The 72,089-nt window shown below is 38.8% G+C and overlaps 2 protein-coding genes across 3 annotated transcripts; one reads left to right on the top strand and one right to left on the bottom strand.

The window, feature by feature from the left end:
* The first annotated feature begins 43,976 nt into the window (after window positions 1-43,976).
* Window positions 43,977-50,265, top strand: LOC104246626 (uncharacterized). Its single transcript, XM_009802487.2, has 8 exons — window positions 43,977-44,360; window positions 44,962-45,446; window positions 45,862-46,047; window positions 46,123-46,221; window positions 46,366-46,437; window positions 46,555-46,668; window positions 48,731-49,003; window positions 49,116-50,265. Exons 1-8 carry the CDS (start codon window positions 44,135-44,137, stop codon window positions 50,031-50,033), a joined length of 2,373 nt encoding a protein of 790 aa, XP_009800789.1. The 5' UTR covers window positions 43,977-44,134; the 3' UTR covers window positions 50,034-50,265.
* A 399-nt stretch (window positions 50,266-50,664) lies between these two features.
* Window positions 50,665-63,157, bottom strand: LOC104246625 (tubulin-folding cofactor E). 2 transcript variants are annotated; one of them, XM_009802485.2, is made up of 15 exons: window positions 62,753-63,157; window positions 61,571-61,741; window positions 57,412-57,458; window positions 56,280-56,426; window positions 56,130-56,204; window positions 54,526-54,635; window positions 54,300-54,442; window positions 54,155-54,216; window positions 53,029-53,136; window positions 52,913-52,947; window positions 52,066-52,131; window positions 51,512-51,603; window positions 51,346-51,422; window positions 51,188-51,265; window positions 50,665-51,082 (listed from the first exon to the last, which is right to left on the bottom strand). In XM_009802485.2, the coding sequence occupies exons 1-15, from the start codon at window positions 63,099-63,101 to the stop codon at window positions 50,984-50,986; spliced, it is 1,659 nt and encodes a 552-aa protein (XP_009800787.1). In that variant the 5' UTR covers window positions 63,102-63,157; the 3' UTR covers window positions 50,665-50,983. The 2 variants fall into 2 exon arrangements, with proteins under 2 accessions (XP_009800787.1, XP_070026953.1); XM_070170852.1 differs by having other exon boundaries at window positions 54,526-54,542.
* Between the last annotated feature and the right edge of the window lie 8,932 nt (window positions 63,158-72,089).

Below are 72,089 nucleotides of genomic sequence, written 5' to 3'. Positions count from 1 at the left end.
TCCGAAATCATTTGTTTTAAAAATGGTTACTGCTTTGCCATATTTTGAATCAGTAATAAATACCATGTTTATAGGATCTCACCCAAACACTTAGGTAAGCCTTAGGTGATAACAACAATAAGATTGAATCCGCCTTTGTTAATTGGTAATTACTACAACCAAAAGGCAGGCCTTACTCGGACTTCTTATCTGAGTTATGTAATAAACTGTTCTACTTTAATAATTAAAACTCCCCTTGCCTTTAGTATTTTTAAATTCAGACCCTAAATGTATGTTTAAGTCATGATATTTATGTGTTTTGCTTGAGGAGGTGCACATGAGCCTTTTATTTGTTTACATGCTTCCCCTAATGTGCAGTACTATGTGTTTTTTATTTCGCCTTAGATTTTTCATTTTTTGAAACCTATAGTAATCCTAATATCCCTCCCCTTTAGGAATAGTAGTCCTAGGTTCCTCTGGGGCTGATAGGAATGGGACGGGTAATAGCATGCAATAGTGGTCGAGACCAATTCGCGTTTTAATACTTTAACGGGGTGGGGAGAGTAGATATGGATATGATGACCGGTGCGCTAACCTCGTGTATCCCACTTCTAAGGAGTGTCATATCGGGTATCGCATTGACGTGATCCATATTATAAATAAACCTAGGACCCCTTTTTCCTCTTTTATATTTTAAATTATTTGTAGAACTGTAGCTCTTTCTTTTTGAAATTCGCCTTCTAATTGTTTTTCAAACTCTTATGTGTTTAAATCCCATACTATTTGAGCCTATATCTGTTTGTTTGCTTAATTGCAGAAATTCACAAAAACTGTCTTGCCAGGAACCACACTAGTGGATCCTGAGGGGTACCTAACACCTTCCCCTTAGGATATTTTCAAGCCCTTACCCAATCTCTAGTTATCAAACAAACTTAGAAGTGAACCCTATAGGTGTCCTAATGCACCTTAAATCATTATGTGGCGACTCTTCAAATGCAAAAATCCAGTTACAAAAGGAATGAGTTGTCCTATAGCCAAAAATATCATAAACCCGATCTCCCGATGCAAAGATGGAAAAAAGGGGGCGCAACAGCATGACGACTCTGGTAGGGATATTTAGGCTTTTACCATTTCAAACTGTTATTGTGAATTTGTACCCTCCCTTATGTGCAATTACTTGTTTAAATTCCTTTAAGCGTTTAATTTCTTTTCAAAAGCAAAATTGACTTATCTTCTTCGTTTCATACCTTAATTGCCGCTTTAAATTATGAAACTGTTGTATTTATTACTTCGTTAACGTGCAAATACGTGCCTACATGCTTTAATTATTGCATAATCATGCTCAACATCATACTCCACTCGTGCCAAACAAATACCATAACAACGCGTATAATGAGTGGTTGCGCTCTTCTTATATTATCACCCCCTAAATTCGGAAAGGCATATTTGCGGTAAAACCAGTCGATCAGCGGTGTAGTCGACGGTTCCGTGCCTTCCCCCTTGAATTGGCCGCTCAAGGGTACCAGTCTAAAACCCCATAGAAACATTACTCTGTTCAAATTGTGCATGCATCATGGTCAAACCTAGCCGGTCAGTTATGTTGTCCACATAATGATCATTTAAGATAGACTTGTCCAAAGTCCACCGGGTTTCCCTGAACCCAAACGGACATCACCACGTCTTGTGCATTTATTTGGAGAACTAAATGCTTCATGCTAATTGTTGGTATTAAATAGTCGAGTCTGGTGGGGGTAGGATCTAACCCTTTTGTTTTGGTATGATTAGTAGGCCCCCACTCTTGCAATACTGGTGGAGGAGTCTTCCATCAAGTGACCAAATCAATGAGTGGAAAGACAGGGCCGCCAAAGCTAGCAAAAAGTTGGAATATCTGGAATACAATCTGTTGGAATTGGAAGGAAAAGTGAGGAAGAGAGTCACCGACTGCCAGAATGCTGAGGGAAACGAAAGAGAACACATGGCAAAGGCATTTTTACTGGTGAACCTACACGAACTAGAGTATCTGATCAACAAGAGCATTCAACCTGAGGAAGGTCCTTCTGGGACCAAATAGATAGGAGTTTTTCCTTTTTGCTCTATAAAATGTAATAAGGCCAATGGCCATTAGTGATTTTCATTTCCTGTGTATTTAGTGTCAATTTGGGATTCGTCTATCTTTATTAATAAAATGAGGCATTTAGCATCCTAAGTTCTCCAAATCAATTTCTCGCTAGGCCCACGTCAGGCATAATGAGGTCCCTAAATTAGGACACAATCTAAATTCCTGCACTATGTGTTTAAATACTGCAATACTTTTTATGATCCTGACTACCTTGGTTACCTTTTGTTTTTATTATTCCCCTCCCAAAAGGTTAGTTCGTGCACTCTGGCAACATCATCCTATTCCACGAGATCCAGGGGCCCTCCACCCACTCCCCCTCTTAGTCCTGTCAAAAACAAGAATAAAGGGAAGATGGAAGATTTCAACAATGTCAGAAAGGATAATTCAACTGAACAGGTAGAGGCCACTCATGGTCATGGTACTCAGGTTCCTAAGGAAAATGCATCCCGACTTGAATAAAAACTGCTGAAATTCCAAGAAGAGCTTGATCAGGTTCGGAACTTGGCAAATCTGTCATTTTCCCTCACCCCTTCAGATATCAATTTCCTAAACGCTCAGAACCCTACACCGCCTCAAAACATCCCAAAGCAACAGAATCATCCCGCTCCTTACCATCACACTGTTCCACCAAAGACTCAATGCAACACTTTCCACATCCCAAACAATACTCCACTACTCATCCCAGAACCCCAAAACTCCACAAGTGACCACTTTCACACCCACCATAACACCTCCATCTACGTGGAGACCATGCCACACATCACCCAACCTATTTCAAGCACACCCGAGTCTGATGAAAATGACCTGCTCATCAGGAACCTAGCTGAGGAACTTAAGAAGTTGACTAGCCGGGTTCAAGGCATTGAAGGAAGCAAGGGAATTGAGGTGCTAAACTATAAAGATAATTGCATACAACCTGATGTCGAACTACCCGAAGGGTACAAACCTCCAAAGCTCGAAATGTTTGATGGTACAGGGGATGCAAGGGTCTATTTGAGAACATACTGTGACATGCTGGTTGGAGTAGGGAAAGATGAGAGAATTTGCATGAAGTTGTTCATGAGGAGTCTGAAAGGAGATGCGCAGTCTTGGTACATCAGTCAAGATCCAAAAAAGTGGTCGAGCTGGGTAAGCATGGCGTCCGACTTTATGGACCGGTTAAGGTTAAACACAGAGAATGCCCCAGATGTGTTCTATATTCAAAATCTAAAGAAGAAGCCTATAGAAATATTTCGCGAGTATGCCACTCACTGGAAGTCCGAAGCTGCTAATGTCAGACCTGCCTTAGAGGAGGAACAGATGAACAAATTCTTTGTCCGAGACCAGGACCCGCAATACTATGAATGACTAGTGATAATTAAAAGCCACAAATTTTCTGACATCATCAAACTGGGTGAAATAATTAAAGAGGGTATCAAAAGCGGTATGGTTACAAACTTCGAGGCCTTACAAGCTACAAATAAGGCTTTACAATTCGGTGGTGTGTCCAAGAAAAGGGACATAGGAGCTGTGATGGTTCCACAAAGGACCAAATCTCTTATCAAATACCAAACATATCCAACACCTCCATCCACATATCAACCAACCCCGAACTACCAAGCATCCTCACCCTCATACCTAGCTCCGCCACCAACTTATCAATTACCTCCACCTCCCACATATCAACCTACTTCACCTAGATACTCCCAACCCGCTCACACCTACCAAACCTACAATGCTCAGCCCTTCAACTATCAATCACCTCCTACGCTCCAAAACTTCCCTAGGCCTCAACCAAATTTTGACCGCAGACCTCCAAAATAATACACAGCCATCATTGAACCCATTAACCAGTTGTATGAAAGACTCAAGTTTGCTGGTTATGTCACCCCCATCCCTGCTGCAACTCTTGAAATCCCTTCTCAGTGGGTTAACCCAAACAAATCCTATGCATACCACTGTGGCATGAAAGGGCACACCATTGATGAATGTCATTCTTTAAAAGGCAAGATCGAGTCTTTAATTGATAACAATGTCATTGTGGCAAAGGAACCTGCCTCAAATACCCGCAACAACCCTCTACCAGACCATAAGGGTGGAGGTATCCATATGATTGAAATAGAGGACGACTGGGATCCCGAGGGATAAACCAAAGAAGGTGATAAACCAAAAAAGCCAATAATTACTCTTAATCCGATCATAGTCCAGATTTAACCATCCAGGGACGCTGAGGTAAATATGTATGTGCCTATTGAGTTTGAAGCAACGACATCTGCAAAGACTCTAGTGCCAATTGAGGTTGAATCCGTGTCTTCGACAAATGCGCCCACGCCGTTTGAAGTTGCTGTTCTACCACTCAAGGCACATACTCCGTTCAGAGTAAAGGTAGCCACATCGATCAGAGTGGCGATGTAGACTTTATGACATTTATGTACTCTTAGAGGCTTGTAGACATATGTCGTATACGTAAAAGATTGTACGGCCTTGTCGGCCTATGTTTTGAGTTTATAAATGATTATGTTGGCCTATTAGGCCCGTATGTCACGTGTATATGATGATGTAATAAGAAAGATACGTTATGTTGGTACTCGGTCGAGTAAGATACCGGGTGCCCATCGCGGCCCATCGGTTTGGGTTGTGACAAGAAGTTGGGTACCAGCAAGGCAAAATACCTGCACAGCAAGGTCGGCTTTTTCCCGGAGCGCCATTTCCAAAGCAGCTTGAAGCTCTCCTTGTTCTTTCCCTCCTCGGGCAGAGCGAGCTTGAGAATCCCGCAGCATCAAGGTAACTTTCTTACACTCCTTTTCATGGTAAGAAAGTTCATCACAGAGCCGAAGGAAGGTATGATCGTACATGTCCTTGCACTATGGCATACCAAAAAAGATAGAAAGACGGAGAATGACGTCCGAGGATAAAATAAATGCACGAAGAATGGCTATCACCTACTGCATAAGTTTCTCCGTTGCTTTGACGGCGCCGGAAACTTCAAGAACGGCAATCACTAACACCGTCAAATATGTTGGAAATAGAGCCTCCCCCTTGGAGAGGAATCACCACTTTGATGCTGACCACTTCTTGAGCATCCCGCAGTTCCCCCGACGAGACCTGGAAGCATGATAAGAAGTTGTTCAAGTCACTGTCCTCTCTAGAAGGCAATCCCTACTCCCGAAAAGCTTAGGGCCCCGAGCCTTCATGATCTATGGCAGCGTTCCTCGAAATAGAAACTGCATCGAACCTAGTTGTGTGATTTGAAGCCGCATTAACACCCTCTTTGAGGGTCTCCGGTTTTTGAGACTGACCAGAGTCAGCTGTTCTAGACTCAGCAAGCTTAGATTGAGGAACCTGCAAGGCCCTCACATCCATCCTCGTTCTCCGTGCTAGTTGACATTCATCGTCATACTCTTCCTCGATGCCAAAAGTTTCCCCTAAAGTTGAAGTAGAAGTCCCAGCAGTGGCTCAATGTACGAGCGACCTAGGTTTCTTTGTCATAGGAAGGGCGACAGTTGCCTTGCCTTTTCTCCTTTTGCCCTTGCCAGGCTCGAAGCCTCCACTTCACCGCTAGGGGGTGGCCTCATCTGCATATTCTCGCCAAGACCTGAACCAGCAAAGTTACCGCAAGATTCTATCACTAAGGGCGCAGGAAGAAACACAAATACAAGGCGTGGGCGGTAAAACAACTCTACCATGATTCTTGGCCACCCATCGCTCCTTCGCTAGGTCGGTCCAAGACCGAGCAAGACATGGGAATGCCTTGTCCAACCACTTTATCCATCCTGACAAATCTGGAACTTCCTCGGGGTACCAAGCAGCGGCTGCAAGAAGTTCAGAGAGGTCTTTATTTAAAAAGAAAAGTAGTAAAAAAGGGGGGTTAAGGGAAAGTTGCTTACGTTGCGCATTCCATCTCTCCAAAAAAGGCATCCTCCAAACCGGGATAATATCTGAGGTCTTCACCCAGACAAATCTACTCATCTACCCTCGGTCCTTCCCCTCGTTGATTCTCGAGAAGAATGATTTTTTGGATCGATGATGGAGCCTGATCAAACCTCGATAAAATCGAGGGCTATACATCCTGATCAAATGGTTGAGGGTGAAGGCCTCACCCCAACCCCTTCGGTGAAATGGAGGAGCATCAATACTATCCTCTAGAAAGAAGGATAGACCTGACCAAGTGTCACTTGGTACTTGTCACAGAAGTTAAGGATGACTAGGTCTATCTCTGGGGGAGAGGATTTACAAGATTTGTCAGGACCTAAGGTGAACGGGTAGGTATACACTTAAATAAAACCGGCCTTATGGTCCACTATATTCTCATTAAGACCGAGAATCTCCAACTCCACTGCCTCATTCCATCGGTAGTCATTCCTCACCATTTGTATGTTGGTCAAGATGCTAATATATCGAGATACATGCTCACATCGGCCCGGTGTGGATGAAGTGGCATCGATGTAAAAATATTTTGACATGTCGAGATCAGGTGGGGTACACTATTTCAAGGAAGGAATCGCTATGGTTTTCTCTTTGGACAGTCGAGATGATGGCGCAACTTCATTCCGTCAAGGAACTGTTCTGGAAGTACTAGCCATATCAATGGTAACAATTTCTCTAGAAAAAGATGAAAGAGTATAAAAGACAAAGGGTTCTGACTCATTAATTTGGAGATAGGGTGAAAGTAAGAAGTATCAAATACTCGATGCATTTATAGGAACCGCTTGGGCAGCGGAAAAGGACAAGCCAATGGCAGTTCGTGGGTTCCTCAATTATCGCATTTGACAACGATCTTTGCACGGTTTTCTAGAACATAGCATTTAATGCTCTTATCGGTTGATGTCACGGCAATGATGACCTCAAGATGATAGTTCAAAATCGTTTCCTATTACTTAATTCTAGGAAACGTGGAGACTATATGCATACGGTGAAATCGGAGTGTCTGATTTCTCGCCATTAAGGTATGTTCGGGGAGTCATATCAATATATCGAGGCTGCGGGGTTGCGGTCAAGTTCTCTCCCTCGCGGTTTATTCATGTTCGACCCAACAATTATCACAAGGGTGGGGAATTCCCGAGGCGATCAAATAGCACTAGTAGAGTCTAATATCATGTCTAGCCGTCCCATCTCCGTATCTTTACAATTATTGCATTCTGTACTATGCTGTATTTCCCCTCCTATATAACGGGGATCCTCACCTCTTTGTAAAGGGATGTTGTTGCTTCAACCACTCTACACAAGATCAATAATATCTCTCTCTCTCTTTTCTCTCTAACATACACGCTTGATACTACCTTTTCATTTATTGCTTTCATACTTGTTCTTCTTTTATTGCTTGATATTGGCCATAAAGAGCCTCCTTTATTTATATCTTAACTGTTAGTCCCTTCCCGGTTATCCCCAATAGCTCGAACTCAAACCTAGGCATCGACCTCAAGGCCCTTTATCGGTAAATCTGAGGCCCGGATAACAAGCCTCCCTCGGTTTGTGGGCTATTTCGTGTTGCTATTGATTGTATATTTTGCTACTGTTTTTATGAAGTTGAGAAGAGAAAGGGTGTGGATAAATACCACATAATGGAAGGGTGGTTTGCTGGTCATTCATTGTAACCTTTCCGGGTCGTTTTATAATACTATGGTGGTAATCTTATGTATGAAGTGATTAGGTTGTGCGGACTATTTTTGGAGGCTCAATATGATTATTATTGATGTTGTTTGGGCTGTTTGGTGATTGTTTTGACTTGTGTAATGTCATATATATAGGGGAGTTGCTGTCCGTTTCCTCATAAAATAGGTTGTGTTCGATACATAATAGTTACGACGCCTAAACAATAATGACAGTATCATTTCTCTTATTATAGACTAAGGTTCCGTGAAATTGCATAGCTTGAGGTTGGGAAGAATATACAAGGTATATGAGGCTATCCCTTTCCTTCTTTTGCACGACTCCGATTGTACATAATATAATGAACGAGCTTCCAAAGATACTCTACTCTTAGAAGCTAGCAGTACCTAAATTGTTTTCCATCTTATGGAGCGATTGATGTTGATGTTGCTTCTCTTATTATTGTGTTATCAATGTTGTTGGTACTTTCTGAGTCTTAAAAGATTCATGATGAAGAGTTAGTCCTAATAACGTGTACTGAGGATATCGGCCTTAATCACTCTAGAAGGTTCAAAATATTATACCAATGTGTCCAGTATGCATTGTATATATGTATATATTTCACTCTACCGAGCCGCGCTATAGATGGCTGGACACAACACTTATTGTGCAACCACTGATCAGTTGGGTTTTATCGAGCTCCACATGGCCAGGTACGATTCTACCAAGCCATATGATGGCCGGGTACGATTTTACTGAGTCCTCTTTGAGGCCGGGTACGATATGATGATGATGCCCACAAAGGCGTGTCTTTTAAAAGTTTAAGTATATATATGTTTGTATCATGCATTTAATGTCAGTAGCCCATAGAGGTACCCAGATGTTACAGGTTGTATATTTTCTATCATTATTCACATTACTATTCATACTTATGCTTTTCTGCCTTGCATACTCAGTACTTTATTCATACTGACGTCCTTTTTATTTGTGGATGCTGCATGTCGTGCTGTAGGTCATGATTGATGGGTAGACGTAGCTCCCCCACCACAGTAGGCTGCCCAGTTCAGCTGTTATTGGAGAGATCCATTCTCCGGACTTGTCGTGGTCTTGGTATGCATTTTTGTTATAAACATTATTGGTATGTCGGGGTCCTGTTCCGATAATATTGCAGTACTTATGTTCAATTAGAGGATCATGGACAGGTGTCCACTCATGTATAGTTTGGTATGCATTGTCGGCTGAAATTTTGCTGTATAGTCTTTCATGGTTGCGTGGTAGCTCGTACCTTATATATAGTTTCTTGATTGTCTGGTCATCCCATGTTATGCATGTTCATGCTATTATCTTTTATTGTTAGTTGTCCATGATCCATGTCTACCATTTATACTAATCTCATCAGCTCTAAAAGATAATAAAGAAGGTTAGATAAAATGTACATTGGTACTCGGCAAGTATGGCCGGGTGCTAGTCATGTCCCTTTAGTTTGGGTCGTGACAAATTTGATATCAGTGCAAGTCTGTCGTAGCGGTTGTCTATGAGCCGTGTCTAGTAGAGTCTTGATATGGATGTGTAGCGCGCCACATTTATAATCAGGAGGCTACAAGACATCTTGGGTTGTTACCTTCTTCCTGAATCTAGATCGTGCGTAGAGTTGAGTCGTAAGTGTTCATATCGAATATTCACTTTGTTTTCTTTCAGCGATGCCTTCGACTGAGAAGCAAACAATTAGTAGACGGCTTGATACAGCTGCGGGAGAGGGTACCAGTCAGGTGCCCCAAGCCAGAGCAGGCCAAAGTGAGCCTTAGAGTGAGATGTCGTCTCATACCTCATACTCCGTCTCATCCAGAGGAAATTAGGAGGCACCCAGCACCACCCGTTCCCCCGTCTGGCACTACAGACCAGGATATACGAAATGCGGTGCAGTTGTTGACTAGCTTGATAGCTGCTCAGGCTTAGAGGTAGAATACCGGTGTTATTGATAAACCAATTAGTATGAGTGTTCATGATTTTATTAATCTAGACCCTCCAGTGTTTACCGGAGCACAACCCAAGGAGGAACTGCAGACTTTTATTGATTAGGTTCATCGTACACTGCGGGTTATGCATGCTATTGATACAGAGGTAGTAGAGTTGGCTTCTTATCGGCTACAGGATTTAGCTATTTTCTAGTATGATAGTTGGGAGAGATCTAGGGGTTCGAACGCTCCTCCAGCTGTGTGGAAGGAATTTTCTGAGGCCTGTCTTCGTCACTACTTGCCAGTTAAGATACGATGAGCTAGAGCTGATAAGTTCTTGAACCTTAGGCAAGGTAATATGAGTGTGCAAGAATACAGTATGCAGTTTGATTCTTTAGCAAGGTATGCTCCCCATATGGTAGCAGAGATGAGCGATAGGGTGCATTTGTTCGCGAACGGGTTGGGATCACATTTGATAAATGAGTGCACGACAGCCTCTTGGTGGATGGCATGGATATTTCCCGTATTCAGGCTTGTGCCCAGACCCTAAAAGATCGAAAGCACTAGCAAAGGGCAGATTGGGAGCAGGATAGGGGACATCATAAGAGGGCGAGATTTATAGGGTATTCTGATGACTTTAGAGGCAGTGTCAGGCCCCAGTCTTCGAGGAGTTCGGCGCCATCTATAGCTAGTGCTCCTCCACAGTTTTAGAGGCCTCGATATGATCGATTTACCAATTCTGGTCCATATTAGAGTTTGCGGGCATCAGGCTCGCAATATCATAGGGATACTAGTCAGACAATACCCCTAACACTACATTGTGATCAGTGCGGCAAGGCCCACTTTGGACTATGCCGTCGAGGTTCTAATGCATGCTATTCTTGTGGACAGCCTGGTCACATGATGCGTGATTGTCCTAACAGAGGAGGTGGTGGTATGACTCAGCTAACTGGATATATGTCTGGTTCTTCCTCATCAGTTCGACCTCCAGCATAGGGCTTTCAGCAGTCGACAGGTCTTGGTAGAGGTAGACGTATAATGCCGGGTTCGAGTGGCGCTCAAAATCTAACCTATGCTCTAGTAGGTCGATAGAGTCTTGAGTCGTCTCAAGATGTTGTTACAGGTATATTGTCTGTGTTTTCTTATGACGTATATGCGTTGATTGATCCGGGATCTACATTATCATATGTTACACCCTTTGTGGCTAATAAGTTTGGCGTTGAACCTAAATTGATAAGTAAACCCCTTGCGGTATCTACTCCTATAGGAGATTCTGTTATTGCTAGAAGGGTATATAAAGGTTGCACTATGGTGATTTGTAGTCGTCAAACCTCGGCAAATTTATTTTAGTTAGAAATGGTTGATTTCGATATGATAATGGGAATGGATTGGTTGGCCTCATGCTATGCAAATGTTGACAGTCGTACGAAGATGGTTAGGTTTCAGTTTCCTGGACAACCGGTCATTGAATGGAAAGGGAACACTGCTACGCCGAAAGGTAGGTTTATTTCTTATCTTAAGGAAAGGAAGATGATCCCAAAAGGTTACATTTATCATCTCGTTCGCGTTAGGGATGCGGAGGCGAAGCCGCCTACTATATAATCAATCCCCGTGGTCATTGAATTTCCAGATGTTTTCCCAGATGAACTCACAGGCCTTCCTCCTGAAAGGGAGATTGAGTTTAGCATTGATGTGTTGCCTGACACTCAGCCCATATCTATTCCTCCATTCAAGATGGCCCCGGCAGAGTTGCAAGTGTTGAAGGTGCAATTGAAAGACTTGCTGGATATGGGCTTCATTAGGCCTAACACTTCACCTTGGGGTGTGCCAGTTTTGTTCGTGCAAAAGAAAGATGGGTCGTTAAGGATGTGTATCGATTATCGACAGTTGAATAAGTTTACTATAAAGAACAAGTATCCACTTCCAAGGATTGATGACCTTTTTGACCAACTCCAGGGTTGCCAAGTATTTCTCCAAGATTGACTTACGTTCGGGATATCATCCGGTGAGGGTTAAGGAGAAAGATATTCCAAAGACAGCCTTCCGGACAAGATATGGGCACTTTGAGTTCATGGTGATGTCGTTCAGGATAACAAATGCCCCAGTCGCTTTTACGGATCTAATGAATACTGTATTCAGGCCCTTTGTTGATGTGTTTGGGATCGTATTCATTGATGACATTCTGGTATATTCTCGTTCAGAGATGGAACATGCGGGCCACTTACGGATAGTATTACAGACACTTCAGGATCATAAGTTATATGCTAAGCTCTCTAAATGTAAATTCTGGCTGAACTCAGTAGCACTCCTTGGCCATGTGATATCTGACGAGGGTATTAGGGTCAACACTCAGAAGATCGATGCCGTAAATAATTGGCCGAGACCTACAACACCATCAGAAGTCTGTAGCTTCCTGGGGCTAGCCGGATATCATAGGCGGCTTGTAGAAGGGTTTTCCTCTATATTAGCACCATTGACTAAGTTAACATAGAAAGCTACCAAGTTCCAATGGTCTGATGCTTGTGAACGAAGTTTTCAGGAGCTAAAGAATCGATTGACATCCATGCCAATGCTTATTTTCCTAGAAGGAATAGAAGGTTATGTGGTATATTGTTATGCCTCAGGTATAGGTTTGGGGTGTGTATTAATGCAACGTGGGAAGGTGATTGCTTGTGCATCAAGACAATTTAAGAAGTATGAAAAGAATTACCCAACCCATGATTTGGAATTGGCTACAGTAATATATGCTTTGATGATAGGGCGCACTACTTATACGGTGTACATGTTGACATCTACACATATCACAAGAGTTTACAATACATCTTCAAGCAGAGGGAGTTGAATTTGAGGCAGCGTAGGTGGCTTGGATTATTGAAAGATTACGATGTCGAGATATTGTACCATCCCGGTAGAGCCAATGTTGTGGCAGACGCTCTCGGTAGTAAGTCAATGGGAAGCTTAGTATGCATTGAGGCAGGTAGACAGGGGTTGACTAAAGATCTTCATCAGCTAGCCAATATGAGATTCAGATTGTTAGACTCTGATGACGGAGGTGTTACTGTACAGAATACATTAGAATCATATTTGGTAGCCGAGGTAAAAGCACGACAATATGAAGATCCTATCTCAGTACGATTGAAAGAGAGCGTTTAGCAGTGTAAATTATAGCTTTTTAGATCATAGGAGATTGGGCACTAAGATACCAGGGTCGACTATGTGTGCCTAATGTGGCAGGGTTGCGAGAGAAGATTATGATTGAGATTCATCAATCCCGATATTCCATCTATCCCGGCTTGACAAAGATGTATCATGACGTTAAGGCAGTATTGGTGGGATAACATGAAGAAGTCTATTGCACAATATGTAGACCAGTGTCCTAATTGTCAACAAGTAAAGATCGAACATCAAAAACCCAGTCAATTGCTTCAGAATGTAAAGATTCCGACCTGGAAATGGGAAGTGATTAATATGGACTTCATTATTGGATTACCTCGCTGTTATCATAAGTTTGACTCCATGTTGGTGATAGTTGATCGACATATAAAATGTGCCCATTTTCTACCAGTTAAGACAACTTACACAGTTGAAGATTATGCGAAATTGTATATCAAGAAGATTGTTAGGCTTTATGAAGTACCAATATCTATTATATCAGACCAAGGAGCTCAATTTACGGCTAACTTTTTCAGGTCATTTCAGAAGGGTTTAGGCACACAAGTGAATCTCAGCACTGCATTTCATCCGCAGACTGACGGACAGGCTGAACGTACCATTCAGACACTTGAAGATATGTTACGAGCATGTGTTATAGATTTCAAGGGGAATTGGGATGACCATCTTCCACTCATAGAATTCGCCTACAATAATAGCTACCATTCCAGTATTAAAATGGCCCCATATGAGGCACTATACGGAAGGAGATGTAGATCACTAATTGGATGGTTTGAAGTCGGTGAAACAAAATTATATAGGCCAGATTTGATTCACCAAGCCATTAATAAAGTGAAAGTTCTACAAGAGCGACTGAAGACAGCGCAAAGCAGGCAAAAGTCTTATTGCGATGTCTGATGTCATGATCTGGAGTTTGAGGTCGGTGTTGGGTTTTCATGAGGATCTCGCCGATAAAGGGTGTTATGTGTTTTGGGAAGAAGGGTAAGCTAAGTCCGCGGTATATCGGTCGATATAAAATTCTTCGACGAATTAGACAGGTTGCTTATGAGTTAGAATTTCCATCCGAATTGGAATTTGTCCATCCGGTATTCCATGTATCTATGTCGAGGAAATGTATTGGAGACCCTTCTCGAGTCGTCTCTATCAAAGACGTACAAGTTATAGAGGATTTACCCTATGAAGATGTGCCAGTGGCTATATTATATCGACAAGTCCGCAAGCTGAGAACAAAATATGTAGCTTCTGTCAAAATATTGTGGAGGAACAAGAATATGGAAGAAATGACATAGGAAGCAGAAGAGGAGATGATGTCTAAATACCCTTACCTGTTACATAATGAAAATAACGAGGTTGCTAGGGGAACGCAGGATGCATTAGAAGGTGGAATGGCTCTATCAAGCAAGCAATAGCTTGAGAATACTCTTCCTTAATACAAAATGGTGATATGCATATAATGTAGATGTCCATAATGCCTTGCATACTCTTGTAAGGCCATACATTGAGTTAACTGCTTGCAATTTTGTCATCTATTTATGGGAGAAACTCGGCCAGAATCCACGATGATTTAAACTCCCCATGAACCCTTACATTCGAGGACGAATGTTCCTGGGGGGGAGGGAAGGGTGTTACAACCCATATCCACACGCGTTAGTTCATTCCATAAGTTAGTCAATGTAAATCCAAGAACTAATTATATGTGAGATGATAAGAAGTTAATCCTATTGGTCTTAAGTGATACAAGGGTGTATAAGGGTGATTAACAAGTATTAGAAGTTAAACGAATCAAGGATGTTGTAACTCGTATTTTCAGGTAAACCTAGAGGTTCTTAATACACTCAAGAGGTCATGTATTAAGGTATTTGAATCATATAATATCCGTATCATAAGTCTTGAAGTCAAACGAGTTATGAAACAAAAGTCGACAAACGTTGTCGCAACTTAGGTTCATAGTTTTACTTAAACTGTCAGGTCGAATATTACTAAACTTTTCTCCCAATTTACTAAGAATTACGGGGTGATCTACCCACCAAAATAAATATCTATGAGTTTGTTTCCAACGTATTAAACAGTTCATCAATACGATCTCAGAGTATAGATTATTTGTATTTTTGCAAGCCTGCGCATATTGGTAAGGTGACAAGTAGGTGTATCACCTACTTGCCAAAATGAGAGGACAAAATTAAAAGCCCCAAAGTAGGCCAAGAGGGAACATTTAAGAGATTATCAAATCATTTATTTCACCCATATTTTAGACCTTCAAAACCAAATTGAATCCCTACAACTCCTCCCCAAAAATCCAACACAAACCCTAGGGTATTTCTAGTGTTACGACGTGATTCTTGTGCTGAAAAGTCCGGACAACTTGCTAGTTTCTTTTCCTCCTTCTTGTAAGTGAGTTGAGGAACTAGTTTTTGATTAATAAGGACCAGGTTTTATGGGTTACATTCAGTACAAGTTAAGGTTATGATCTTCCTTCCATTATCTATGCGTTTGCGAGTTGTAACTCTATCATAAAAACTAGACCTAGCGAGTTTCGAAAGAGTGGTATGTTGTTTGGCCTTGCGTCATGGTTGGATGTTGTGAACTTATTTGTAAGTTAAACTCATGGCTGGTTTACTGGATAAGAGGCTTAATTATATACTTTTGGTTGTGTTTCTCAATTTGAAAGAAAAGACAAGTCGAAACATGTTTAAATAAACTGAAAAATGAATTTTGAGTTGCTGAACTTGTGGGGCTGTTTTGTGGGCTGTTCGTGTTGCTATTGGATTGTATCTTTTGCTACTATTTTTATGGAGTTGAGAAGATAAAGGGTGTGAAGAAACACCACATAATGGAAAGGTGGTTTGCTGGTCGTTCGTTATAATATTTCCGGGTCGTTTAACACTACTATGGTGGTCGTCTTATGTATGAAGTGATTAGGTTGTGCGGACTATTTTGGGAGGCTCAATATGATTATTATTGATGTTGTTTGGGTTGTTTGGTGATTGTTTTGACTTGTGTGAAGTCATATATATAGGTGAGTTGATGTTCGTTTCCTCGTAAAATAGGTTGCATTCAATACATAATAGTTACGACACCTAAACGATAACGATAGTTTCATTTCTCTTATTCTAGACTAAGGAGCCATGAAAATTGCATAACTTGAGGTTGCGAAGAATATACAAGGTATGTGAGGCTATGACTTTCCTTCTTTTGCACAAGTCCGATAGTACATAATGCAATGAACTAAGATACTCTGCTCTTAGAAGCTAGTAGTACTTACATTGTTTCCCTTCTTATGGAGCGATTGATGTTGATGTTGCTTCTATTATTCTTATGTTATCATTGTTGTTGGTACTTCCTGATTCTTATAAGATTCATGATGAAGAGTTGGTCATAATAACGTGTACAAAGGATACCGACTTTAATCACTCCGAAAGGTTCAAATATTATTCCAATGAGTCCAGCATGCATTGTATATATGTATATATTTTACTCTACCGAGCCGTGCTATAGATGGCCAGGTACGACACCTATTGTGCAACCACTGATAAGTTAGGTTTTACTGAGCTCCACGTGGCTGGGTCGATTCTATCGAGCCTTATGATGGCCGAGTACTATTTTACCAAGTCCTCTCTGAGGCTGGGTACGATATGATGATGATGCACACAGTGGCGTGTGTTTTAAAAGTTTAGGTATATATATGTTTGTATCAAGCATTTCATGTCAGTAGCCCACAAAGGTACATAGATGATACAGGTTGTATATTCTCTATCCTTATTCACAATACTATTCATACTTATGCTTTTCTGCCTTGCATACTCAGTATTTTATCCGTACTGACATCCTTTTAATTTATGGACACTGTATGTTGTGCTACAGGTCTGATAGACGGGTAGACGCAGCTCCCCCACCACAGTAGGCTGCCTAGTTCAGCTGTTATTGGAGAGATCCCTTCTCCGGACTTGCCGTGGTCTTGGTATGCATTTTTGCTATAGACATGATTGGTATGTCGGGGTCTTGTTCCGGTTATGTTGCAGCACTTATGTTCCTTTATAGGCTCATAGACAGGTGTCGACTCATGTATAGTTTGGTATGCCTTGTCGGTTGAGTTTTTGTTGTATAGTCTTTCATGGCAGCGTGGTAGCTCGTACCTTATATGTAGTTTCTTGATTGTCTGGTCATCCCATGTTATGTATGTTCATGCCATCATCTTTTATTGTTGGTTGTCCATGATCCATGTCTACCATTTATACTGATCTCGTCATCCCTAAAATATAATAAAGAACGTTAGATAAAATGTAGGTTGGTGCTCGGCAAGTATGGTTGGGTGCTAGTCATGGCCCTCCAGTTTGTATCGTGACAGCAGGCTCCGTAAATGCACCTTCCTTTCCCTTTCTGCAACAATTTTGTGGATGCTGGGCGAGGATCTCGATCTGCCGGATGGGATTCAGAAGTTGGCAACCCACTTGACTTACGATGAGCGTAAGTGGCTAGCATTATCTAAGGATAGGTGGGAGGTAAAACATCACGGTACTTGCTATGTGATTTGCTCCCCCCTTTCTCTCAGAAGGGCGCTTTTTCTTTCTACGTACTAACTCTTTCATCGTAGGCATTGGGAGTCCCTTAAAGCGTGGTCGTGCCCTTAGGAGAGGGAGAAAGACCGTCGGCTTCAGGACTAAGGGATGATAATAATAACAATAAGCAGGAGAGGCCTTTGCAGGACGACAGTGATTGTAGCAAGACGAGTCCAGCCCAAAGGGTTAGAGAGGGCATATAAGCCGAACCTATGGCACCTGAGGTCTCTGGCTCTAGTGAAACGGTCCTTCCTCTACTGCCATCTTTCTTTATCGTCGAAGGTGCTTCTAGGAGCGAGGGATCTTTGCCGTTGGCTTCTTCTCCTATCGAAGGCACTTTGAGGGATGTTCAATGCCAAAGGGCATGTATATCGGGTGACCGTGTCCCAAATCGGGGTGGTTCTACCGGGGTAGATGAAGCCAGACCAATAGATTTACGATCAACGCTTGAGGAAGATTAGCGGCTTTACTCGGAGGTAGTTCCAGGCCGTTCATACTGGTTTTATAGTTTCATAATTTTCACTTTCTTACCATGTTTCTCTTCCACAGGCCTTTAATAAGGTCAAATCTGCACTGCTTCGCCGTGAGGCCGGATTGCGAAAATATGTTGATGGGGAGAAATCCCTTAGGCTTTTTACGATGAAAGGGAAGATGAGTTGGCACATTTACGGTATGAGGCGAGTCAAAGCTCGAATGATGAGAGCTACCTGAAGGAGCAGGTAGTTTTGTTCCGAGGGAGTGTGTGTTACTTTTTCTAGCTCCTGAGGCTAATATTTGGTATGTATGTTTCAGTTGCAGAAAAGATGGAGGACCAGGAATGCCTTCAGAGCGAAGTTGGTCGATCCAAGCGTGAGTATGATGAGTTGAAAGCTCGGGCGGACGTTCAGGCTTCAGCGGAGAAGGGTGCTTTGGCTAAAGCTTCCGCCTTTGAGGTTCCACTTCGCTTAGCTCGTGTTAATAGCTTGGCTCGAAGAGATATGATTACAAAGCTTGAGTCTGAGCTTTTGAAGATAAAGGCGGAGGTTGTGGATGCCCGGGTTAAAGCCGTAATAAGATAAACTAAGTGTAACAATAAAATGGCGATCTGTCTAAAGGACGCTACCAATGCTTCAGCTGAGCTGAAAAGGACTTTTGACTGCGAGGGAAAAAGCAAGGAGTATGCTCAGTGTAGATCTCAAAGTGAAACCCTCTAGGAGGTCTATGCTAAGGGTTTTGACCTTTCAGAAGAGGTGAAGAGGGCGAAGGCAGACGAACGCGGCACTAAGTCACTTAAGTCTGACGCCGAGGATAGCGAGGCTGAGGTCGATGGGCCATAATCCCCAAGGGGGACATAGATTTCCTTTTCTGTTTACATACGTAGTACTTTCAAAGTACGTTATAAATGGAGCTTGTATTTTCTTGCATTTATGTATAAAAGGAAAACCTCGCAGTTTCATTTCTCTTGCATTTCTTTTTGCCTTTATTTTAGCCAGATGAACTGGTCTTTGAGTTAAAAGGAATCCTTAGATTCGTGGTATGGCCTTGGTGCTCATTAGGTTGGCCCGTAGGCGCTTATACGCTTGGTCGATATGACCTTTTAGTATAAGCTGGTGTCCGAGCTCTTATGCTTGTGCTCTTAGGCATGTTTGGTCAATTGTTTTGGGTTTAGTCTATGAGTTGGGTATCGGCTCGAGCTCATTCGACCCTCGTGTTTTTGAATTTCTAGGTGGCCCTTAGGCTCTTACGCGTTGGGTCAGTACGACCTTTTGTGTGGGCTGGCGATAGTGGCTTGTTTACCGTAAAAATGGTAACAACAATTAAATTTGTAAATGAGATTCTAAAAATACATGATCTATTCTCAAGCTAGTTGTTTAGAGCAGCTAATGCTATGAATAAAAAGTTTATGGCAAAATATGAGCTAGAAATGGAGTGATAACCAAACCTAAGGGCTTACTATTCGGGCTTGTTTACGAAGGTGATACAGGCTAAAACGGGGAGTTGAACGAACCGAGAAACCTGCTGCCTGAGTGTAGGATTAGTCGATGAGGGGCCTCAGGGTAGATGTCCGACCTGATCTCGAGTTATTGGGGTCTGATATCTGGCTCGAGTTCAAGGTGTCAGGGGTAGTCGGGGATGGGATAACAATTAAGATATGATCATACAAGGCTCTTTATGGCCAATACCAAGCGGTAGAATGAAGAACAAGTAAGTAAGCGATAAATATTAAAGTGGCCACGGGCCAGTGAGAATGAGCAAGTTAGAAAGAAGAGGGAGAGAGAGAGATATTATTGATCTTGTGGAGAGAAAATTGGAGTAACATCAACCCTTTACAAGGTGGCGTAGGTTCCCTTTATATAGGAGGGGAACCCGGCTATAGTACATGGGCATTAATTATAAAGTATGTAGATGTGATGGTTAGACGTGACGCTTCAGCGTAGGCTCTGGTTAGGATGGCCCTGTCAGACTTAGCCGTGTGCCTAGGGAACTTCCCCTTTTGTTCTAGCCTCATCCTTTATCTTCTTTGAGTCTGGCCCCAAAGAGCCCCGAGGGAGGGAACTCCGTCGTGGCTTCACTTCCTCGTGGTATCGAGGCATTCTTCCTAAGTGGCTCGATAGCGAGAAATTAAGTTTTCTGATTTTGCCGCATACAAATAGTCTCCGCGTTTCCCGAAATGAAGTGATGGGAACTGATTCTGACACTTGACTCCTCGAAATTATTATGGTGACGTCGCACCAATGATGCAACCTGTGGCGTGAGTTTTTGTGACAACCGGGGTGCCCTATGGACTTGTGCATTTTGACATCATTTAACATGCTGCCTATTCTAGTTCTCTGAGGTGAGTGTACCACTGTCGTTTCAATTTTTCAAGAGCGCAGTAATTGCATCCACTGGTCAATCTCTCGAAGCCTTGATGATAGTGTCGTTACCCCCTAAAAATGGGGGTGCCTTGGCACTGATTTTTCTATCCTGGTACCTTCGTTGGTTCATTTGCCCATTTCTTATAATCTTCTTTTATCTCTGAACATCATGTTTGGGACTCGTGGCCTCAAGGCCGTTTGGTGGAGCTCCCATAGATTGTGTTGTGTACTTTTGTCGGGGCTTCCCTTTGTCGAGCATGATCATGCTATCTTGTCGTTGCGGTGGTCGTTGATATGTCTGCCATTGCTCTTGCTGTTGGCCCGAGATGATGACGGGTGGGGAGTGGGTTTTACCCTTATGTAGACAGTCATTCGGACTATGCACCACTGCTCACTCTTCAACCTTTGGCTTTGGCGGGCCATGTCTCCTTTCTCTGCCTCCTCTGCATCCTCTCCTTTTCCTCTTCTTCATCTTCTCCGGCAGGAATCCCCCCGAGGGATTGAGCTGGGAACCTAGAGGAGGAGGCGGTCAAAGGAATCGCCCTCGAGGATGCGTGCTCGAGCATGCTGATGCTGGAGATGGATTTTCGAGGATGGATCGGGCTTTTGGGTTTGATCACATGTACATCCTTCCGTTCCTCCATTTTTTGGTGTAGAGAACCTCTGTAGGCTTTTGCAACTGTATGTAAGGGCCCCTTGACGGCTGTTATACATGGATTTTTATGAATATGAATATACTTCATTGACTTTTGCTTTCGATTCTTGCCTTATAATTGCATGCACTCATGCCCTTTGAGGCCTTTGAATGTTTTCCTTTATTGTTGAACACTGATATCTAACTCGGATATGAGCATTCTCTCCGATCCTTTGTTGATTGACATGGCTCTTTTTCTAGCCCATCATCGTACCTCGGACCAAGCCTGAATTGATCTAATAGGTTCGGGCTGTCGGGCTGTCCGAGTTGCATGGAGATAGTACGCTGTGTTTTGGAGCTTTCGAGGATGATATTCTGAGTGAAGGATAGCTTTGGGTACCTGGGGGTCTCTTTTGAACTTGACGCAGATAGCCTTTTAAAGCGTAGCGGATGGACTCCTATTGAGGTATTGCCTGTACTCACGCGCTGCTTCGAACCATCGTGATCAAAGTTTCGCGTGCTTATATTTCCTTTTTTAGAAAAGGAAACCATGAGATCGGGCATCGCCTTAGGTCTAGTGATGGCATTGAAAGCTTCCCGAAATTCGACTTATTTTTTGTCGGGGATCCTCGAGGTGGGATGCTGCCTCGAAACTGGAGACAATAGGATCGACTCCTTGAGGCCTGTCTTCTTCGTCGAAGGATGCCTCTAGGATCAGGTATTACCCTATCGATATATATCGAGGTCGTTGGCCTCCCAGGGCTCACTCCGGATAGGTGAATCGTCGTTGTTTCCTGCATATATGTGGGGCGACTTTGGCTTCTTCAAAAGGCCTCACTATTTTATATAGCTACTCTTCCGTCTTGGCATAGGTTTCTTCATTTCTTCAGGCGCGAAAAGCGTTGGAGCATGTATTTTCCTTAGTTTGTCGACTCTACCATAGCGATGGCAACTACTTCGGGGCCGGCCTGGTAGGGCAGAGAGAGTTCCACACCTAGCATTCAGGATCTGCGGGAGTTCCCTCTGAAGATTGTGTCTTTGATAAGAGAGGAACATCTGGAGATGGTGAGGAGATATTATGGATGGAGCTAAGAGATAGTGCTGCAGGCGCTTTCCCTGGGTGAGAGCATTACAGACACTGCTGATAGATTCTTGAACGTGTACCTATATCCCTTCCTCGGGCAATTACATAGAATAATACCAGCCCCTTGGGCTCAATCTCAGAACGGTACAAGCCCCTCGGGCTCAATCTCAAAACAGTACCAGCCCCTCGAGCTCAATCTCATATCACAATGGGTACCCGCGCTCACTAGGGGTGTACAGACTCCTGGAGGGGCCCCTTACGGCCCAAGTGCAATATCAAGACACCTCGTGGCATCATCACTAGGTCCTCAACCTCATATCAATCAAGCCACCTCATGACATACATATCTCAGGCCCTCGACCTCATAATCAGTATCAAATGTTTCCTCACAACATAGGCCCTCGGCCTTACTCAGTCATCATCAAACTAGGTCTCTTTTCTACTTCTTTTTTGGTATCTTAGGAGAAAGGTTCATCGGACTAAGATTTCTATCCTAGGAGAAAGTTCATCATACTAGGTCTTCTATCTTAGGAGAAAGATTCATCAGACTAAGATTTTGATCCTAGGAGAAAATTCATCAGACTAGGTCTTTTTTTTGTTATCTTAGGAGAAAGATTCATCAGACTAAGATTTTTATCCTAGGAGAAAGTTCATCAGACTAGGTTTTCTATCTTAGGAGAAAGATTCATCAGACTAAGACATTTATCCTGGGAGAAAGATTCATCAGCCTAGGTTTGCTTATCTTAGGAGAAAGTTCATCAGACTAAGATTTCTATCCTAGGAGAAAATTCATCAGACTAAGATTTCCTATCTTAGGAGAAAGATTCATCAGACTAAGATGTTTATCCTAGGAGAAAATTCATCAGACTAGGTTTTCTATCTTAAGAGAAAGATTCATCAGACTAAGATTTCGATCCTAAGAGAAAAGTTCATCAGACTAGGTCTCTTTTTCGGTATCTTAGGAGAAAGATTCATCAGACTAAGATTTCTATCCTAGGAGAAAATTCGTCAGACTAGGTTTTCTATCTTAGGAGAAAGATTCATCAGACTAAGATTTTGATCCTAGGAGAAAGTTCATCAGACTAGATCTTCTATCTCAGGAGAAAGATTCATCAGACTAAGATTTTGATCGGGAGGAAGATCCATCAGACTAGGACCTTTTATCCTAGGAGAAAAATTATGAAGATCAACGGCAAGATTTTATGCACAATAGCAAGATAAATAAAGGCAAAAATTTTGAGAAACTTCCCTTTGTCGGCTCTTCTCTTCTTTTCTTTTTTTTTTTGAATCATTTTCCTTGCACTCCTTTGTTCCTGTTTCACACAAAGAAAAAAATTTCAGTTTTAAAAATGGTGGTCAGTTTGTGACCTTAAGTCTTGAGCAACTTGGCTTTTGTTCGATCAGCTTGAGTCGGTCTTAAGAGACTTCTGTTCTGCACCAACTCTGATTGTTTTATACCCAGTATCATTTGTATTTGCGGCTCAATCAGCCTTATCCCAACTGGAGATCTTTGCTTAGGTGACCTTTTCCAATATTTTGAATGACTTCCTGCTTTTTGAGCAATTTGTGTATTAGAGAGAATCACCAGTTATCTTTGCTTGCGCCAAGTAGGCTGACAAAAGTCTTTTGGGGAAGCCTTTGCATGAATCCTCAAGGCATGTTAATAGTATAACAACTGAGCGTGTTGGCCAAATTTACTTTGTGCAACTGAAAAGCTGGTAGCAGATTTTGAAATATTTTCTTGCTTGTTTCGACAGGACTGACTCGGAATGAAGGACACAATGATGCAAAAAAATAAGTATTAACAAGAAATGCCCCTGTCGGAAGGACAGAAGGAAGAATTCTTTTTTTTTTCTTTTTGTTTCTTTTTTTTCAATAACTAGCCGTAATGATCATGACATGCATTTTGGACTTAACGGCCGATCTACCAAACTAATCCAATCTTCCCTGTTACTATTCTTATGACCTTTGAAGTCGAGCTTGTTTATGCCAATTTTTCGCATCAGCTTCACGACTCACTTTCGACAAGTAGTGCCCGAGAGGTTTTCACCAACAAGTCTCTCTCATTTATTCATCTCTGCTTACCGTCGACTTACAGTGCCCGTGAGGGTTTTCACTAGTAAGACTTTCTCATTTTTTCTTTTATTTTCTTTTTCTTTTTGCTTCTTGTGTGAGTAACTTGACAGTGTTCTATGTTGTGTGATAACCGTTGCTCTTTGCATGCTTCTCTTGGCATTCTTGAAGGCTTATTGGGAGGTCTTATTGGGAAGGATTTTGGATAGGGTTGGAAAGAAAGGTCGACATGAAGGCTCAAAGTAGACTCAAAAATGAGGGGTTATGGACTTACAACTCTTGGAATTGACTCTTTCAAAAGTGAAATAAAACTTTTTCCCCAGTTTCAGCTATTGGGGATTTTTTTTTTCTTTTGAATTCTTATTTGGTTGGACCGAACCATGAGGCTGCCTACGTATCCTTTTTTTTAAGGAATCAGGTTGAACGTAGTTCAAATATCTGACCTAACTAATTTTTTTTATTTTTCTTTCTGTTGTTTTTTTTTCTTTATTTTCCTTTTGTTTTCAAAACAAGTTGCCCCAATTCCTATTTTTTAGGGCATGGACCGTTGACAAATCTTTTCTTCTTTTTTTTTTTTTGAACTTTCTAAGAATTGCCCTAGTTTTTACTCTTGGGACATGGATTTTTTTTCTTTTTCTTTTTTTGACTCTAAACTTAATTCCAAAAGAGGGTAGTCAAAGAAAATAACACAGGCTCAAAAGGGGTAGTGAATGATATAAAGTGTTTGGGTAGCACAAAAAGGGGCTCCCAACCTCGAGAACGTCAAACATGGTATCTTTTCGCGATTACAACATTGACAAACATGTCTGTCTTCTTGGTGTGCCGTGGTCACAATACATTTTTTCATCCCTTAGTGACAAACTTTCCAACAAACTTCAATTGATTAAACATCCTCAAGCCCGATCTTCACAATGATTTGAAAGTGAATTTTACTCGACCTTAGTTCCAAAGTATTCCAACTCTTTCTTCATCCTCAAATGTATTATTTTTAGTTATCCAATTCCAGATTAAATCAGTTCCTAAGATCTGGCCAAAATTTCTGCATGCATGTCATGTCATTAGAACTAGCGATAAAAGAACTAGGAACAGAATGACTCAAAAGGACCGACTGTATTTAATTGAGTAAAGGATGAACGGGTTTTACAACTAAACAAGCAACCCAAAATACAAGTTACAACCTTAAAATAACCCGAATAATGAAAATAGCAACAGAACGGACAGACAAAACTCACGCAAACAGAATGGAGGTATAGAAGGGTTTAACTCAATAAAACAAATAAAATCTAGATCACAACCCTGAAATAACCCAGATAATAGAAAAAACATCAAAACAAGCTACCAAGATTCCTTCCTAGTAGGGAGGGAATGACTTTTCAATTGCTAGGCTTGACATTTAGCCACAAATTTGTTCATCAGAATCAGCAGAGCCTTCTCCAATTTCAACATCATTAACTTCAGTTAGCAAGTTCCTGAGAGGATTCTCATACTCCATGTCACCCGGCATCATCCCCACAAAGTGTGCATCATGATGTGCAGGTAAAGGATTCTGCACAATATTCTGGGTGTCACTGTCTTGGATCACAATCAGGTTCTCCTGGATCATCCTTTCTATTTCTCTTTTCAAATCCCGACAGCTTTCAACATTGTGCCCCTAGGCATTGGAATGGTATTCACACCTTTTAGAAGGGTCAAAGCTTCTTGCACGGGGGTCCACATGATTTGGAGAAATAGGTGCAATCATGTCATACTGCTTTAATTTCTCAAACAAGCTTGCATAGGACTCTTCTATTTGTGTAAAATTATCTTGCAGCCTTTGTTCCCTTCTATACCCCTGGCTTGGATGTGGGTTATAGGGCATTTGAAAATTTTGTGGAGGCTGGTGGAGATTTTGCGGTGTTGGTGCTCGCCTTCTGGGGTGTCTTGGTGGCCGGGCAACACATTGAGGTGAAGCAATAGAGTATTAAGGGTTCTGAAGTGGATAATAGTATTCAGGGGAATCATGAGAAACCTGATGAGGTTGCTCATACCTTCGAGATGCTCTCCTAGGAGCTCTTCTCGACCCTGATGTCATCATGATTTCTTCGTGCTTCTCATTCGTGTCACTAAAATTATCGGATTCAATCGGGACAACCTGAGTTGCGGCTTTGAGAATTGCTTGACTTATAATTTTGCCTGTCTTAAGACCATTCTCAATCATTTCTCCCATTTTGATTGCTTCCGAGAAGGATTTATCCACTGCGGACATCATGTTTTGAAAATAATCTGGCTCTTGAGCCTGAAGGAAGACAGTGATTAACTTGTGCTCATCCATGAGTGGCTTAACTCTGGCCGCTTGCTCTCTCCATTTAATGGCATATTCCCTGAAACTTTCAGTTGGTTTCTTCTTCAAGTTTGGAAGGGAATTGCGGTCTGGGGCAATGTCAATATTGTATTGGAACTATTTGACAAAGGCCTGTGCCATGTCATCCCAAACATACCAGCAAGACGTGTCTTGATCCATAAACCATTCAGAGGCTACTCCCGTAAGGCTTTACCCAATATAAGCCATCAACAATTCTTCATTTCTTCCCGCACCTCTCAGTTGATTACAATACCTTTTCAGGTGGGCTATGGGATCTCCATGTCCATCATACTTTTCAAATTTGGGAGTCTTGAAACCAGGCGGCAAGTGGACATCGGGGAACATACATAGATCTTTGAAGGCAACACTCTTTTGACCTGCCAACCCTTGCATGTTTTTCAACCGTTGTTCTAAGTTTTTCACTCTTTGGGTAATTTCTTCCTGTACCATCTTTCGGGCAGGCTTCTCAATGTTTGCAGGAAGATCAAACGAGTACGAGTGAAACTCAGAAGAGTGGTATTTCTCTTGTTGTGTAGCAAATTGTGACTCATGACGATGCTGTCCTTGACCACTGGCCCATGCTTGACACATTTCGGTCATTTGCTGTTTCATTATTCTATTTTTCTCAAACACAGTAGACTCTTGTTGAACCCTCTGACCCTGAGTCTCTTGAGCACTTGTAACAGCTTCGATGTCAGTTATCATTTTTCTTTGTATCTTGTGTTTCCAGCTTACCACAAACCGACTACGTCAACCTTTTTCACAATTCAAAACAAAACATGTTAGAATGGACTCAGTCGGTCCTTATTATTATCAATATTTCTCATTTCTTCATTTTTTTTTCATTTCTTTTTAATGGTGATCGAACCTGATGTGGGTTGCCTACGAATCATGTGGGAACAAGAATCGAATCTTACGTAGTTCGGGAAGATCATGAATAAAGTAAATAAACTAATTTTTTTTTTGAATTTTTTATTTTATTTTTTCGAAAGAAAGACTTATAAAGAAGAAAGGGAATATTTTTGTATTTTGATTTTTCTTCAGCATTTTTGCAAAGAAAGACTTCTAAAGAAGAAAGATTTTTTTTTTTTGAATTTTTTTTCTGGAATTTTGGAAGAAAAACTTCTAAAGAAGAAAGAAAATATTTTTAGAATTTTATTTTGAATTTATGAAAGAAATGCTTCTAAAAAAAGAAAATATTTTTGAATTTTGAATTTTCTTTTCAATTTTGAAAGAAGAATGAAAATATTTTTGGATTTTTGGAAGGAATTAAAAGAAAATATTTTTGTATATATTTTTAAAAAAAAACAATTAGGGTCTAAAAGAAAGGTTTTGTAAAGAAGCAAGTAATGGAAAATATTTTTGGATTTTTTGAAAATTGGGGTCTCAAAAAAGACTTTTCTAGAGAGGAAGTAAAGGAAAATATTTTTGGATTTTTTAAAAATTATAGGCCGGAACCGATGAGGTTTGCCTACGTATCTCACATCCGGTGAGAATCAGACCCGCGTAGTTTGCCCAGTTTTGACAGAACAGGAAAACATGACACTTGAAAATTTTGGCTCATTTTGAAATGACTTTTTTTCCCAGAATTTTGGCAGATTTTCAGAATTTTCTAAATATCTACATCTCACTTTTTTGTTTCTTTTTTCTTCTTTCTCCTCTTTTTTGATTTTTTTTTCTTTTTTTTTCATTTTCTTTCCCTATTCTAGAAGCCAGTCAACATGCAAGCCAAAATAGACAGATACGCAAGTAGCACGTAAGATGCATCAAGATGGTCTTTTGATTTTTGGGTACACCTGTCCTAGACAGACTCAACCCTTGTGTTGAGTCTCCAAAGTCAAATGCACGTGATGCAAACAAACGTTCCTACTAGGGATCCAGTATGAGGCTGAGTTATTCTAGGTTTAAAACCTGGGTGTATTGTTCTAGACCTGGCTTACCCGAGCGGACAACTCGAGCCGAGAGGGGGGCAGCGTACCGGTAACTAAAAGATCATCCGGCTTTGCAACTTGTCCGAACCTCGTTCTATTTGGGATATGACACTAACATAAAGAAGTCACGCCAGCGTGCACCCCTCAGAAGAGGGAAGAGAGGGGTTTCATAGCAGTTTATATATAGTTCAAATAATATCAAAGCGGTAAAAAGTAATATTTAGCACATTAGGCCCAAACATGTAATAAAATCAGATAATAAATATAGCTAAATATAACAATTATTCTAAGCTCGAATTCTTGAACCCTGAACTAGGGATTCTGGGTTCTGATCCCCAGCAGAGTCGCCAGAGCTGTCACACCTCCTTTTTCACTACACCCTGAGAAGGGGTATGAGGCCTATTATCTGATTTTAATACATGTTCTAACCTATGGTACAATTTTAACTTTATAACCGCTTTAATTAATTATTTTTTAGAAGAAAGATTCAACATCATCTAAAACACGTCTTGAACCACGTCACATAAATGCACCCGCGGTCCACGACACATTTTATCTAACGTTGTTGAGATTTGGATTTTGGGTCACATAAATGCACACCCAAATGTTAGCAATTACAAATCACAACTACGTCACGGGAATCGTACTCGTAGCCATGATAATTTATTTAATTAACGCACCTAAAGCAACTAGCGCATTAGAATTATCTAAAGATTATTTATGGAAGAAATATGGGAAGGCTTACAACAACATTAGTTCTGATGGCATATTAATTCTTATCTAACAACCCAAATTATGTGTACTTTTTACAGAGAAGACAAATTATTTAATATATATGTACTTATAGTTACCACTGGAGGGTTTATCTTGAATTAGACTCAATATTTTAAATGGCAACCATATAACGAGAGATACTAAAACATTTCATGGCAAGAAATGGCAAAGAACATCCATACCGATCCACATAATAGATCCAATTATTCCTGGAATCCAAAATGGTAACCAGAGGCTACTTCAAGCATCCGAATATCATATAAATTTATCACCAACAAGATCAAACCATATATAATTTGTTCATTAAACACAAATGAAGAGTGACAAGTTATTATTGTAGAAGGCAGCTTGCTGAAAAGCAGACTAGACCAAGTTAATTGCAAATCCCGTGGCCCAAGTTAACAGTTTCAGATTCTTGCCACAATAAGGAAAATATTATTTACTTCAAGAAGTTAAGACTCAAAACCAAGAAAAAACTTTGTATACTACATGAATTTTAAAATCGACAGAAAGTATTCATATAAGACAAAAAAGTTCATCTATATAACTAAAAATTCACAAATAAATGACTCATCAATCAAAGACGGTGCAAATACAAATCGAAATAAACACTCAAAGTAAAAGTATTATTTGTTCAAGATCAAAAGTAGAACAACTTAAAGGAACTCGTAACAAAGGGATAAATACGGAGAAATCGGACCTTTATTGATGGATGTGTAATACAGCGAAAATAATGGCCATGGATCTTTCTTCAACACCAGACCGGACATCCTCGCCGACAAACTCAAACGAAGCTCTCGAAAATCAAAAACCGGGCTCAACAGAAAGCTTCACTCGATCTATTCCATTTTGGTTAGAATAGGTTAGATTTCGTGGAGGAAAAGTAGTTGGTTTCAAGGTTGTTTCATGGCTGATTTTGCAGCAGCTATGGGGCTTTGTTGAGGTAGTTTTTGAGCTGGAATTTGGGGTGTTTTGGGGGGATTTCGGGCTGAAATTTTGGTGATGGATCTGCTACATTTTTATGGTGAGAATGAGTAGGGAAGAAGATAAATTTTATCTATTTTTGGTGTTGTGAAGATGATGGTGACTTGATGAGGAAGAAGAGGAGTACGACTAATTTTCTTAGGAGTTTTTACTCCCCTCTTCGTTTCTGATTCCTCTCCCTTTCAACTCTTAGGCATTACTCTATATGTAGAGTCTAGATTTATGTTATTTTTTTGTGTATTTTGCCAATTAGTCCCTAGGTCTTTTGTGTATTAGGTCCCTAGGTTTTTTTATTTATCTTTTGTTCCCAAGAAGAGTCTAGAAGGGTCCCTTGGATTAGCTTAATGGATATTGGGTATTGGGCTTAAGGAATGGGCTAGAAACTTGGGCATTTATGACTAGCTATGCTTCAAATTAGCTTAATTAACTAAAAATACTATCAAAAATATTAATTAGCCTTACTTAAGTAAAAATAATTATTAAAGAAAAAATACTGACCGTTAAAGCAAAAACTATTTTTTGTATTTTTTCAAGATTAAAAATGACTACAAAAATATTAATGAAACTATTTTTTTGAAATTTTCATTTTCTTGTAATAAAATAAAGTAAAAGAGTCAAATTAATTAAAATAGCTATATTAGGCCTAAATTAAATATTTACATGCTAAAATATAAAAAATCTTGGGGAGGGTCAAAAATCACATGTCTACAACGGGCAGTCCGAGCGCACTATTCAGGTATTAGAGGACATGTTGTGTGCTTGTGTCATTGATTTCGGAGAGTTATGGGATCAATTTCTACCGCTTGCAGAGTTTGCTTATAACAACAGCTACCAGTCGAGTATTCAGATGACTCCATATGAGGCTTTATATGGGAGGCGGTGTAGACCTCCAATTGGTTGGTTCGAGCACGGTGAGGCTAGGCTATTGGGGACAGACTTGGTGCAGGATGCTTTGGAAAAGGTGAAGATGATTCAGGAGAGGCTCCGTACAGCGTAGTCGAGACAGAAGAGTTATGCTGACAGAAAGGTTCGAGATGTGTCCTATATGGTTGGTGAGAAGGTTTTGTTGAAGGTTTCACCCATGAAGGGTGTTATAAGATTTGGGAAGAAAGGTAAATTGAGTCCTCGGTTCATTGGGCCTTTTGAGATGCTTCGGAGGATTGGGGAGGTGGCTTATGAGCTTGCTTTGCCACCCAGCTTGTCGAGTGTGCCTCCGGTATTTCATGTTTCTATGCTCCGAAAGTATATTGGGGATCTGTCTCATGTTTTGGATTTCAGCACGGTTCAGTTGGATGATGATTTGACTTATGATGTGGAGCCAGTAGCTATTTTGGGTCGTCAGGTTCGAAAGTTGAGGTCAAAGGATATAGCTTCAGTGAAAGTGCAGTAGAGAGGTCGGCCCGTGGAAGAGGCTACCTGGGAGACCGAGAGTCGCGCCCCCTTTTCCTCGCGGAGTCTGGGTTTATGGCATTTGGAAGGACAACTCATTTCTTTTGGGAATTAGGTTTGAATTTGAAGAGTCGCCACCTAATGATTAGGGTGATTAGGACACCAAAGGGTTTGATTTGAACAACCAGAGATAGGGTAAGGGCTTGAAATTATTCCATGGGGAAGGTGTTAAGCACCCCTCAGAATCCACTAGTGTGGTTCCCGGCCAGACAATTATTGTGAATTGAGGTGCAACTAACATATAGGCAAATAAGGCTCAAATAAGAGGGGATTTCACATAATGGTTTGAAAGTAAACAAAGTTTGAAAAAACGATTAGAAAAGCTGATTTTAAAAGAAGGAGTTGAAATGCTAAAAGAAAAGAAATATAGAATAAAAGGAGGGGGTCCTAGGTTTATAAAAAAAATGGATCACCCCACACAATGTCCGGTAATCACTCCTCAATGAGGGGCTACACGTGATATTATCGCGTGGTCATCATATACATATCTACCCTTCCCACCCCGTTAAGGTGTTTAAAGCGCGAATTGGTCTCGATTACTTATTGCATGTTATTACCTGTCCCGTTCCTATCAGTCTCAGAGGCATTTAGGACTACTAATCCTAAAGAAATGGATGTTGGGCTTATTTGGAGTTTCAAAGGTAAAACTCTAAGGCGACATACAAAAACACATATTGCACATTTTGGGGAAAAGCATTAAACAAACAAAGGCTCAGATATACCTCCTTAAACAAAGAAAGCATATAATTAGCATGACTTGCACATACTGTTTAGGTGTGATTTTAAAGTATTAAAGACGAGGGGGAGGAGATTGTTGGGACAGTTTTAGTTTATTTCATAACTCAGATAAGAAGTCCGAATCAGGCCTGCCTGTTGGTTGTAATAATTAATAGAAGCGGATTCAACTCTCAATTATTACTCTAAGGCTTGCCTAAGTGTTTAGACGAGGATCCTATAGGCATGGTATCTACTGAATTCAGAAGGTGATAAGACAGTAAAACTCGAAATGAATTATTCTATATGCATACTTATTCAGCGAGGGACTCAAATTATTAAAAAATGTAGAGCGTACAAAGTTAAATAAATGGGTCACAGGTTCTGTAGGTGATAGCACCTAATATTACTGATTTTACAGCTAACATTGAGTGAAGCGAATCAGATTTATTTAGAAGCTCCTATAGGCATGCTTTCTATGCATTGCTGATTTTAAACTCTTATAGACGTGGTGTCGAAATGCAGAAAACCTTGTAGATAGGGTATCTATATGCGGAAGTTTTAGAGACATGGTATCTAAATGCAGAAACTTTGTTTTAAACCTTATAGCATAATTTCTATATGTAGTCGAATATGCAGAATTTAGAACAGCCCTATAGGCATGATTTCTACATGTAGTTGAATATACAGAATTAGAACAGTCCTATAGGCATGATTTCTACCCTTGACATGCATAAATATCTCACTCTTTTCACTATTCAGCCCCAAGTGTTTATTATAACTTATTATAAATCAGAATGAATAAAATTACATCAAAAAAAGTACAAAGAAAAGTACAACCAGAAAAGGCCTGATTCTTGACTTCCTCTCTGAGTTATGAGATAGACCAACTCAAAGACCATTGATCCATAGCCTTTCTCCAATTTGAGTGTGTCAGAGTTCCCTAAGAGCCTTAATGGGACTCCGGGCAGTGCTCACACCCAAATTGTATCATCAAAATGGGGACGAGTATAGTGTGGAAGGGCCAGCCCTCAAGTGTCCAAGTTCAGAGGAAGCTCAATGGGTCCCAAGGCAAGGCTCACAAGAGGGAGGCAGAACTTAAGTATAAGAGAGAGTGCAAGTGAAGAAACAGAGTTCTGAGGGAATAAAGGAGAGGGAAACAGCCACAAACAAGTTGATAATTCATACAAAAGGGGTTTAGGGGGGTTGGGAAGTTGCAAAGAGCCTATGCTTAGGCAAGGGTGAGCTTTGGGAATGCACAGCAATAGAAGATGTTAGCATGCCTATAAGCCTACCAGAACACACAATAGCAGAGAAACATAGAGGTTAGGATACCAGGGATCAAGCTTGAGTCATGGGCAATAATATTCAGTACTGTCATGCCTCAAACAAACCATAGCATCGAACATATTGGGGTGGGGGTTTAGGATTCATAATAAATTCAGAACAGGTAGAAGGAAATTATAGTATACTAAAATAAGTACAAAACTGAACATCAGCAATAGACAGACAAGAAGGTAAAAGTATTAAGTGTTGTGATGCTGGAATCTTAATCAGAACATACCAGTTCGGAGAAGCAGAATATAGTAAAAGCAGGTAGCAGGACTTGAGAACAGGCCATAGTACAAGTAGCAAGAGAGAATATTTTGAGTATGAGTGTGAGTTCAGAAGCTAAGAGTGTCCGTGTGTCTCCATGTTAATGAAAGAACAAGGTATTTATAGTTTGAAAATAGGTAGAAAATAAGGCAAGAATCATAGTTTAGCAGTAATTATGGAACTATGTGTCAATTAAAAATCAAATCAGTATCAAGGATTTCCTTTAATTAAGGAGGTAAACTTAAACGATAATGGACAGAAAACATTTAAGGAAGGAAATCAAGTAGGCATCTTATGCAGAGTAGACAATTAGGGGTAAATACATAGGGGTTTAATTAAGGAAAGAATCTTTGAAATACTCGGTTAACCAAATAAGGTAAGAAAACAAAGTAAAGTTGCAAAATATGGAGACAATTATCACATAGTAAATCAAGGAGTCAGGGATTTGAAATTACTGATTTGGGGAGAATAACAGGGGTTCCCATGAATAAACGAATAAACCAAGTCAGAAATAGGAGAATTGAAAGTCTAAGGAAAGTTTTCAAATTAACCCAAGAAACAGGGAAATCAGTAAAGCGAAACAAGGAAAGAGTCAATCACTTAACACATGAATGTAATCAAAATTACACAAGAAAGTTTGAAATCAGTCCAAAATTGAAGGTCATTTCAGAGGGAAATTCAGCATATAAAAGACTGCATAAGTATTAGGCATGCAAGGCTGAATTTAGGACAAGAAGCATCATGCAATCACAAAGTCAGTAAGTAGTGGACTATCGAAACATGGTAGTCACATAGGTCAATCTTAGTAACTCAGTAATAGAGAAAAGAGAGAGTATCAAATAGCATGTAAAGGGGTCAAATGAAAAGAACTTATAGTAGAGATTCAATGGTAGCAAGAAGTCAAAATCACATAAAGAAACAAAGGCTGAAACAAAAGATTTCGAAATTCAGTTAAGCAACAGATGAAGCAACTTCAGAAACTCGAATAGGTCCAAAGAAATTAGGGTTTTGAAACCAGTCGAGTTTAGAGCATGACTAACAACTAAATCACATAGCAAATAGTCTCCGAACTCGAATGAACCCCAAAGTTTTAGGGTTTTCAACACAATCGAGTCTAGAGATGAAAAGCAAATAAATCGATCAAATACTTAACGAAATAGATTCAAAAACCTCAAAAGAAACTAAGACTTTTAACATGCACCCTCCAGTAGAAGAGCAACATAAAGAAACACAGTAGAACATGTTTAAAATCAGAGAAAATTTTGAAATGACTTAACAAAACCCTAATCGGAAAAGATAAAAGGGGTTTCGAAGGTAAAGTTTTGGAAAGAAACTTTGAGAAAACGTTTAAGAGTTTAGAGTAAACATAGATCAAAAATGGATCTAAAAGAAATCGGAGGAACCTCAAAGGTTAGGGTTTCAGAAGAAACTCAGATGGTGAGAAAGGCTTGGAAACCATCGATCTAAGCCGGAGAAGTCGAGAGTCAGGCTCGAATAGCCATGGCTGGCCGGAGCAAGGTTAAAGATGACCGGAGACAGCCATAAGAACTGGGATCGACCAAGGTCTGGACCAAATCTTTCCAGGAACTAGCCTTGAAAACATGATAATCGGGCATGTGGAAGCCAAAGGAGGTAGATACAGGCCTTCAATGGCCTTGGAAGCCATTGATTTAGGTAGTTTTAGGGTGGAAGCTGAGGGAGGAGGCTAGGGTTTGAGAGGAGCTTGAGAGATAATTGGGAGGATGGGGGAATTCAAAGGCGGCTACAGATGAAAAATGATTAGGGTTTGGGGCAGTTCGGGGTTTAAAAATGGTAAGGGAAATATGGACCGTTGATCTGGGAGATCAACGGTTGAGATTAGAGAGCGTAGGTGGGAAACGGGTCTAGGTCGGTTTGAACGGGGTTTGGGTCAGGGTAATTGGGTCTTAGATTGGGTTCAAATTGGAGGTTCAAATAAGGCTAAATTGAAATAAACGGGGTTAGCATTTAAATAGCCATTTTTCCCTTGTTCATTTTATAAAAATAGTAAAATAATTTTTGAAAATAAATTAAAGGTACTAAAATAATTAATAATACATAAGTATCAAATTAAAATACTGGAGTTAATTTTTTATAGACATAAACATAATTAAATCTAAGAGAGGCTAGTATTGCAATTATATGCAATTTAGCCTTAAAAATACTAAATAAATTTGTAAAAATATACAAAAATTATCTTAGCTATATTTTAGTATAAATGTGAGAGTCCGATATATTTTAGTAGTTCTGTTGTGTCATTTGGGATGTGTGTGCAAAATTTCAGGTCATTCGGACGTGGTTTGATTGGGTTTTTTATCAAAAGCGTAATTTAGAAGATTTTGGAATTCTTAGGCTTGAATCCGATGTGAATTTGGTGTTTCGATGTTGTTTTGAGCATTCCGAAGGTTGGAAAAAGTTTGAATGAGGTTATGGGATATGTTGGTATGTTTGGTTGAGGTCCCGGGGGCCTCGGGTGAGTTTCAGGTGGTCAATCGGACCATTTTATGAAGTTTGGAATTGCAAAAATCTGCTGTTCAGTGTTGCAGACAATTGACCTATGCGTTCGCGAGAGAGGAGCCGCAATCACGAAGGGTTAGCTGGAGAAGGCTAAGACTTTGGCCTTCGCATTTGCGAGGGAGTCTCCGCGTTTGCGAAGGGCTGGGAAGCGATTCATCGCGTTCGCGAGGTAAGCTTCGTGTTCGCATAGAGGAAATTGGCCAGCTGGGTGTTGAGGTGTTTTGTTCATCGCGTTCGCGGGTGAGGGAGCGCGTTCGCGAAGGGTCAATCTGAGGAGCTATTGTGTTCGTGATGGGCATGTCGCGTTCGCGTAGAGAATTTTTCGGTCAAAGTCATTTTTGTGCTTCACGAACGCGAGGCGTTGACCGCGTTCGCGAAGAAGGAATTAAGGCCTGGGCAGAATGTTTAAATACTCGTCTTGTCCGCGATTTTGGGGTTTATTTCTTCCATTGTTGGTCATTTTTGGAGCTTTTTGAAGGGGATTGAAGAGGGATTTAAGGGGAATCACTTGGAGGTAAGATTCTTGGACTTAAAACTCGATTCTAATGTGAATTCCACCTAAATAATCATGGAAATTAAGCCAAAAATTTAAGAACTAGGGCTTGGAAATTTAGACCTTTGATTGAGGATTTGAAGGACCATTTGAGGTCGGATTTCAGAACTTTTGATATGTGTGAACTCATAGCGAGATAAGGAATCTATTGATGTAAAAATTATCGAATTTCGAGACGTGGGACCAGGAGTCGGGTTTTGGTAATTTCGAGATTTATGTTGTAAATTGATTATTGTCGCTTGGGCTTCGTTCCCTTAGCATATTTTGACGTCCTCGTTCTGATTTTGGATAGATTCGACGTGAGTGGAGGCCTATTCGAGGGGTAAAGGCATCGCGAGCTAGAGATTTGACCGGTTCGAAGTGAGTAATGACTGTAAATGATGTTCTGAGGGTATGAAACCCCGGACTTGCACATCGTTGTGCTGTATTGAGGTGACGCACACGCTTGATGACGAGCGTGGGGTTGTGCACTGTTGGGGATTGTGACTTAGTCCGTCCCGAATGACTATTTTGCCGCGTATTCGACTGAAATCTATTTGTTATCATCATGATTTGGGTTGAATGCCATATTTGGGCCTTGTGCCAACTATTTGAACCCTTCGGGGATTTTTACTGGTATTTCCTCACTGTTTTGACTTTATACTTGAACTCAGTCATGTTATATTTCATTGTTTTTCATACTCAGCCATGTTTACTCTATTTTAACACTTACATGATCTTTTAAATGATATTTTTGGGCTAAGAATCATGTTTTACTATTGCCCGAGTGGCTTGTGAGGATTTTGACTAAGTAAGGCCGAGGGCCTATGTTGTGAGGGAAACATTTGATATTGATTATGAGGCCGAGGGCCTGAGATATGTACGCCACGAGGTGGCTGGATTGATATGAGGTCGAGGGCCTAGTGATGATGCCACGAGGTGGCTTGATATTGCGCTTGGGCCGTAAGGGGCCTCTCCAGGAGTCTGTACACCCCCAGTGAGCGCGGGTACCCATTGTGATCTGAGATTGAGCCCGAGGGGCTGGTACTATTTTGAGATTGAGCCCGAGGGGCTGGTACTATTCTGAGATTGAGCCCGAGGGGCTGGTATTGTTCTATGTGATTGCCCGAGGGGCTAGTATTGTTCTCTGTGATTGCCCGAGGGGCTGATTCTGTTGGTATTGTGCCCGAGGGGCGGTTCTTTATGTGTTATCTTTTCTTAATTTCCTGTCAATTACCATGCTTAATTATTGATAAAGGCTTTTCATGAAGTTAAATTTGAGTTAAAGGATTTTACTTATCTTTCACTGGTTTACTGTTTTAATGATTTTACTGCTTCATTATAGTATGCTTTTGTGCCTTACGTGATTTCCTGCTTTCAGCCTTTATTTATGATTATTACTCACTGAGTTGGAGTACTCACTTTACTCCCTGCACCCTGTGTATAGATTCAGGTGTATCTGGTCCCGCTCCCGAGTGTTGATCATTTCCGGCTCAGGCGGATCCGAGGAGTCTTTAGGTAGCTGTTAGCGTTCGTAGCCTGGAGCTCTTCCCATCTTACTTCTTCATGTTCTTAGTTTCTGTATTAAACTCTATAGTTTGATTTGGAGTATTCCGGATTGTTTAAATGCTCATGACTAGTGACACCCCGGTATCGGGCTGTGTTGGGTTATTTTTCGCGAATTATGCTATTATTTGTTAACTTTGGATTATCTTATCATGCTTTAGATTTATTTCTTATGGTTTAACTGTTAATAATTGGATATGGGAAGTGTCGGCTGGCCTTGTCTTCACAAGAGGCGCCATCACGACCGGGTCCGGGTTTAGGGTCGTGACAGAATTCAAAAATCAAATTTTGTGAAATTATTATTTGTTTGGATTGGGAATATCTTTTGAAGTTTATATCTCAATTTTGATAGAACTTGGTGAAGATTCGAGGTGGTTTTGGTTACAATTTCAGATTGAAACTCGAAGAAGAAGATATTAACAAATTGTATATATTTTGTATGTCGGATGTAGAAATGCCATACAAAATATATACAACTAACATACTTGTATACACATTGCATATAAATTATATGTAAATTGTCATTTTTTTGATCGAATTCTATACAAAAACATTGTATTCAAATTGTAGATTTGGGCAGAATTTGTATATATTTTATATAAAAAAAAATTACTTTCTGTAAGTAGGAAAACTTAGATAAACTGAGTAAATAAATTTTAAATTTTGTATATATACGAAAAAGTCCCCTAAATTTTTGTAAAATTGAAAAGGTATGACAACGCATAAAGAAAATTGTCAATTTGTTGGCCTTACATTAGGTTCGGCAATAGAAGCCCAAAATGTTTGGCGTCAAATAACCATATCCCACAACATACAATTTTGTAACCCCCTCAAAGACCAATATAATAGTTATTCCTCCCCACCTCTCTCTCCCGTATCTTTCACTTTCTCAACACCTTCCAATATTGACATTGACCTTAGTCGGATTGTATTGATGCTTCCAACAACAAACTTCGATTTTTTTTTTTTTTGGTCAACCAAAGGAACTTATATTATAAATTACGTAATATTACAGGGAGAAATGTCCCCCGTTGGCATTGAGTTACAAAAAGTGTGATGAGTACTGTAGCCCATTGGTACTGTATTACAAAAAGATCCATGGTTAATATTACAATCATTTGCCAGCATATCTAAACAAAAAGAGGTTGGCTCCAGTTGTGCTGGTATAGCTGATCTACGCAAGTGTGGCGTTCCCGGTTGATCTGCTAGCAAATCTTATAAAACAAAAGGTGGCGGCTGTCATATGATAGTAGTTGGAGAACCATTATCCGTAGTTGCTCCATGTTTTGTCAGTTTATCTGCTACCGATTTTGCTCATTGTATGTGTGTATCACTCGAGACCTAACCAATTTGGATTACAGATACCCGCATTCATATAGTATTGATGAGTATTGCAGACTGGGAGATTGAAGTAGAGAAATTACCCCATTTGAGTCAACATTGACTTCCAATGGTTTTAGTTGGTGACGTAAGGCAAATTATAATCCTTCAAGGAGTGCATTGAGTTCCATATATGTATGGTTCCCCTTTTTTCTCTCACCTATATACCCTAGTATCCAGTGACCTATTGAGTCTCTGAATACTCCGCCAAGACCATTTTTTGATTGGATGATTTTACATGCTCCATTAGTATTTAGCTTAAAATATCCCGGATTTGGAGGGTACCATTTGACGTAATTTTGGGTGGGCTAGGTGGTGCAAGTATTGATGTTTGCAATTAGATATTAGATGAATATGAAGTTGTCGTCACTGCTAAGTCAACCTTAAAACCCACTGTCTTTATCCCGTATGGAAATTTTGGAGACCTATCCTCGAAGTATATCAGCTTCCAACTTTTCTGGATGAGTTGACAATTTAAATGGTGTTATACACCATAGATGTATCTCTAGCATGTATATATGTGTATCCATAAAATTTGTTGTATATACATTATATACAGTTTAGTCTTTGATATACATGACGATATAGAGATCAATTATTCATTTAAGCTCATCATATACATGGTGTTATATGTGCGATGATACAAGATTTAAATATTAGTTCTACAGTTAAATTCATAATATACATGGAGTTATATATATCAGTTATACAATTAAGTTCATGATATCTAGTTAAGTTCATGATATACATGAAGTTATACATGTTAGGATCAAAATTATCAGGCGCCATGCGGAAGCTAGTAAAGCAAATCTTGAACGACGATAAATCAGACAATAAAAGAGAAATATATCAAAAGAGACACAAACATTTAACGTGGTTCGGTCAATTAACCTACGTCCATATACTGAGATGAGCAATCCATTATATAAAAGATAATACAAAATATCGAGAGGACAGCCTCATAAAGAGGCATACACAAGTGGCAGACTAACATTTGTCTCGAAATTCTCCTCCTAAACAAGACTCTCAAACCACATATGGCTACATTGTGGATGCTGCTAAATGAGAAGGAAGGATCCTCAATTTATAGAAGTACAAAATATTTTCCTCCAAAAAAAGGAGTAGCCAAATATGGAAGAATTATATTTTTCTTTTGATAAAAGAAAAAATTAATTATGGTAAACATGTTGTCTTTTCCTTCAAGAGATAGGAAAATCAAATATGGTAAGAAAATAAGGACAAACACCTAACAATTCTCCTTTTTGGCCTGAATTTTCTGACAAAATAAACTTGATCCACCTTCTTCAAATAACCTTCAATAGGTCGTATCTCCAAATCTCCACTACAAAGTTCGCCTCAACTTGCATAGTACTCCGGTCAAATTTCTCAAACAAAAGTTATGATTATCATCAAATAGGTTGCGGTAAGAACTAAACCCACCTAGATGAACTTGTCTTGAACCTCACTCTAGTACCACTTGTTAGGATAAAAATAATCAGGTTTCATGCAGAAGCTAGTAAAGCAAAACTTGAACGACGATAAATCAGACAACAAAAGAGAAATATACCAAAAGAGACACAAGCATTTAGCGTGGTTCAGTAAATTGGCCTACGTCCAAAGGCGGAGATAAGCAATCCATTATATAAAAGAGAATACAAAATATCGAGAGAACAACCTCACAAAGAGGCAAACATAAGTGGTAGGCTAACACTTGCCCCGAAATTCTCCCCCTAAACAAGACTATCAAACCCCATATGGCTACATTGTGGATGCTACTAAATGGGAAGGAAGGATCCTCAATTTATAGAAGTACAACACTTTTTCCTCCAAGAAAAAAGACTAGCCAAATATTGAAGAATTATATTTTGCTTTTGGTAAAAGGAAAAATTAATTATGGTAAACATGTTGTTATTTTCTTCAAGAGATATGAAAATCAAATATGGTAAGAAATCAGGACAAACCTTTACAATATATATCTGTTATATGCAAGGGATACAAGTGAATTTATGATATACATGCCAATTTCTTCTTCCCATATTTCTTTCTCATCTTCTACATAGTTAGAAAAAGTCTTTGTAAACTAAAAGAAAATAGACCTAATATAGAGTACTAGCCAAAAAGAAAAAGATGAAGTTGAAACCTAACATATTATTTATGCGAAATACATAAGTCGCCCTTTTAAGTTGTCCTCAACGATCAAATAAACACCTCAACTAAGCCCTTTTTCATTTTGATACTTCAAGTGGTTATTAAGTAGATCAAGTAAACACTCGATCCAGTTAGCTCACCTCGCGTGTAATACACTTTCGGTGACGCACATTGTCTACCCATCCCAAATAGTAATAAATGGTAATCGCATGTGTAATTCTGAATATACCCTTAATGAAGTCTCTAATTTAAGCCCAATACCCAAACCCTAATTTTTACTTCATCATTTTTGCTAGTCGCACCTTTCCCTCCTCCATTGTTGGTGACCTTTTCTTTTAATTGGAAAAAAATTGTGAGCTTTAGCTTATTAGGCAAAAAAACTCGTTCCAAAACAAGAGCATAATTCATCAGGTCCATCATTCTCTTTAGAAATATTTGATTTTTTCTTCGGCTAGTAACTCAAAGAACTTATGGCCAGCTTCCTTCAAATCCTCAAGAACTTCAGTTTTTTTTTTCTTTCAATTTGGAAGAAATCCACTAGCTGGTTGATTCTTAAATCGATTTTGAGATATTTGCATCATCCCAATTTGACAAATTATTGGTGAAAATTGATTGTTAATTATCAATTTATTAGTTATTGTCTAGTCTATCATCTTTTGGATGAATGTATTATTTTGGGACAGTCGAGTAGATTTGGGAAACGGGGACGAGCGGAAGAAGATGAGGGGGGGATGGTTTAAGAAAAACGTATTTTTTCTTCTTTAAGTGTATTTTTTTGGTTGGTTACATGTTTCAAGTTTTTATGGCAAAATTACATATGTCATTTTTTAATTGGTTCATTTGACATGTCATTGGCAAGTGTAACTCACGTATATGCTTTGCTGTAATCGGGTGTTTACTTGATCTACTTAATAACCACTTGAAGTGTCAAAATAAAAAAAAAACTTAATTGATTTGATCGTTGAGAACAACTTAAAGGGACTGTTTATGTATTTGAGAAGTAAAATGAGTGTGTGTGTGAGAGAGAGTGGGGGAGTTTTGGGGAGAAAAGTTTAGGAAGAAAGAGAGAAAACATTTAGAATAAAGAGAGGGGGGGGGGGATAGATATGTGCGCTGATTTGTGCTATATTTTTGGATAAAAGTAATTTTGATTACAAATAGTTATATTTCTTAATGTGTGTTTGGCTGAAGGGTGCTAATATCTTTAAGTGAGGCTCTTTTTTGCTAATTGTTAGGGAAGTTGTCACCTGGTACCAAATTCCTTAATTTTTGTAAAAATAGCACGGGCTAGCCAATTTTCAGATTGGTCATTCAAAAATAACTAGCGTTTGCAAAGTCATTAAAAAATAGCCACTATTTTACCGCAACAGGGACCTGCCCAACACAATATACTAGAGATCGATGCACCTGTGTATGAACTTCCAGCATATTATGTTGGAACTCCAACACGCGGAAAGTTCCAGCATAATATACTGGAGATTGGAGCACTTGTGTATAAAATTTCAGCATATTATACTGGACCGGTGTATTATACTGGAACTTTAGTATATTATGCTGGAGTTCTAGTATACTTATGCTGGAACTCCATTATAATATGCTGGTGTTCCAGTATACTTATGCTGGAACTCCAGTATAATATGCTAGAGTTCCAATATACTTATGTTGAAACTTCAGTATAATATGCTGGAGTACAACAACAACAACGTTTGAATGTGAAGTATAATTGAAACTTCACTACTTATGTTGAACAACATACTCCATAATATGCTGGAGTATTTTTCGGATTTTAAATAGTGTTTTCGTTTGAATTTTTCAATTACTTTTGAAACTGTAACTATTTTTAAATAACTACTTGTAAGTCTGGCTATTTTTGAATTTCTCCCCTAATTTTTTGCTAGTTGAAACTATTTCTGGGTAAAAGCCATGGGCCTACTAAGAAAAAGCCCAAGTAACCCATTACGGATAGCCCAAATATCCTATCACCAACATGGGCTACAAACCCTAGTAACCCAACCCTAATCAATCTCGACGTACTGACAAAAAAGAAAAGAAAAAAATCTACCAACTTCCCCTGTATATAAAAATCTCATAGGCATATCTTTATTTTGCTGTCTCTTCTCTCTTCAACCAATTTTTTTTCGGATTGCACTTTTGCTACACAGTCTGATATAGTGAAAAGCATAGTCGTTAGATTTCGGATCAGAGAAAATGGCAGAGGAAGAAGTGATGGTGGAAGCAACAACAACAAGCGGCCCGGTTCCATCGGATCATCACAAGAGAAAGCTGGAAGATTTCGAACCTGAAGAAGTCGGGTCGGACCCGAAACCGGAAGCGGAGTCGGATTCCGTGCAAAAACCTCCTGCTGATGAGGAAGATGTTGATGGGTCTGAAGCTAAAAGACCTCGTTTGGAGGATAACAAAGCTAATGGATTAGGTATTAGAGCTAACCCTTGGTAGAATTTAGTTTGTTTTAAAGTTTTGCATTGTGATTTTTGTGCAGTTTCTTGGGTGTTTTTTGGTCGTTATTGGTTTTTTTTTTGCTTGTACAGAGATAAAGCTGATCATTTTGGTTTATTTTCTTATGTGGTTTGCTTTATGTCTTGCATTTCTTGGAGCCTTTCAGAGATTTATACGTTTAGAAAATATACAGAACTTCTACGACTTCTTATTTGCATTTTGCATATATGAGTTTAAATGGGATAACATGCTCACTGATTCATATAGCTGACCTCAACTTATTTGGGACTGAGGCGTAGGTCCTTATGATATTGTGGTGGAAAATTGTTTTGACGAACTACTTTTGATCTTTCTGGGAAATGCTTGAGAAAGGGAATTGTTTTTCGTGCTGCCCACTTGAAGTGGGCTGTGTAGAAAGAGTGGATATCTGTGTAGTGAATGTTTATAGTGAGTTGATATTTTATGGAAGAGTTCTCTTAGGGATTTGGAATTGTTGTAAAATGTGAGAAATATCAAAGACTGTGTATGGGAAGTCTGATGTGTTAAAGCTTGTTTCCATGTTTTTACTGTTTTTTCAGCAGCCCAAAATGGTTATGAGGAGAAGATAGAGGAAGAGCCGAAAGAAGATGACAATGTGCAGCCGTCAGAGGCTGAAAAGAATGATACTCACCCAGAGGTGTCTCAAGAAGTAGCCACGGAAGCTGCCGAATCAGTTAGGGAACAACCTGCTGATACTGATCAGAAAACAGGGGATGTTGAACATTCTGATGCTGAAAAAATTTCTGAGGCAGAGAAGAGTTCACAGGTAGATGAACCATCTAAAGGTGACATTCAGGAGCTTGATGTAGAGAAGAGTACACAGGTCGATGAGCCATCTAAAGGTGAAGGTGACATTGGGGAGCCTGATGCAGAGAAGAGTACACAGGTCGATGAGCCGTCTAAAGGTGACATTCAGGAGCCATCAGCTGAAGCGCCTGAAACAGAGGGTGTTCAGCTCGATCAAGAGCATCCAGCCTCTGATGATCAAACATTTACACGCAAAATGGAGGTCCCCAATAATAAGGTGATGAGAAGACGACATCTTGTTGAAAAATTTGTTTTATTAATTATGAAGTCTGAATTTATATTCTCCTAGTGGGGAGTAATCAGCTAGGCACGTGGAGAACTCCTGGCGTTTCGTAACATAAGCAGCCAGTTTAACAAGCTCTAAAGTATATCAATTGTGTGCTGAATTGAGTCACTTTCATGTGGGAAATGATTATTTCTTTTGATGTTAAAGAGTGCAGCAGAAATGGATATTTTCTGAGCTACACAAGGTGAAAATTTTAAATCAAGAAAACCTGGTGATAATATTTGGTTATGATTAAGTTGACCCTTGTAGAATTTGCAGTGGATATTATTTGGTCCTCCTGTGTGCTATTTCACCTTGTCCAGCATTTGACTTGAATCTTATAGAGTTCTATGTAAAACTGGTACAGGTTGGGGTTCTTATTGGAAAATCCGGGGATACTATTCGATACCTGCAATACAACTCGGGAGCTAAAATTCAGATAATGCGTGATGCTGATACAGATCCACATGCTGCAACCAGACCTGTCGAACTGATTGGAACATTAGAAAATATAAATAAAGCTGAAAAATTAATAAAGGATGTCATAGCTGAGGTATGTGGTTTGTCTTGTGACCATTTCCTTTTGTCATCTTCCCAACTTTTATGGTTCACAATGTTGGCTCTCTAGGCGGATGCGGGTGGTTCTCCTGCACTTGTGGCTAGAGGCTTTGGCACTGTGCAGGCTGTGGTTGGAGAACAGATCGAGATACAAGTTCCAAATGAGAAGGTTGTATTTGTTACTTGTTCCACTCTCTTTACCTTTCGTCCCTCCCCAATTCGACTGGGGACTTTGTGGGGGCAGAGGAGGTTATTATTTTTGATTCTTTAGTTTCCATGATTGACAAGGGCCTGTCTTCTCCTCTTGCTCTAGGTTGGTTTAATTATTGGAAAAGGTGGGGAAACTATCAAGAGTCTTCAGACAAGATCAGGGGCACGAATTCAGGTATTGATAACCCTATGATTTCTGTTGGCACATATTTTGTGCAAAGTAGTTTTACTATTAGAGGCAATCAATTCACTTGGTTAAATTATCAAAATTAATGCTCTACTATTTCCCTAGCTGGTTCCACTTCCTTCTGATGGAAAAGAATCTAAAGAAAGAACAGTGCGAGTGACTGGTGATAAAAAGCAAATTGATATGGCAAGAGAGATGATCAAAGAAGTCATGAGTCAGGTTTGTTTGGAGGTTCTGCCTTATTCTTTAAGTGCGCTTGTGTGAGGTCCATTTAGGTGTATTCAATGCAGTTTAATATTTCAGATCAGTATTTCTGATATAAGCGTATTTCATTTCATTTTTGTTAATGGCCATTTCTTGAACACTTTTTCTATAAGTAACTGTTTCTTGAATACGCATAGTTGATACTGTGACATGCCTACAATCAGGTTTGAGCCTGGAATTTTGGACAGAAATGTATGTTTTAGGAACTATCAGTAAATTTCAGATGCAAATCTCGGACTTAAGTAACATAAAGCAATGTGTTCTTTATATAACATAGTATATTTTGAGCCCTCATGGCTTTACTTTAGTGGTAAGAGCCCAATGCATGACGTGTGAGTTAGGCGTATGTCACGAGCTCAAACCCTGATACCGGAAAAAGCCTAATGTTTAAGTTGAGAAGGGTAGATGATGGACGGCTGCCCTGAGTTTACTCAGTTATCAAAAAATAACTCAGTATAATTTGTTGATGTGCAACATCTGTTGAATTTGATGTATGTGTTATGGAAAATCGTGTAGAATGAAATTATGCCTCCTGTTTTCTGTTTAGCAGTTGATTTATTCTCGTATAAAATGACAATTTTACTAGTTCAATTAGAAGTTACATGTTAAGAATAAACGTATTTAGCTGATCTTCTGAAGTAATAGTATGGCTCTTACCAGTAGGAGGGTACCAACGAGTTTTTGGAACATTTGCATGTTTCTTAGTGTCACTAAGGGGGCATAAAGTTCTCTGCTTACAAGGGGTCAGTGTGAAAACTCTCTTAATGGTTTTACTTGAGGCACTTGTTTAGGTAGAATATGGTGCTGTACTACTGCCTTGCTATTCATTGTTTACAAGTTCCAGTTGGTGACTTTGCTAGATCTGAACTGCTGAAGGAATGTATTAATGTACTCTTAGGATTAAATTAATTGCCTATCTTGTAGTGGTTACTCTGTTATGTGTGGTGAGTAGGCGTTTTGCATGAGATGAAGAAAAATGTCACATGATGGGAGCTTGTTTCTTAGTGAACGTTCATAAAAGTTTGTGTGCCGGGTCAATTGAATACAGTTAAAGAGAATGTTGTGTTGAAATGGGATGTCGGTTGCCGTGATTTATATTTGTCAATGGGTGCCAATTTCGAATTGGTTGGCTTTAAAAATGCAGATTTGGATTTTGTCTTTGACATCACAGCATTGCGTTGGTGTAGCCATAGACAACTACTATTCACTCTCGACCACCGAAGAGAGGTATCAAGCATTAACCCTCGCCATTGCAGATGTTAATAGTTTTGGTAAGATTGCTTCGAGACTTAAAAACTAAAAATGATAATAATAGCAAGGTTATTATATTAGAAGAGTACTCTCTGGATACCATGCTCTATGCAAGACACCATGTTGCAGAATGCCATCACTAGTTAAATCATCTTTATTGAGTGTACTATATCCATGATGCAATCTGATCTCATAATATCTTAAACATAGGAGAACTGAATAGCCGGCCTTTTGACTTGCATTAACACGTGGTGTTTGGAAGTAGTATGACTACCATGGTATTACACAATTGAATGCAATAAAAAAGATGTTCTTTTATTCAAGACTGGATATTGATAGTTCTGCTTCTTATGTGCATGTATATTTTAAGATGCTTGATATGTATCAAGAAACATCAATTTCTTTTCCTTGATAGTGTTATGGGAGACTCATCTGATCCCATTTTGGCAGTTGTGTTTGATATTTTCTTGAAGCGTCATTAGATTGCTAATTCTGCTTTTATTCTTTACATTTTCATCAATGCTCTTGCTATCTACTATTCATGTTTTATTATAACTCAATGCAAGTACAATCTTTGGATCTGTGTATGTGTGTTTTCTTGCAGTTGTCACCCTGCTACAGTTCAAGCATCTACAAGTTTCATTTACTTCGTTTCCTGGCAGCTATTCCTGAGCTTGTCTTATTTTTATGCTTATATTTTCTGTTTAAATCTGCAATCATGTGCTAACTTCTCTAGATGTCTTTCTTTTTCACAATGGCGTGATAGCCTGTAAGGCCATCAACACAATCTTCGGGTTATGGTCAGCAGGCATTTCGCCCACGTGGCGGAGCTGCTCCCCCACAATGGGGACCCCGAGGTGGTCATCCTGGGCAGTTTCCAGGTTATGATTACCATCAAAGAGGACAATATTCATCTCGCAGCCCACAATATCCACCTCCTGCTTATGGAAATTATCCTCCACAGCAAGCACCAAGAGGCGGATTTGGTCAGGGTTGGGAGCAAAGGCCTCCAGCCTCTATGCAGGGCCCTCAGTCACAGGTTAGTGTTTATAATTATTAATTGCACTATATAGCCAATGCCTCAGCATTTGCTTCCCTCTTTAAAATTCGTACTCATTCTTTCTGGTCCTTTAATGGGTCTGTCTTCTCAGGCAAACTACAGCTATGGGCAGGCACATGGTCCAGATTATGGCCAGTCATACCCTCATCATCAAGCACAGCATGGACAAGGCTATGGGCATGGATACACTGATGTAAAATATGATCACCAGATGGCACCACAGAATCAGTATGGAGGACATGGACCTTCTCAGCCGACATCTTACCCTCAAAGTGCTGCACATCCCAGCTATGGCACACATGAACAATATGGTAAACCTCCTTCATATGGTATGCATCCACAGGCTTCCCATTCGCAACCTTACAGCCATCCCAGGGCTAATCAACCTGGAGAAGTGCCATATCAGCAGGGTCCAGCTCCATCAACTCAAGGATATGGTGCTAGTATGCCGCAGCAGCAGCAGCAGCAGCAGCAATACCCCTATGCATCTAGTGGGCAAATGCAACAAACTTACCCTGCATATGGATCCACCGTTACCGCCGATGGATACAATCACCCACAAGCTGCTCCAGCTTCTGGTCCTGGGTATCCTCAGCAGGTATCCTCAGCAGCTTCTGGTACAGGATATGGTCAGCCTGTACCACAACAACCTCCTGCTTATGCCCAAGCAGCCCCTGCTGGAGGTTACAGTTCCTACCCTTCGCAGCCTGCTTACACTGAACAGCAGGCGACAGGCAGTGCAGGCTATTATCAGGCACCAGTTGACCAAACTTACAGTGGTGCTCAGGCTTCAACTACTTATAGCGCACCATATACTGGACAGCAAGCTTATGCTCAACCAGCTACAGTTCCTGCTGCAGCCCCGGCTCAGCCTGGTTATGATCAATCCATGGCTCAATCAGGTGGTTATGCAACTGTACCTGCTGCTGCTGGTTACGTGAAGAGTGTCTCGCCCCAGCCTGGTTATGCACAGTATGATGCTAATCAGATGTATGGTGCCCCAAGGTGAACTTGTTATCTGATGAAATTGTTTGAGGGAATGTGTTCTGGCGTTCTTGTTCACAACTAGGCTGTTAGTTCGTATTAGTTTGAATTTCAGATCATTTTCATGGCACATGGAATATTTTATTAGTGCAATGTGTACTTTGTTTTTGCTTTGTCAGCTTCATACACGCCTAATCATAAATGCTAAGAATTTATGTGAAGTCGGTATTTTCTGCTTCACAAACTTTTTGTAGGCATATGGAACTCTTGTGCTAGTTGTAGAAATGTATTTTCGAAGTCTTGCGTTGGTAGATTTTCAAATCTATTGTAGGTTGATTTCCTCGCCAGAGTGCAATTTCACCATATGATTGTGTGCAAAATTAAAAGAGTTTCTGTTGGTTGAAAACGAGTATTTGAAAGTTATATGTGCATGTACCTTTTTCAAGTCTAGCGTGCCATTATTTTTCCAAGGTAAGACAATTTTGGATCTTCCCTTGCGTGGAGGCAAAACGTGAGATTAAGTTGTCTTTGTAATTACGATAACTTTGTATCTAATTTACCCCCAGGAAAAAAAAAAGGGAAATATATTAGTAGGAAGAAAACTGGTTTGATGTGTACAAAACTAGCATGGCACTGCAGATTTGACTCGCGTGAAGTCAGGTTAATCAAAAGAGATTCATTAAGTGCTAAAATTTTAGCGGTTCCAATTTGTAACTTTCTCAAATGCTCCCGTCTTTGTTGAAATAGGTTAAGTGTTTACTAATGATTGTGATTAACCAAATCTAGAATGTTGGAATGAAGGTAAAAATAGCACGGTATAACCAATTTTCGAACTGGTCATTCAAAAATAAAATAGCCACTATTTTGCTGCAACAGAGACTGGTCCAGCATAATATACTGGAGTTCGGTGCACCTATGTATGAACTCCAGCATATTATGTGACAATGACTGGACGTTCCAAGATTTCTTATGACATTAACAATCTTCATCCACAAGAATAGTTGATTCACTGCCAACTCCAAAGTCAATTAATGATGCCATATCATCATCAAGCAGTGTTGCGAATGGGGAACCCTGGGAAAGTCCAACAAGAAGATTCTAAACATAAAATTCTGAAAATCTTAAACACTGATAAATCATGACAACAGTGACTGATGTGACCATTATTAGCATACGTACCTCTTCCTGAAGAAATAACTTTGGCTTAATAGATTTTATCTTGAAGAAACTCTCACATAGGATTTTCAGCTTGCCCACCTGAATGGAGCAGAGATAAGTAGAAAGCTTTAGACCATAAAGCAATCAAATGCTTGTCTAGTAAAGGAAAAGGATCATACCGTAGTTGTCGCAGGCAGCTTTTTAGTCAATGGGGCCTTTTCACCAATTGACGCCGCAACACACTTCAGAGTAATAGCTGCAGAAGGCAAGCATGAGCGGTAAGAGCATTTTCATGAATCCGATTAGGATCTAAATTTGGCAAAGTTTAGAGGTGACAGTCAATACAAATGAGCCCTGATGCCATTTTTTGTGGACCCGTAGATCCACTTGCAGCCTTTTGATCCTCAATTCCGTGAAAAGATTTCAGCTCTGCAAATCTGCACCAATTAACACATACTTAGAGTGCTAGATAGGGCTTATAGTTAATACTCTGAGTTGCTTAAGAAACAGAAGGTGACTAAAGTAAATGTAGTATTCAGATAAAAAGGGCAGCCCGGTGCACTAAGCTCCCGCTATGCATGGGGTCCGGGGAAGGGCCGGACCTCAAGGGTCTATTGTACACAGCCTTACCCTACATTTTTGTAAGAGGCTATTTCCACGGCTTGAACCCATGAGTATTCAAATATAAGCGAGTAAATAGAAAACAGAGAATAGGTTGAGGTATTTATTTCCAATGTAGGTACTGCAAATTTTTCAAAACATCCTCTAAACAATCAGTACCAATGGCACAAGCTAACATTTGCCCAAGCCAAAGACAAAATATACCAAATATTGGCTTATATACTAGCCTCATAAAAAATATTTGAAGATATATGTAACGTACTAAATAAAATAAATACCTGGGGTGCAGCTTCTTAATTTCCTCTGCATTATCATGGCTTTTAGACATGACCAATCTGACATACCTGCAGAAGGATTTGAAAATCTATTTATCTGAACAATGACTGGACTAGAGTCTAGTAAAGTGTCTCAAGTTGGTGTATTTTTCGAAGAATCAATCAGCAACAACATAGACAACACTAGCCTCATCCAGCAATGCTTTGCAAATGGAAAAGGAAAAAAAAAAGTTAACATCAGAATAACCAACAAATAATGTGTCTCAAGAGTTAGCGGAGTTTAAACAGAACATATGCCTAGACTTCTCAAAGAACAGCTGATGCAGGTTTAAGAGACATAGAGAATAAGAACTTTCATTTAGTTTTTGGCTTCTGTTTAGAAGTTTTCGTAATTCTCTTCAGTAAATATCTCAAATAAGGCTTACAATTTAATATGCACATAGACTGAACACATTTTCGGTATATTATGAGGACCCAGCAACATATTTCCCCCCCACCCCTCCGATAAAGAAGGGAACAAAAAAGGACAGAAAAAGAAAGAGGAACTAAAATAGGTGATTAAATTTACAAGTCCAGGTGCCACCTTTCCACTAATGATTTAACAAAATTTAGTTAAAGCATGGTTCTCAACAGTAAACCAGCTACATAATGGATTTAAGATTATTCATCAAACAATAGAAGTGAAGCTAAAGAAGATGATCTGAAACTAAGTTAAAGATAAGAAAACAGCCAGCGAGAAAGGTAACTAATTGAAGTCAGATTTCTAGAGGCATAGGTAAATAATAATATGATCTAGATGTAATCACTCCGAGTTCATTAGGACATGCTACATCAGAAAGAGAGAACATACCGAATTTCAGAGTCTTTCCTCTCTCGAGGACTAACCTGAAAGAAAAAGAAGGCATGAAAAACTTGAGCAACTTCAAATGCTTGCAAAAATGAATCAGTAGAATATGAAGAATTTACCTGGCTTCCGTTTAAAGTTTCAACTTTAGCAAGGCGAGCAATCAAAACAAACCGGGGCACACCACCTTTCCCTGGATCTGCTATAGGATTCTCAGAAAGCCTTATATCCTACCAAAAGTTTGACCAAATAACATGAATTTGAAACAAGATTCTTAAGCTTGTAGCGAGTTACATTTTCTAGGTGCTATACTTTTATAGCTAGCAGGCAAGTAATTTTTTAGATTACAGTTAGCAATCCCTTGGTTTTTAATGACATAAGAACTTCGGACAACAGAAGGCAATAGGACTTCATTTTCTTCCTTACGGGGTGATAAGAATTGCACATACCCACCCCCTTCTGACTATGTCACATTAGTTCTTCCCGTATGTTATATCAAGTAGACCAATGCAATGTTTTGAGCAGTTAGCGATATTTTTTTAGAAATTTCTTCATTTTATTTTTTTGACTATAGTTATTCTGATAAATACACACTCAAGATTCAACCGCATTCTTCAGGAAGAACGTTAAATGTTGGAGGGAGGTGAAACAAAAGCAACACAAACCATAATGTGGAAACACAGAACCCTTGCTCAAATTAGTGACAAAACGTACAGCTTAAACATCACTGTAAGCTTAGCATGCACTTAGCTCATTGCGACTTATTGATGGAAAAACTAATTTATTATGACAATCCAAGAACTTTCTCAAATATGATTATACAAAGGTCAGCTACTAATAAAGTAAAATAAAAACCACTCTGGCTTATAGTTCTCACAAACCCATAATAGATGCAAAGAGAACGATTTATCCCTCGAGTAAAATGCTAAGTTCTAAATTACAAAAACCATTTGGATACAAAGTGAGATCCAATAACAACCACATTAAGCCCACTACCATACCGGCAACGTATTCCGGAAGATAGAGAAAAGGACACACATGTAGTGGTTGCATAGTTTCATGATATGCATCTAATGTGTAACACCATAATAGTTAGATCACACATAAGAAGCTCCAACACAAAAATTAGATCCAAACACCAGTTTATTACATCCGAAAGTTTTTCCTATAATAACAAATCTTTATCCAGTTAATTCATGAAAAATTCGTGATCAAATCAAATGGTCTGTACTATAAGAAAAATCTTACCAACAAATTAGGGAAAAAATTAAGAGAATCAATAGAAGCAAGATCTTCAATTTTGTTCCCACCTGTAAATGTAACACAAACTACCAGTTATATCTCAATTAAATATCCAGGATTAAGGTTAGTTCTCAGAGAGTTGTAGTATTACCCACAAGAAGGCAACGGAGATTCTGGAAAGGCCTAAAGCTTTCCCCAAGAAGTTCATGACCGTTGGGTGGTTCAGAAGATGAATTATGATCAGGGTACCAGATACGGCCGACACAGTTGTTATTCAAAAAGAGCTGTTCCAATCTGAATGCAAGACGACAAACTAAAATCTCAATGAGATGCAACATAAAAATAATGTGTTTGAAGAGGACATTAATTTGCAGCACCTTTTTAACTGTGACAGCTTCAAGATTTCATCCCAAGCGACTATAAAGTTATTCTCCAAATTGAGAAGACAAAGATAATCAAATCCATGAACAATATCTGAAGATAATGGCTAGAAAAGGAATAAAAATTTATAAGCAAAGATTCAGTGAATAATTTATAGATCATATATGAAGAGATGCATCCTTGTACTTCATATGGGAAACTCATTTATTACTCTCTTGGTTACAGACGTAATAGTAGTACAATAACTAATTGTTCTTGATGTCAGTTACTAGGAAATGAAGTGCGATCATTGATGAACACATTACTCAGAGGAGAGAGCTAATAGGAACTTTCAAACAGTATATATGCCTTTCATCTGAAAGTTTCAAATTTTGCTCTTGTAATTCTGGAACCGATACTTGTCTAGACATAATCTGTTAAATTGGTTTCAATCCGGTTAATGTTCTCCACCCTAATGGGTGAAGGCAGTAGCAAATTTCATTGCCCCAGTTTTCAGGTGGAAAACAGAACTAGAAAAATACTTGCTATCACCATGCAGAATCTCATAAAAAAAAAACTAAGTGATCAATGCGAGATATATGGGTTTTACTTTTCAACTTTTGAAGAAATGGCATAAAAAACCTAAATTGGCATTCTATTTCTATTTGGTTTTGTATCCAAAATCATCTTGTGACCATCGCTAAGAGCAGCTCCCCGAAATCCTCTAATGGCCAGCAGTCATCCTCTATCTCGCATATGATCTATGCCCCCGTTGGAAAATGATGATGATCCAGGTACAAAAGCAAAAGTAAAGGTTGGAGTCACAACAAAGTATCTGCCAGATAAGATGAATCCCCATGCAAACTCACGGGCTTCAAATCGCAACTTTTTTTTCAATAGTTCCTTTAGTTTTTGTAATAGCTTCTCTAGCATGATTAAACATAAATCGACAAAATTTGAAGGATTTTTACTGGCTACTGAGTATACACTAGTTTGCTTTGTTATGTGACAAGTTTTTCCGGTCTAACAGCTTATTTGGATGGTTGTTACCTATTGTACTGTATTGTATTATTATTTTAAATATGATGTTTGTTTTGGTTGTTACTTAGATTTTATTGTATCGTATCGTTAAATTCGTTGTTATATGACAATGAAAAGTGCTACTTTATGTAACAGCTGATTTGGTGTGGTTGTTACCTTATTTTTCTCTCATCTTGCCCTTCCTTCTTATTAAATAATCCTAATTTATCCTTTACCCTACCTTTTTATATAATAATTCTACCTTGTACCCTACTTTTTCTTTGTAATATTACAAGTTTATTCTTCATATGTGTGTGACATCATGAAACGACGACAAATGATACAATCTATTCAAACATTGTATTCATCAAAACAATACAGTACAATATAACATCATACAATGCTATACATTATGAAATGATATCTAACAACCATCCAAACAAGATGTAAGAGCGAGAGCACAAAAGATACAAAGAAGATGAAAATATAATGTCATAACACAGCTATTTATCTTCACTAAACAAGAATTAATAGAACTTGTGGATAATAACATAGAAATTTGAGATTCAGCTGCAAATAACTCTAATAAGGGAAAACACACCGCTATTTCTCTCAGTTTGTTTCCCATCAGATGAAGCTCTTCAACAAGAGGGAGAGAGTCTTTAAGCATTTCAACCTGCCAAATGAAATACATCACACTCAATAAATGATTAAGTTACATGGAAGAAGACAGCAATAGGTCCACTCTCACCTGTTTCCAGCTTATACCAGTGTGATTCAAAACCAAAACTTTGATGTGGTTTAGCAGGGGCATCCCACTTATATCGTGAGACATGATGTTGTATGATAAATTCAGAGTTATGAGAGCCGGTAACTCTTTACAGATTGCAGCAATTTCCTGCGAGGATATGCTTGCTCAGATAAACAGTATTTGATGCATGGAGAGAGAATGCACTGGTATCACAGTTCTGCATACTACGATGCACAAAAATGAAATACAGTCATGCAATCAATGATATGACTAGACTTTTCGACATCGATTCTCTACATTCTGCAGTCCAACTAGGTATTATGACCAATAAGCTGGACTCAAATGCTTTGTTGAGACTAGGTCAAAGAAGAATTGTCCCTTTTAGAGTTGAAAATCCAACATATCTAATGAAGTACAATCTGAATCGAAAGGTTTTATGGAAAAGGAAATCAGCATGGCCTCAATCATCCCCTCTCCTTCCATGTTGATATCTAAACTTCCTCCAACCAACCTCCAATTCACATGACAAATTTTCAGTCTAATGTTTGAGACACTTACAATCCAACAGACCTTTGAAACTATTCAGACTTCAGATGCAACTAATCATTTCAGATTTAAACCACGATCTGATATTCTTTTTGAGAATGGTAACATATTTCTGTGTATATATGTAGACATCAGCACAAAGTTTGTGCCGGAAACCAAAATGTGGGTGTTACATAAAAAAATGGAACATTAAAAAAAAACATTCCTTGCTCTTCTTACAAGGAACCTAATATCTTTAGACTTGCCTCAGGATCATCTATGTGTTCCGACTTACACCAAAAATTGAATAGAAGAATACAATTCCCCTTAATTTTCTGTAAAGAACTACTTGTGTCTTCAAACACCTTTTTAGCTAGTTCACCATTTTTACTACTTATCAGAAAAGTTTGCCTTCTTTGAAAAGTATGTCAGGTGGTCAAATTAACTTCTTAATCCACATCACAAATAAAAATCACCACAAAATTGGATACAGTGAAAACCAAAACGTCGGGTAAACAGTCAACAAGTAGAGAATGCTTCATAGAGAGGATCTGATTACAATCAAACAGAATATGATCTGACTTCATTCAGAGAAGCAATGCATTACCCTCCAGTCAGAAAGCAGGTTTCCAGTCAAATCAAGCTCCTTTAACCCTGCAACAATGGCATGCACAATTCAGGCAACATTTTGCTTCCTGTCCGAAAGCTCACAGGGTTGAATAATAACATTGAAACAACTAACACGTAAGCATTTGCTAGAAGATAAAAAGCAACAAAAACAACAACTAAAACAGCAAAATAAAAGAAGAACCATGAGATCTTTAACAAGTTAGGTTGGCTATGAATCCTTAATATCCATTTGCTCCATTTGGACACAATGCACTCCAATACTCAAAAACTTGTCTTTAAGACAAATTAACGGTTCTCTAACACTAGAGTTTCTCGATATTTTATATTGATATACTGATATATCTATATCATATTAAAAGTGGGAAGCCCATAACTAAAAAGTTGAATTACATAACTGCCCTTCTAAATCACTTAAATATCCTATATTATTACTTATTTAATTCAATAATAATGTATTAACATAAATATTTAAAAGTATCAAAGAAGAAAATCGAATATTTGAAAGGTTGTGTTCCTTCTTCTTTGTGATCAGCTTACTTTTGAATTCATTCAACCATTGGCTACCTTTCAAAACAAAGCCTATTCATTTAAAGGCTTTAAACTTGCATCAAATATGGTACACCAACGAATGAATAGTCATTCCCTTCAAAATATTCCGCCAGTTCTTTCTTCGTTAGATATACAAAGAATTATTCATTCTTCTTAACCTTCTACCAATTCTTTTTTTTTTTTGATGAAGTAACTTTCTACCAATTCGTTTTCACGGTCAATTCTTCTAAGATTTCTTCTTTCTATTGGGTTGAGTTTCATTATAGTACATTCTAATTCCAAATATGATTCTTCAATCTATGTGTATTTTTGTCTGATTCTGATAATATGATGTTTTCTATAAATTTTTTTGGTACTTTTTTTTTTGTAATCAATTTGTGTATGGAATAGTGATTTAGAACTTGAAAATTTGGGTTAGTGGAAATTTGAGAAAAGTGCGTTTGTAGATGTTGCAAGCATTGTTTTACTAATATTCAATGGATGTGTGTCAAGGAAAGCATAGAATACTATTTTTCTACTTAAGGCGAAGTACTTTTCTATTAGTTTGTCTGATAGTTGCATTAATTGCCTCGATGTGTGATAATGAACAACATGCACAAGGTATGACATCAGCATAGATATTACATGGAGGGTTTAGTGTTCTTTTTCTTAGTCGAAATATACTTTTCCATATTGAGCTCTAGATGCAACAACTTCATTTATTCTACAGCATTTATCTCCTTCTTAAAACTAAGGTTAATAAAAAGATAGTCTAACACTCTTGGCCTTATTAACTGTAATATATTTTTGCACTATTACAATTTGATTAAAAAAAAGGAAAAAGCAAGAGTTAACATATATATTTGAATATTTGACCAGAGGACTACCTATGGCTTTCCTCATTTGTATGGACGATATGTCCCAGGTTCACTATTTTGGAAGATTAGATCCATTTACACGATGACATATAACACTCGATGGATAGAGATTCAAGATGAATTTTTCAAAGTTCAACTAGTCCAAACTTGGTGACTCAAGTTTAATTTTTAAAGCAGAGTTGCATGATCTTAAGGACTAAATTTTCAAGAAAGAAATATTTTGGCATGTTGCAGAGGACATGGTTTTTAAATTGAATTTTTCAAGGGAGGCAAAGGAACATACATCAGGAATATCATCTATCAGAAATTATTGGTACACTTTATTACATGTGTATACCTCATAAAAATAAAATTAGTAAAAAAGAAACATGTATCTAATTAAAAATTTAATTGTTCATCTTCGTAGGTTCAGAATCTTCATACTGACCTCGACAAACAAGTCCGTACACATTGATTGTTTACAGAAAGTTGTATTATTCTTTCATGCATATTTATTTACTCAATTTTTTTTAATAAGGTAAAGATTTCATTAAATAAGTACCAAGATGGTACACAAAAGTACATGAAAGAAGGCTTGAGAATAGCCAGTTACAATACTTTCCAAGCATCTCAATAAAGCCCAAATATTGATCTACATTCTCCAAAATAATGTTCTTACACCAGAAATACAAATTATGCAGACAATTATTCTTAATTCTAGAGATATGTTTTCTTTGTCCTTCAAAGCATCGCTTGTTTCTTTCCAGCCATAAAGTCCAAAATTTTATTTTAATACTCAGACATACACGTCCAACGCACGTGCCAAAAAATTAGTAATTCTAAACACTCCTGGCAACACCGCACCTAATTTAAGTGTACTAACATGCTAACCCTTAATCCCGATTAGCTGGTGTAGCCTGTATGGATCTTTTGTTTCATTATGCTACGTTTTTCCTTAAAACCACATGGAATTTAGAGATTGTAAGTCTTTTGAATCTTAGGATGAAAATCCTAATATAAATAGTATGCAGGAGATGTGTAAGTATTTTACAACTCAAGAGGACAAAATAAACTTGTTAGTCGGCTTTCTTGCTTTCAGTTCAATAGGTCATGTTCAATTTCAGAAGTATTGAATGTATTTGCGATTTTCACACCGTTATGGACTTCTTCTAAGGTAGGCTGTAGACTTAACAACTTCAAAATATGTAAGGCAAATAACTACCCAGGGAAGCAAGACTACTTACCTCAATATTGCAACCATAACCTGAATATGTTTGGTTGCATTCCCATCTTCAGATAATAAAACAAGAAAAGTTCAATGTAACATAAGTTTCTTGGTCATATTGCTTAAGTTTTCAGCCATTTGGCGCTCTGTAGTCTTTCCTTCGAAATTGCTTTAAAGCCATGTTCGACTAATTCCCAAACCTTTATATCACTAATACCTGCTTCCATGGATACCTAAAACCCCAAACATAACTGATCAGCATGAGACAGTCCTAGTTCTTTCAACCGTTCAACTCTCTACTGTCTTATCCTTGATCACCCAACCCAACCTTTAGCCTTAGCAGGACTCACTTCATTCATCTGCAATGTTCTCATATATTTTTAAAGATTGATCCTGAATCTTAAAGATCACATGCACTTAAGGAAAAAGAATGACAAAAGTATGGAAATTAATCAAATAATGATACTCTGCAAATGAATATTACTCAACTACAAATGCAAAAACAAGCTTTCTTGTCCTCAATGGGATAGTTCAGTTATTGAGGGATAGAAGAAACAAATACGAGATCCTAAGTTCAAATTTCATCTACAGGACTCAGTGTGAACAAATCAGCTCTAACCTTGGTGCATAGGTTTACTCGACATCTATGCTTGTACATTGTAGCAAGCTTGGATGTTGTAGAAAGCCCTCGATGGATTAGTATATGTGAGCGCAAGCTGGTCCGGCTAATCACCGTCATGTAAATAAAAAGAACCCAACTACTATCATCTATTACTTCGTTCACCCCAATCAAACATCGACATTTCATCTTTGTTCCATCCCAAAAATGTCCATTTTCCTAAAGAAAATTTCACAATACCTTACATAATAGTCTTCCTGAGTCACAAGGTAGGGGTAAGGTCTGCGTACACATTACCCTCCCCAGATCCCACAGGGTGGGATAATACTGGATATGTTGTTGTTGTTTACATAATAGTCAAGGATGTGTTGGTCCATCTTCTACATTTCTCAAAGTTCTTTATCCCTTTTCTATCCTTAGATTCTGCGGCATATATTCAAGAATATGCAATTTCAACTCTCATTCTTTAAACATGGAACTACTTTCCCACATATATATTGATATTGACACATCACACTTTGCAGCAATTCTTCTTTTTAATGATTGTATCAATCAAACATGGACACTCAATTTGGACAACTTGTAAGTAAGAAGCTTTCTAGAAGATGGACAGCCAACTATAAATGTGAAAGTTAACAGGAGACAACTTCAGAAAATAAAAAATTACAAACTCATCATCTTCTTTCCTGGCCAAACTTTAATAAATCGGTAATCAAACTACTGAGCTAGGATACAACAGAAGATAAGAAATTTCATAATCTACCTCATAATTAAAGTCAAATACTTCAGTTAACAGAAAATGAAAGTAAAGCACAAGAAGGAGAATGACACATCAAAACTTTAATATATGAAGGAACAATCATGTACAGTTAGGAAAAACTAGGCAAGTGGAGAAGCCCATAATTACTTGGTATAGTGGTATTGATATGCCCTTGGGGTCCAGCTGAGCTAACCCCAAAATAAGCAAGTGATGCACTTGTCAACTCCTCAAACCGACTCAGCCTGTTTTCAATTTTATCTTTACCCAGTAACTGAATAGATACCCGTTTGTTTGTCGCAGAAAGAACATACATCTCATCTGAAACATTATGCAAAGGAAAAGATTAAAGAAGTATATAACTGTTCAAGGAATGATGTCTTTGTTCCACAAGCTAGGAAATAATTGCAAAATTAGGATAAAAGATGGAGCCAAATAGAACCCATCATTGAACATCCCAAGAAACGAACAACCCATGCTTCATTTAGCAGGTACAATCGAGATAGCACCAGAGTCCTATGGTTTCTGAAACACACAATGCTGTTGGCTGGCTTTTTCACTTTGACGGAGCTATTTTAGTTGTTTATTCAGATTTCGTATTATTTACTTAACATGGTTAAATCACATATCTTTCAGCTCATAAGTTCTATTTTGCCAAAAGGCTAGTCTTAAAGCATCTTACTTTTTTTTTTTTTATAAGAAATGCATTTTATTTACTAAAAATAACCAGGAAGATAAAATAAAATACACACGTGAAACACATTGATAACAAAGAACACAATAAAGTTAGTGCCCGTTTGATTTCAAGCATAAAGGGTGATAATACCCGTACAAATTCAGCATTACTTATACATTGTTTGGTCGTCATTTTTGTTGCTAACATAAATAAGTACATGTATAAGTTATGCAGGAATCTATGTATTCATTTATTCGGGATAGAAAGTGGAATAAGAATACGTTGATTAGTAATACATGGATTAAAGCAACTAAATGACCAAAGCACAATCCATTACCCATATATTTAAACTATACATTGTATAAGAAGTAATACCCATATAATAATCAATGCCTTACAATCCTTGCAATTTTTTATCCCTATATTACAATCTCTGCATTATTGTTCCCTGCGTAACTTGTCTCTAAAGTCTAAACCAAACGACCCCTACCATACTACTACAATTCCATTTTCATCAAGCACCAAAACAAATCACCCTCTAGAGAAAGCAAGAGTCTTTTGCACCCAGGTAAAATATATTGAATAAAAAAAAAGACTTTTCAATATCACTAAGCACAAGAAACCACCAAAAACTGACAACAATTATCAACTATTACCTTCTTCTTCTTTAGTGGATTCTCCATGATATCTAATCTCAAGGGCCTTCAAGAGTGGTATCCCGGAGCTAAGATTGTGAGGTCGAACAAACGACGCCGTTTTTGGGCCTTGAGCTTCGAAATAGCGAACCCCATTATGTGATCCATCGTGCTTGCCATATCCATTGTCCCAATCAACACCGACCCACTTTCCCTCATAGCCTTCTACTGCTCCCACGTACTTTACTGTTCCAATCCGACGAGTATCTCCGACGAAATGGACCCTTTGACCCACCAAGAGCTCGGACAAGTCTGACCCAGATTTGGATCCACTTGAAATGGGGTTTTCAGTGCCCACTGAACTCTGCATTTTTCGCACGAAAGCTCTTTTGAGTACTAAAGAGGTGATTTAAAGCAGAAAAGGAGAGGTTAGTTTTACTCTGTTTATTAAATTAAATTAAATAATCTTGTTATTCTTAACAAAAAATAAATTTGTTTATAAAATCAAAACATTTGTAGTCTGAATTCTAGTGAAATCAAAATATGTATTAAAAACTAACGTTGCTGGTTAGCCTAATAGCCTTTTTCTTTTTCGTTTTTCCCTTTTAAAGTTTCTAGAGTCAGGTTTGCCAATTTTTAATAGTATCAATTACTCTCCATTTTCATTTATGTGAACCTTTTGGGGACAACAAGAGATAAAATAACTAATTTTTGGTATAAATTCGTACCTGAAATTTTAAATTTTTGAAACAAAAACTTGCATATTTAAAAACTACATAAAAATATTATAAGTTACAATAGTTAACAATTCAAAATATTTAAAGAGTATTATAAAAAAATATGTCAAAAACTTTTTATTTGACTCCTCAAATAATAACATGTTCACATAAAATGAAACATCATGAATAATATTTTAAATGTTGTTAAGAAAATTGTAAAAAAAAAAAAAAAAAAAGGCAAAAATATTGATAATTTTACTATTGTAGTATGTTTACAAAAGTTTAAGAGATTTTGGGCAAAATTTGATATTGACCACTATCAATAAGGTTTACAAATATATTAAGATAGAGAAGACATCTACTACTCTTTTCGATCAAGTTTAAATTATCTATTTTATACTTTGAAAAATTATTTTCAACCGCATTAGTGAACAATGAACTTTAGAGCAACAAAAAAAGAAAAAAAAGCTCTCGAAATCATCTTTACACTTCATTTGTTCTTTGCATAGCCAAATCCCATGGCACATGCCTGTCACGACCCGGATTTTCCATTTTCGGAAGTCGTGATGAGGTCTACTAGTGAAAGCTAGGCAAACCAACTATTCCGATTAATTTACCCTTTTTATTTTTAACCTCTTAACAATTTCAAGTCAATGTATCATAAACAACGGAAAATAATAATGCGGAAGAAAGAAATTTAACAATTTAAGCTAATACCAATGTGAATCTATAAACATAAACCACCCAGAACTGGTGTTACAATCTCACGGACTATCTAAGATAAACTAAAAATAGGGTCTGAACAAGAAAGTACATGTCTGTCTCTAAAATAGAAAGAATAGAAAGAACTAGAGAAGATAGGGACGCCAAGGCCTGCGGACGCCTGCAAGACTATCTCGGATCTCCGATGGACTGAAGGCAGCAACCCCTAGTTAAGGTTCCTATCCTCCAGTACCGGAATCTACACAAAAGAGCGCAGAGTATAGTATTAGCACAACCGACCCCATGTGCTGGTAAGTGTCGAGCCTAACCTCGACGAAGTAGTGACAAGGCTAGGACACAACAATTAACATAACCTGCAGTTAAATGTACCCAGCAGAATAACAGTAATAGAAGCAATTCAAAAGTAACGGGGGAAGGGTAACATGCTATGGGGAAAATACCAACATAATGAATCACAGTAATAATGGAATAAGACAATTAAGGTACTTGAACCGAAACAACAAGAAATCATAACAAACAGGCAATAAGTGCACGGTATCACCATTCGTACTTTTACTCTCAGTGCTCACCAATGCAATCAAGTAATGAAAATGTGCACGGCATCACCCTTCGTGCTTTATCTCTCTTCCTCACCATGTAAATATTAGAAATGTGCATGGCATCACCCTTCGTGTTTTATCTCTCTTCCTCACCATATGCATCAATATCAATGAAAACGTACACGGCATCACCCTTCGTGCTTTATCATTCTTTCCTCACCAAATGCATAAATATGAATGTGCACGGCATCACCCTTCGTGCTTTACTCTCTTTCCTCACCCAAACAATAGCAACAACAATATCCCGGCAAGGGAATCAACAACAAAAATAAACACATCCCGGCAAGAGAACCAACAGTAAGAAATAAATACGTCCCAGCAAGGGAATCAACTATAACCAAACCGGTACCAACATTTAACTTCACAAATGAAACCTCAACTGGAGCCCCAATGCTCAACAATAAACAAATACCACGAAGATAATCATAACTCTTGCCCAACACGGAGAATCAACAATTTAGGCATTTGTAGTACTTATTAAGAAACACAACAATTACAATTTAAGACTCACGAGCATGCTTGACAATGACGTATAGATACTTGTCACCACACATATACGTCGTACACTACACTAGCACATAGCAAATAAAGCACAATACTTATTCCCTCAAGCTAAGGGTAGGCCAAACACTTACCTCGAACTTTCACGGCCAACTCAAGCCTCAAACACCGCTTTTCCTTTAGAATTCGCCTCCAATTTACTTGTATCTAGCCCAAATTAATTTAACAACATCAATAAATGCAAAAGAATTCATACCCAATGCTTAATTATAGGTTTTCTATCATTTTTCCCAAAAAGTCAAAAATCGACCCCGGGCCCGCTTGGTCAAAACTCGAGGTTCGGACCAAAATCCGATCACACATTCATCCACGAGCCCGAATATGCAATTAGCTTCTGTCACGCCCCCCTTTTCCTCGTGGAAGCGGGTTCATGACATTTAGGAGGACAACTCGTTCCCTTTCGGGAATTGGGTTTGAATTGAAGAGTCGCTACCTAATGATTTGAGTGCATTAGGACTCTAAGAAGAATTTGATTTAGGAAACCAGAGATTGGGTAAGGACTTGAAATTATCCCGAGTGGAAGGTGTTAGGCACCCTTCAGGATCCACTAGTATGGTTCCCGGCCAGTCTATGGTTGTGACTTTAAGTGTAAATAACATGAAGGCGAGTAAGACTTCAAATAAGAAGGGATTTGCATATAAGGGTTACAAATAGATGAAATCAAAAGAAAACCAAAGAAAAGCTGAATTTTGAGAAAATAGTTGGAAATTTGAAAGTAAACAATGAGATAAACAAGTAAAGGAAAGGGGGTCCTAGGTTTATAAATAATATGGATCACCCCACACAACATCCGGTAATCACCTCTCAATGAGGGGCTACACGAGATGTTATCGCGTGGTCATCATATCCATATCTACCCTTTCTCCCCCCGTTAAGGTATTAAAACGCGGAATAGTCTCGTTTACTTATTGCATGCTATTACCCGGCCCAATCTTATCAGCCCCAGAGGTACTTGGGACTACTAATCCTAAAAGGGAGGAAAAGTTGGCTTATTTGTGGTTTCAAAGATAAAAAATGCTAGGACGACAACCAAAAACATGTATAACAAGTATGGGGAGGCACATAAACAAATAAGGCTCAAACAGACCTCCTTAAATCAAAGAAAACATATAGTTTAGCATGTCTTGCACGTACTGATTAAGGTCAGATTAAACTTAAAGGGTTGAGGCAGACTGATTTATTACATATTTCAGATAAGAAATCCGAATTAAGCCTGTCTGTTGATTGTAATTAACAAAAATCTGATTCAGTTTACAAGTTTACTTTATGGCTTGCCTAAGTGTTAGACGAAACCTATAGGCATGATATCTACTGGTCTAAAAAAAGAAGTATGCTGATTTTAGGAAAAGAAATTGTCAGTCAATCAGGAAAGGCTAGTTTTGGTAAAAGAGCATAAGTTCCGCAGACGTTAGGCATCATTGTTACTGATTTTAGACTTATAAGCAAGTGAAACGATTCAGGTTTGGTTGATAATTCCTAGGCATGCTTTCTAGGCGTTGTTGATTTTAAACGTTTTTACGGACGTAGTAAGAGTGCAGAAAACCCTATAGGCATGACATCTAAATGTTGTACTTCATTAAACCTATGAACACATTTACCTAGTGACAGATGTATATGCAAAATTCAGAATGGCCTATAGACATGTTTTCTAGATGCATAGGCAGGATTCAGGTTTCGAGTAATTACAGACATGGTAACATATGAAAGTGCAGAATTCTATAGACATGGCATCTACATGAAGGTGCAGAGGTTCTTATAACCATGATATCTATATGTGAATGTGCAGAACTCCTTATAGGCGTGGTATCTACGTATGAAAGTGCAGAACTCCTATAGGCATCATGTCTATATGAATGCAGAATCATGTAAACCTATAAACAGGATATATACAGATGAGAGTGCAGAAATATGTAAACATATAGGCAGGATATCTACCCTTTGCACACAGTTACCCCTCCCTCTTTTCACTATCCATCCCCAATAGTTTATTACAAAGTTATTACAGCCCAGAATGAAATAAGAAAAATACATCAGAAATTGAAAAATCACAACCAAGGAGAGCCTGATTCAGACTTCCTGTCTGAAGCATGAAGTAAACCAACTCCAAAGATCAAGATCCAAAGCCTTCCTCTCATTTGGAGGTGTCAGAGTTCCCTAAGAGCCTCAAATGGACTCCGGGCAGTGCTCATACCCAAATGCATTGCAGGATTAAGTCATAGTGCAGTGTGGAAGGTCCAGCCCTCAAGTGTCCAAGTTCAAAGGGAACTCAAGGTCCCAAGGCAAGGCTCACAGGAGGGGGGCAGAACTTAGAAGCTAAGAGTGAGTGCAAGTGCAGATGGGGAATTATGAAAGGGGAAAGGAGAAGGAAATAACTTAAAACCAGTGCACATAGGGGTATAGGGGAGTGGGGAATTTGCAGGAAGAGCAGGCAAAGGGGCATACCCAGCAATAAGACTTACTGGCATGCCCTCCAGCCTACTTAGAGGTTAAGACCTCAGGGGTTCAAAACTCAGTTCATGGACAACAATTCTTGTTGCCATGCCCTAAGTCTCGACTTACAAACATATAAGGGTAATGGGATAGGGATCAAGTGTTCACAAAAAAAGGCAAACAGTAGCACATAGACATATTAAGTTAGATGCTAAACTTATAAAGTAGACGTGGATACAAAGACTTCAAGTAAATACATTGGGGTGATGCTGAAAATTAAGTTAGGACATACCAGTTTCAAAGGGACAAGTAAAGAAGAAAACAGTAGTCTTGTAAAAGCCAAAGTGCAGACAGGAAGTAGGAACACTCTAAGTATGAATTCAGAAGAGGTTGTGAGCTTGTGAAGTCTGAAGTGTATAGTGGTGAAAATGGGTCGTTCCTTTTATAGTGTAGAAAGTAAGCAGAAATAAGGTAAGAAAATAGTTTGAAGACTGATTGTCAATCAATTACACAAGGTTTTTCTTAATTAAGAGATTCAGATTCAAACGGGTAAAACTAATTAAGGAAAGAAGGTAGTCAAACACTTTGTGCAAAGTAGTAAATTAGAGGCAAATACATAAAGGTTATTTAAGGACAGGGTCTTGACAATACACGGTTTATGCCAATAAGGCAAGAGAATCAGTTAACAGCCAGGAAATCATAGATCAAAGATTTAGTATGAATGAACCAAGTCAGAAAGGTGGAAAAGGTTTTAACTTAAGGAAAATCGGTAACAATCAATTAGACCTATTAAAAAGGAATTCTGAATCAATCACTAGTTTGAAAACCTCTTTGAAGAAAGAATCATCACACATATAAAAAGCATACAGACACATTTAAACATGAAAGAGCTTTGTCATGCCCCTGCAAAATCAGTAGAAAGCCCAGTGTAGGAGAGTTTTAGAAAAAGTTCAGAATTGTACAAAAACAAATATGTCCAAACTCAGTTCGGACTCAAAATCAGTCATGAAAGAGTTAAGGGTTCTAAAAATATAAAACCCTAGTTCACATAATCAAACCTCGGTAGAATCCCCAAATTCTAGGGTTTCCACCTTGAATCAAATACAGAGATAAGGAGGCAATTAGTCTAAACAGGCTTAGGGATTTCTTTCAGAAACTCATGAGAAAGCACGCAAACACAATAGAAGATTCAAAGCAAGCAGAGTGAAGAAACTAATTCGAATTATGATGAGAGAACAACTGATAGTAGAAGCAACAATAGAGGAAAACATGCTTAAGCAGGTCTTTAGAAGAAATTTTAAACAAGGTAAAATAGTAAGAACACTTAAGAACATGGTAAAAGGAAGCAATACGCAAAGCATATCAGATCGTAGTGGAAGAAAATAGCAGAGCATAGTGAAAAGCATACAGGCACATAGTGTAGAAACACAGTAGAAGAACATGCGTGGTAAAAGAAGAACATAAGAACACAGTAGAGACAAACATACACAAAGGAAAAGGAAAAGAAAAGTCAGAGAAACACCTTAAGCATTTTCAGAAAACCCTAAATCAGAAAAAGTGATTTTGAAAGTAATTTTTGAAAAAACAGTTGGGGAAATTGTTTGAAAACTCAAGTAGAGCATAGATACATAATATATCTAAAAAGATCAGAGAAAACCTCGAAGAGTTAGAGTTTTAGAAGAGCCCTAGAAATGAGAAAGGCTTGGGAAAAGGTCCGATCTGAGTCGGAGAAGTCAGAACCAAGCTCAAAACACCATTGTACGCTGGAGCAATGCCGGAGATGGCCGTAGAACCTTGAATCGGCGGATATCTCAGCGAAAACCTTTGAGGTCAGACCTCGAATCTTCAAGTATCAAGTGTATAAGAGCAAAGGGAGGTGAGTTTAAGACTCCCATGGCCTGAGAGGCCATGGATTCCAGTGGTTTCAAGGTTTGAAGACGGTGAAAGGGGCTAGGGTTAGGGAATGTTCGAGAGAGTCTGAGAGAGGAGAGGATTTCAGAGGCGGCGGGTTAGGTGAAAATGATTTTATGGTTGGGTGTTTGTGAATTAAAAAAAAGGAAAGGAATGATTATGGCTATTGATCAAAATGATCAACGGCCTGGATCAAAAGGGGAGGCCGGGCGGGTTAGATTAGTTGGGTCAGCGGTGGGTTAAATTTAAATTGGGCCGGTCAATTTGGGATTTGAAATTGGGTTAATTGGGGGGTTGATTTAGGCTATAATTGAAATGAAATAGGGCTAGCATTTAAATAACCACTTTCTCCCTTTTATTTTATAAAAAATAGTAAAATAATTTCCGAAAATAAATTAAAGGTACTAACTTAATTAATAATATATAAATGTTAAATTAAAAATACTGGAACCAATTTCATAAGTATAAAATGCAATTAAATCTTAAAATAGGCTAAAATTGCAATTATATGCAATTTAGCCTTAAAAATACTAAATAAATTTGTAAAAATGTGCAAAAATTATCTTAGCTATATTTTGGTATAAATATGAGAATAAAATACATTAATCACTAAAATGATAATTTGAGGAACAATTATTGGTTTTTGTACTGTTAAAATAGGGCAATAAGTTGATTTAAAAATCTTTAAAAATTAGGAAAATACTAAAACATTTGGGCATACTTGAAAGTATTTTGCATATATAAAATATACATGAAAAAATTGGGTATCAACAACTTCGAAATCCGACCCCAAAACGAGGTCTAGATTCCAATTATTCAAAAAGCCCTAATTCTACCCAAAACCTCTAATTGTACCATGGAAGAACAATATTTAAGCCTAAAAATCTAATGGGTGTTGATGGAAAATGAAGGAGATGGGTTTAGGAACACATACCTATGATTTGGTGTTGATTTTGCTCTTCAAAAATCACCTAGGTTCTGATTTTGAGGGAGGAGATGTGAAAATATGGCTTATTCCCGTTTCTGCTACTATTTAAAAGAGTTGGGCGACAGTGTTCATCGCGTTCACCTGAGCACTGTCGCGTTCGCGAAGAGCTGGCAGTGGTAGACTTACGCGATCGCGGGAGAAGCTTCGCGTTCGTGAAGGCTTAGCCCAGCCTGGCCTTCGCGTTCGCGTAGTTCTCCTAGGTTCCATGACCATCCCACCCTAAAGCTACGCGTTCGCGTAGAGCAACCCCCCCCCCAATGCTCCGCGTTTGCGACCTGGTTCTCACGTTCGCATAGGGCAAATTCAACCCCCAGCCCAATTCCCCTTCGCGATCGCTATGAACAAAATGTTTGTGCACCAGAAGCAGCAAAACCTATAACTTTCCTAAGTGTAAAAACATCTCGTGGCCTATCCAAAACTCACCCGAGCCCTCGGAGCTCCAAACCAAACATGCACACAACCCTAAAAATATCATACGGACTTACTCGTGCGATCAAATCGCCAAAATAATACCTCGAATTACGAGTTTAGCATCAAAATCAAAGAAAAATCTCCATAACTCTTAAGTTCAAATTTTTAACAACCGAGGGTCCGATTCACGTCATATGAAGTCCGTTTCTTACCAAATTTTACAAGCACAACTAAAATACCATATAAGACCTGTACCGAGCTCCGGAACTAAAAAATACGGGCCTGATACCATCAAATTCAAATATATTTAAGTTTCAAAAAACTCTTATAATTTCAGTTAAACAATTTTCTTCAAAAATTCATTTCTCGGGCTTAGGACCTCAGAATTCAATTTCTGGCATACGTCTGAGTCCCATATTTTTCTACGGACCCTCCAGGACCATCAAATTATGGGTCCGGATCCGTTTACCCAAAATGTTGACCAAAGTCAACTTAAATTTAATTTTAAAGGCAAAATTAGGATTTTTATCAAATTTCCACATAAAAGCGTTCCGGATATACGTCGGGACCATGCACGCAAATCGAGGTGAGATAAAAGGAGGTTTTTAAGGCCTCGGAACATAGAATTGACTTGTAAATTAAGTGATTATGTCATCACATCCTTCGCCTCTAAAACAACCGTTCGTCCTCGAACGGATATAGAAAAGAAGTACCTGATTCGGGGAAAAGATGGGGATATCAGCTCCGCATATCGGACTCGAACTCCCAGGTAGCTGCCTTGGTAGGTTGACCTCTCCACTGAACACGAACTGAAGGGAACTTCTTCGATCTTAACTGACGGACCTACTGGTCTAGAATAGCTACCGGCTCCTCCTCATAGGTCAGTTCCTTGTCCAACTGGACAGTACTGAAGTCTAACACGTGAGATGGATCGCCGTGATACTTCTGAAGCATGGACATATGAAACACTGGGTACACAACTGATAAACTCGGCGGCAACGCAAGTCTGTAAGCCA

Source organism: Nicotiana sylvestris, chromosome 3 (genome assembly GCF_000393655.2).
Source record: "Nicotiana sylvestris chromosome 3, ASM39365v2, whole genome shotgun sequence".
Classification (NCBI taxonomy): Eukaryota; Viridiplantae; Streptophyta; class Magnoliopsida; order Solanales; family Solanaceae; genus Nicotiana; species Nicotiana sylvestris.
Note: the sequence above shows the minus strand (reverse complement) of the source record. Positions and strands in the feature narration are given on the sequence as shown.

Coding starts and splice junctions, on each gene's coding strand:
- LOC104246626 (XM_009802487.2), top strand. CDS start 44,135: ATGGCAGAGGAAGAAGTGATGGTGGAAGCAACAACAACAAGCGGCCCG. Junction 46,438..46,554: donor GATCAGGGGCACGAATTCAG/GTATTGATAACC, acceptor CTATTTCCCTAG/CTGGTTCCACTTCCTTCTGA. Junction 49,004..49,115: donor TGCAGGGCCCTCAGTCACAG/GTTAGTGTTTAT, acceptor CTGTCTTCTCAG/GCAAACTACAGCTATGGGCA.
- LOC104246625 (XM_009802485.2), bottom strand. CDS start 63,101: ATGCAGAGTTCAGTGGGCACTGAAAACCCCATTTCAAGTGGATCCAAA. Junction 56,205..56,279: donor CTGGTATAAGCTGGAAACAG/GTGAGAGTGGAC, acceptor TTCATTTGGCAG/GTTGAAATGCTTAAAGACTC. Junction 51,423..51,511: donor AATGGCATCAGGGCTCATTT/GTATTGACTGTC, acceptor TGCCTTCTGCAG/CTATTACTCTGAAGTGTGTT.